Here is a 72,089-nt window from a genome sequence, read left to right as displayed (position 1 = left end):
GGTACTACAGACAAAATCAGTAAGATACTACACAGGCATCACATCAAGACTGCCTTCAAAACAGACAGAAAAATAGCACCCATCCTTAGAAACCCCAAAGATAAAATTGACCTGGAAAACCAAGGCATATACAAAGTCCCCTGTACATCATGCCCAGCCACATACATTGGACAGACCAATAGAAGAATAAGTACCCACCTGGATGAACACAAAAATGCAGTATAAAAGCTGGAACACATTTCTTCACTAATCCAACACATGAAAGCCACAGGTCATAGCATCAACTTCAATGGCACCAAAACCCTAGCCACTATAGAAAACCCCAGCCACAGAATTATCAGAGAAGCCATAGAGATTGAAAAGAGACCTGAAAGCATGAATAGAAGAGATGATTCCACCAGACTGTCAATCATTTGGAAGCCTGCACTCACAAGCAAAAAAATTTCCACACCACAAGCCAGGCAAACACCTGGGCACAAACAGATCCCCCCTGATACCTCCAGCTCAAACACACCCCAACCAGGCACCCAGATGAAACCTAGCTTCCTAACAAATGATAGCCATCCATTTACTCAGAGCCAAGCTGCACTAAAAGCCTTCAATACAGGAACACAATGTTGCCAGCCAATCAAGACACAAAAAAGCCACAAAACAGACAGAAGATATTAGAAACACCAATCAAGCAGAACACAGCAAATTCCAAGACCAATAAACGCAGACCAAGACTCCCAACCAATCAGGATGAAGAAAAAAAACATTCTGGCACAGCAGTAGGCTAGCCCCAAATTTAAAACTGAAACCACTGTAAAAGTCTGACTCACAGACAAACACAATATAGAAGCCTGATGATGGCAGATGAGATTCTGCCAAAACATTGCTACAACTTTAAAAGCACAACTACAATGATGTGGGAAAATACCCAAACAATGGCATGTATGGCATACACATACACATACACATACACACACACACACACACACACACACACACACACACACACACACATAAGATTGGAATCATTGGAAGACACAAAGTTTATAAAATTACTTTCTCGCTCCTATAGGTGTACCTCAATCTCTAGTCCTCTACCAGTGACCCAGGAGTTTGAGTCTTCGGTACAGTTATCTTAGCTCTTCCTAGCACTGCACTTTTCTGGACAGAGAGCTCTGATGTTGTTCCCAGGATCTGTTGGAGCTACTGTCCCAGCTTAGGAGTCACCGTCTCAAGTTCTCCTACCACACTGGGGCCACTTTGGCCTTTACTTTCCACATCTTCTCCAGCTGCTCCTTCAGGCTCTGGTACTTCTCCAGTTTCCCATGTTCCTTCTTCCTCATGTTGCTGTCACTTGGCACAGCTACAGCTATAACTGATGTTATATTCTGGTGTTTGTCTATTCCTATGATGTCTGGTTGACTGGCTTGTACCTGCATGTCTATCTGAATCTGGAAATCCTGCAGGATCTTAGACTGCTTATTCTTCATGAGTTTCTGTGAGGTCTCCCAGCTGGACTTGGGAGTATCTAGCTCAGACGCTATACAGATATTCGTATACACAATGCCAGCTACTTGTTCATGCTGTTCAGTGTACACTGTTATTGCCTGCATCTTACACCTTGCTACTATGTTACACCTTGCTACTATGAGGCCTTTCTGCATAGTCTGCACCTCACTGAAACCTCACTAAATGCATCTTCTTTGCATTTAGTGGGGATTCAGTTTGAAATGCAAATTCTTCAAAGTCCATACTTTTCCATGCTCTGCAATACAGTTCCAAATATAAAAAAGACCCCCAAATTCAGTGAAAATGTCATTTTAAAGTATATGGGGAAAATTCCTTGGAAATAAGGCCTACACAAAGGACAACATTTATGTAAGAAGGAAAGCCAGGCAAAAGTGTATGGATGTTTCCATATATGAAAATGTGTCAAGATTCTGTATCCACAATTTTTAAGTAAAACCATTTCTAGGTGGTACCAAAAAAAGGAGACAAATGTAAATGTCACAGGAAGCAAAACAGGGGATTTCCAGCATCAGATAGATTTTTGCCTTGATTTTTCCATCTGGCCTCTTGACTTAAGTCTTGTAATAGAAAGGTTACATTGGCAACCTAAAATATTTGAATCAAAGTGTTCTTTTGCTTTGGTTCCAAGCAGAACTTCCTAGATCAGGCATTTTACCAAGGTTTTCTATTTCCTAGATGCAACCCTTCATTTACTTTGCAGAGATGATGAAAATATGATTATCCTAATATGGGAAAATATATCCTGAACATGACCAAATTTTGGGTTTGCCAAAACAGTTAATGTTTGCCCCAAAGGATCTGCTGGTGCAGCTCGTACCTGGAGTTCACTTTTGGAGAAGCTTCAAGTTACACGATCCTTTTTTTTTCTCCTGCATCATTAATGACAACATTTGTTCCTCAATTTCTAAATTTACAGAACAGATTGAGCTCAGAAATCTCACTGTTGTCATGGTTAAAAGAAACCAGCAGGGGGAGGTGTTGGATTTTAATTTTAATTTAATTTATTTTTTTAATCCTCAATTTACACTTGGTTTAGGGATGACTCAAGGAAAAAAAAATCTTAGAATGCATTGGTGCATGTTGCAAAATATTTGGTTGTGTGTGCATGTAATAATGCATTTTTGGTGAATTGTATGTAGCTGATCAAGTTATGGGGCTGGATCTTGGGATGCAGATAGGGAGTAGCATGTCTAAATCATCACGGGGGGGGAGGGTGGCAGGCAGAATCACATCAAAATGTTTTGGGAGTCAAACCTATATTTGCAAAGGTTAAGAACTCAAGACAGTTTGTCTGGATGGACACATTGGTCAATTTTATTTTCTCTTGCATGTGTTTCTATTCTCCTCCCCACCCTTGTCTTCTCATCCCCCTTTTATTTTTCCCACCCTGTTTGGAAAGAACTTTGTGAGTTTGAGCAAGTACTTTTTTAAAAAATGAAACTCTTACCCATCTCAAGTCCAGATCTGGCTTGCCCACATGGAGACTGATCTTGGTTACCTGTGTTTCAAACAGCTCCTTCTGGTAACTCATTCAGTTAGATCCCAGCCTTGTACCGTGACACTTCCACTAACATTGGACCAGTGTTTCTCAGTTTTGGCAATTTCAAGCTGTGTGAACTTCAACTCCCAGAACTCCTGCTGACTGGGGAATCCTGGGAGTTGAACTCCACAAATCTTAAAACGCTGAAGTTGAGAAACATTAATTTAGATGAAGGGCTTCAAACTTGCAACCCATGGGCTGGATGCATCACATGCTGGCCATGCCCAGACTGGTTTAGCGAAGGGGGAAAAAGTTGCAATACATCACGTGATGACGATGTGACGACGCGAGTTTAACACTCCTATCAGTGGTGGGATTCAAATTTGTTTACTACCGGTTCTGTGGGTGTGGCTTGGTGGGCATGGCAGGGGAACGGTACTGTAAAATCTCCAGTCAGAGGCGGTATTTGCCGGTTCAACAAACTGCTCAAAATTTCCGCTACCAATTCTCCAGAACTGGTCAGAACCTGCTGAATACCACCTCTAACCTGATTTAGATAAATGCTGTTATGCGCCTAGGCTAAAGATCTTCAAGTTCAAAGATGAAATTGCATTAGAGAGAAACATACATAGGATTGGGCTAATGAGTATTCCCTGTTTTGGTGCCATCCTGAGGATTTTGGACTGTGACCTCCCTGAAATGAAGGCACATATATGTATCCAAGGATAATGTTGTAGGATCCAATCTGGCTTAGCCCACAGGAACCAAAGATGTATTCTTTCAAGTTTTCGGGATTGTGTTGGAGTCCATCCTCAGGAAACCTTTCTCTCTCCAGCATATGCACTGAGGTGTTCTACGTGTTGTATTTATATGGCGCCTGATTGTATGTGGCTTTTAATTAATAATTAGAGTGTTGATGGCTGGCTATTAATTTGTTAGTTGAAGTTTCCTCATTCCCCAAGTTCCCTATTAATAATGATATGCATGAAAAAAATGTAGCAAGCTTTTAATGTTTCCTATTGTTTATATTTTTCCATTGTCCTTTTTCATTCTGCTGGCTTTAGGCTTTCCTAGTTTATTGTCATTTTTGTGCAATTGTCAAGACTGTTAATATTCCTTCTTGCCTGCCTGTCGGTTTCATATTATGCCAACTGGTTTGGATTTCAGCAGGGGAACATAGTACGTCAATGCTCAGGTGAATTTATACTAAGGGTCACAGCAAATGTGCCAGACTATCCTGGCCTCAAAGTCAAATCCAAAAGACAAAAGGAGTTAGCAGAAAGTAGAAAGTCAAGTAAGCTGAGCTTCATGGTAAGAGCCACAGATTTCAGATCCACTACAAAGTGGATTCTTTCAGCAGGCCCTTGTTTAAGGGGCTGAGAAACATCTGGGATTCCTCTAAGAAGCCCCAGTATTTGGGAGGCCATATAAAACATGTGCTGTGCTAAGCCGAAAACACATCCTCTTGGGGTGTCAGGTTTGTTCTACACTCTTTGCTTTCCCCGAAGCATGCCAGCTACAACAGTAACATCTGCAGCTGCATATGAGTTGCCTATTGGCAGCTGCTGAGTTCAGATGCCAGATCCATTAGTTATTTTTTCCAGCCAGGAACATCTGGGTTTCCTCTGACTGGTACCTGAGGCCACCACTGTCTATTGTGGTGGTCTTTGAACTAAATGCTAGCTTGGAGGATCTTCAGCTAGCCCAAAACCATGCAGAAATGGACTGTCTCTATCCTCCACCTGCACCTTCTCCTCACAAGAGAGGGGACAATCTACTGGCATTTCCCCGAAAGTCACATAGAGATAAAAAAAAAACATTTTGCTGTATGACTGCTTGGGCCTTTCCGGGTCTCTGAATTTTTGGGAGGAAATATTATTTCCAAAAGAATAGTCTTGCTTGAAATTCTACTTGAAAAATATTCTTCCTTCTTTCCCTAGTTATTTGATTTATATCCCACAGAAAAATTGCTTTGAAAAAATGATCAAGTAGTACATAAATTTGATTATGAGAAAAACACTTGCAAAGAATAACACAAAATAACTGCAAATGCCTGTAAAACAAAATCTGGTTAATTGGCTTCTGTATTAATTTCAAGCATTCTGCAAGACAGGTTTGTCCTTGAAAACCTTTAAAGTGAGTCCCATCCAAATCTCATTTCTCTAGTTCATCATGAGCCAGTCTGCTACATTCAGGAGCTATGTTAATACAGGTAATCCTCAATTTAAGACTAAAATTGAGACTGCAACATCCATTGCTAAATAATGAGATTATTAAGTGAGCTGTGCCTGATTTTTGCAACCTTTTTGCCATGATTGTTAAGCAAATCTGACTTCTATTGACTTTGCTTTTCAGAAGCTCTCTGGGAAATGGTAATCATATGACACACACACACACACACACCCCGCAAGATTCTACAACCATTTGGAATGCCTGCTGGTTGCCAAGTGCCCAAATTTTGATCACATGATCCTGCAATGGTTGTAAGCATGAGGACCTGTCAAAATTCATCATGTGCCATTGTAAACTTAATTTAATGATATTCAGTCATTAAATAAATGGTTGTAAGAGGAAGTCTACCTATAGGTACTAGGAAAAATCACTTCCTTCCATTACTGACACTTGCTCATCAAATTTGGAGGTGACACTAAACTGGCAGGAATGGCCAACATCACAGAAAATAGGCTCAAGATCCAGGTGGATCCTAACATACTTAAACACAGGTGTCAACCCTGAAGCTGACCTGACTGAGGCTATTTTGAGGCTTCAGGGTGCCACAACTGGAGCTAAGGGACAGGGAGGGGGGAGTAGAGATAGCTGGGGTTTGTAGCCAAAATACGATACTTTCTCTTGGGAACCAAGGACATTTCAGCAGGAGCTTGGAAGGAGGAGACTGGGGTCACCTAGCAACTGGACTGTATCCTGATTGGACCATGTGACTGATTGTTTTGAGAAAGCAAAAAACTTCTATTTTTAATTAGGTAAAAACCATGGGAATGTTTAGAGTTAGTTTTCACCAGCCCGTACCAATATGGCATATCCAGTAAAGCTATTCTTTGAGGAATCTACCTGCCTTGGAGTTTTGTTTGCTGTGGGTATGTTACTTAGAACCCTGACAACTGGGCCTTATCTTAAAAAAATGATATTCAATGCACAGAAAAGTAAGGCTTTTACACTTAGGCAAGAAAACCAAATGTACAGGTACAGATGAGGTGAAACCTGCCCCAATAGCAGAGATCTTAGAGTCCTAGTGGGCAATCACTTAAATATGAACCAGCAGTGTGCAGCCACCTCCAAAAAAGCCAATGCAATCCTAGGTTGCATTAACGGAGGGGTAAAATCAAGATCATGTAAGTATTAGTACCACTTAATATTACTCTCTCTTAAAGGAGAACTGATTACTGAAATGCAAGGATGGTCCCTGATAATACTGTACATCAATTATAGATAAGAAAAAGGTGAAGGGGACTGGGGAGAAAACTACAATAGTTACTTTAAATTTGACAGCGAGTCTAAAAGACTGCTTTGGGCTGGCGATTTGGATTAAGGGCTGCATATTTACACATTTTATAGGGACCTGGTGGCTCAGTGGCTAAGATGCTGAGTTTGTCGATCAGAAAGGTCAGCAGTTCAGTGGTTCGAATCCCTAGCACTGCATAATGGAGTGAGCTTCCGTTACTTGTCCCAGCTTCTGCCAACCTAGCAGTTCGAAAGCATGTAAAAAATGCAAGTAGAAAAATAGGGACCACTTTCGTGGGAAGGTAACAGCGTTCCATGTGCCTTTGGCATTTAGTCATGCTGACCACATGACCATGGAGACATCTTTGGACACCTCTGGCTCTTCAGCTTTGTAACGGAGATGAGCACCGCCCCCTAGAGTCGGAAACAATTAGCATATATGTGCAATTCTTTATCTTATTTACACATTTATATCCATGCTTACTAAAATTAATCATATATTGTTTCTCATGTTAAAAAGGTCCAAATCAGTTTGTAATAATTATAAAATAGCATTGCACTTTTTATTTCCTTTGTTATCTGGCAATTTTTTAAAAATAAAATGTGTTTAAAAAAATCAAATATTAATAGATTTTAACAGATGTTCAATAAAAAAATTAAGTTTTTGTGAAAGATATCTAAAATAATCCAGAGATGAAGACACCCTTGGCAGGAGGAGAGGCCATTTCACATGTCTGATGCTGACTCAGATAAAAACCCTCCTGGGTTTTATCTGAGACAGGTAAGCTATTTCACAATCCTATTGGGCCATGTCACAATCCTACTGAACCTTTGACTTGTGCTCCTGTGTCCTTTAAGTGGCACTTTCATGGGAAAGCTGTCCTGGGCCAGAGGGGTTACCACTATCTTCCCAGCTATGGTGAGATAATTTTCATGAATAATTATATATAAAGTGTAAGAATGGCCTAAAGAAAAACAGAACTGGTCTGTTGCTCAGTGGTCCACAGTCCTCTTTTCTGATGAGAGCAACTTTTGCATCTCATTTGGAAACCAAGGACCCAGAATCTGGAGGAAGAATGAAGAGGCACACACTGCAAGATGCTTGAAGTCCAGTGTGAAGTTTCCACAGTCTGTGTTGATTTGGGGAGCCATGTCATCTGCTGGTATTGGTCCACTGTGCTTCATTAAGTCCAGGGTCAACGCAGCCATCTACCAGGAGATTTTGGAGCACTTCATGCTTCCTTCCGCAGACGAGCTTTATGGGGATGCTGACTTCATTTTCCAGCAGGACTTGGCACCTGTCCACACTGCCAAAAGCACCAAAACCTGGTTCAATGACCGTGGGATTACTGTGCTTGATTGGCCAGCAAACTCGCGTCACCTGAACCCCATAGAGAATCTATGGGGCATTGCCAAGAGAAAGATGAGAGACATGAGACCAAACAATGCAGAAGAGCTGAAGGCCACTATTGAAGCATCCTGGTCTTCCATAACACTCAGCAGTGCCACAGTCTGATAGCTTCCATGCCACGCCACATTGAGGCAGTAATTGCTGCAAAAGGAGCCCAAACCAAGTACTGAGTACATATGCATGCTTATACTTTTCAGAGGTCCGATATTCTTCTATGTATAATCCTTGTTTTATTGATTGCATGTAATATTCTAATTTTCTGAGATTGTGGATTTGGGGTTTTCATGAGCTGTAAGCCATAATCATAATTATGACAAATCAGGGCTTGAACTATCTTGCTTTGCATGTATTGAGTCTATCTCATATTAGTTTCACCTTTTAAGTTGCATTACTGAAATAAATGAACTTTTGCACGATATTCTAATTTTTCAAGTTTCACCTGTAATGTCCGAATTGCAAGGAGTATGAAGGTATTTATACAATGGAGTAAATGTGCACAAACATAGATATTTATACACACGCAAAACTTTCACGTGTGTCTTTCCCCTTTTATTGTGGCAGATCTGCTTTCACCTAGATCTTCTCTTTCCACCAAGTTTAGATTAACTGCTCCATCAAACTGAGTGAGGCCTATTTCCCAATGTGATCTTAATCTGGTTAATTGATTAATTAATTAATTAATTGATCTGATTTTAAGAAGAGATTGGTCAATCACTTGTCTGAAATGATAATAGGGTCTCCTACTTGAGCAGGGGTTTGGACCAGAGGTGGTATTCAGCAGGTTCTGACCAGTTCTGGAGAACCGGTAGTGGAAATTTTGAGTAGTTTGGAGAACCGGCAAATACCACCTCTGACTGGAGATTCTATAGTATCCTTCCCCTGCCATGCCCACCGAGCCACAACCACAGAACTGGTAGGTAAAAAAAATTGAATCCCACCACTGGTTTGGATTAGAAGACCCTAAAGGTCCCTTCCAGCTCTATTCTGATGGATTGATTGATCTCACCCTCCCATTCTCAGCTTTCTGCTTGTTTCTATAATTATGGCTTTCTTAGGCTCTCAAAGAAACGGTTCTGCAATGCTGATCTGGACTAGTTAAAATGAAAAAAAAGTTTAATAGATGTTCAGAATCTATTGCAAGCTGAATGATACTAATATGATGGTGTGCGCTTTGCAATATCAACACACAAATGATGCAATTAGGTAATTATGTCCTGGGAAAGGAGAACATGTGAGAAAGAAACACAAAATAAGCCTGATGTGAATCTGTTTGCTATGGGGAATAGGTTGGCAGGCAGAAACTGGGGCAGATTTTCAACATTTTGCCCTACCACAATAAGGTAGCATTCCTTGCTGTTTCCTGAGCTGATATTAGAGTAGTTTATATCTCCTACACCAAACCCCATAACTAAACCGCTTTCTGAAATTCAAGATGTTCAGCAGCACTAACCAGAGTCTGCACAAACATGGATGTCTCTAGATGGCAGCTAAATATGAAGAACTTCTGTCTAGAAGGAAAGGCCCACGGAAAATGGTAGCAGTCTTCTAATACTTGAAGGGCTATTACAGGGATGTGGATTCTTCAAAGAATCCAAGGTTAGGACAAGAAGGAGAAATTTGACAAATAGAATGCAAACTCAGATTAAGGAGGAATGTCCTGATTGTGCTCCATCACTGGAGGTTTTCAAGCAAAGATTGGGTAGCCCTTTGTCTGGGATGATCTGAGGATTCCTCATCTAGATCAAGGCTTCAACTGAAGGATCTCCAACATCTCTTCTAGTCCTATTATTCTATGAGAAATGTCTTTGCTCTGTTCAGTAGGCAATATAGTCAAGGGTTGCTTTTTGAAGTTCAATAGGTGTGTGATACAATGGAAAAGAAAAAGGGAAAAAAAACCAGTGGAATGGATAACCACATCATTGTGCAATGCCAACCGGAGAAGATTTTATCTGCATTGGCTGCTATTAGCTGATGATAATTTTTTAGCAAAAGGAACCATGGGTCATGATCTTTAAAATGGGACATGTTAAAGTTGTGGTTCCAGGTAAGTAATAAGGGTATACTATGGGGGCAGCCTAATTTCCTGACAGCTTTGGGGTAAGCAGGAAGCATAGCAAAGCAACTATACAGAAGTGGCCTAAATCTCTACAGCTGAATGGCTACAATCAGATTGATTGAAGTCAGCCTTTTGGGTAGACAGAACGGGACACAGATTTCACTGGAAGAATTGAACTATACTCTCAAACCAATAGATAGACCAGGTCAAGAAATCATAGGAAGGCTAAAATTAGCTTTATTGAGATTGGCTATAACAACAGAATCTTGTAATCTGAATGTGTTCCACCCCCTTCTTATATTTCAAAAAATCAGGGTAGTGTCTGCCTCAGCCTTTTCCAAATATTAATTCATTTCTCTTGACTTAAAAATGCATCAACCCCTTTGACCTAGGTAATGGTTCTTGCATATTTCATTCAAGATCATCTTCCTTCCTCTCTGTACCATCTTTATTAAGATAGATAGACTATACTAGTAAAATGTTGCAAGTCTGACTGTACTTGCTTTACATTTTCCTCCCTCTTTTATAACTCTCTTTGTTACAAAATAGTTCTTGTCAGAAAGGACACCTCTCTCATTATTTACAGATGCCTACCTGTAAGCAGGGTGAGATTTAATCCAAATTCAACTTCACTAAGGATCTCCCTAACCCAACATTGTAACCATTTGATATGAAGCAAACATATTTATAAGTTCGTTCAATGCTTACCTCTGCTGTTTAAATTTATTTCTCCTGTCAGATCCCACAGCATCTGGGGGGAAATGTTTAAAGTATAGGCTTTAACTGGAAATAGACCATTAAAACACAGCTTTGTCCTCGGGTGGAAAATGAATCTGGAAGCCACATGTTCTCCCCTCTGCCAGAGGAAAGAACTGGATCAAAGATGTCACACTTGAAAAATCCAAAGTCTAGAAATACACAGACCACATGAGGCATCTTTCAAAAAAGAACATGGCTTAGAACATGGCTTCCGGCATCAGCTGTGTTTTGAACCCACTGATTAGGAAACAAACATCTGTGCGAAGAAGAGAAAAACAGATGACCTAGGCTATGATGACCTGAAACCCATTTCAGGCAACTGAGCAGAAAAACAATGTCTTTAAAAGTTTTGCAGTTTAATGCATAAAAGCATTTGCTAGTATCCTCCAAATATTTTGGAGTACATTTCCCAGAATTCTCTGCCAGTGATCATGCTGACTACTATTGGTGAGAGTCAGTTCAATGTACTGTAATGGCACCTGGCTGCAGAACCACAACTTCTAGTATCCTTCACCATTTAGCCCTGCTGAGTGGAATTGATTGGTGCTGTAGTTCAGTAATCTCTAGGCCATATAGTCTATCACAAATGATAGAGTAGCTGGGATGAGTTGAGTCACCAAATGGTGTCCATTTTGATTTCCTCCCAACTTGTTACTTCATGGAAGAGAAAGAACGATTCATTGGACTAAAAGAGCATTAGTCTACCATTTACCTGGCAAGCAAACAAAAGATCATCTCTGTCAGGAGAGACTTCGTCAGATTGTGCTGTAGCTTAGGCATTACTTTAGCAATTAAATATGCCTTATATGTCTTGAACTGGAAGTCAAGTCTACTCTCAGTAAAATACAGCACAGAGAAAGGATGTGAAGTAAGATCGGCATTCATATGGTGATGGCCAGATGAAATTATTTACACGCCTTGGGTCATTCATTTAGAACAGCCTCCAAGAAAGATCTATAGATAAATATTTGCATTTGAGAGACTGTATTGGCTCTGTAACTTATAATTTAAAAAATTGGTGAGTGTCTGAAACTTTTTAATAGATTCTTGGGAGCTTCATTGACCTTGGACAGTTTGCTCATTGTAACCAACGGATAATCCAACCCTCCAGTGGATGCTGCTGGTGGACCTAGACACTACAAGGATTTCATTATTCACAATGGTGGCACAATTCTGGTTAAAGTTCTGGAAGGGTAGGAAAATGTCTTGGGCCAAGTCCTTCATCACTTGCCTGCAATGCAGCTTCCTTCCTGCTTGGTCTAAATGAGTTTCCCATGGCAGATCAAGGGAAAATATGCCGTTCTGACAAACAAAATAGATAAGCAGATGTGTAACAAAATACCCAAGTGGACTCTGCCTCTTTGGAGAGAGAGCACAGAAATTTCTGTAGCTTCTCTACTGCTTTAAGTGAAACTTCAGATTCCAGAGAGAACCCTAGGATAAAGGTGAGAAGCTAAACCTGTTTTAGGGCTTTCTTCAAGGTAAGCCTATATACAGCTGCAATATCAGTTACCCTTGTGACTATACTGCTTATGGTACAATGAGTCATCTGGTATAATTACTAGCAATAACACTGGATCCAGATGAAGATTCATTGATTATTGTTATTCACTGAAGCTAAATTAAAGCCCAAAATCATGTCTCTGGATAATCATATGTTTTCTAGGTTTCTGCCAAAAATTGAGCCTCTTTAACATCTTAAACATTCCCAAGTGGGTACACTCCAAATACGTTGGACTTCACACCTCATAACCCATAGTCCTATATTGGTACTAATGATTGAAAAACTAGCCATCTCATATAAAAATCTCCATATTTTTTTCTCTTTTGAATAATCTTTGATAACTTCATAGATTGTGGGTTTGAATATACATTATTATGGTTGTTCAGGAATGTAAAGTTGATTATGGTTATCTGCTAATTGGGGATTTAGTTCTAGATCTATGCTTCTTTGAACTGAGTGTTCGGTTTACAATTTTGAATCTCATAAACAAGAACAGTCATTCAACTATATAAACTGGACATATTTGTTTAAATAGCATGAACTTCCCTGTTGAGAAATTTGGCAGAATGTTGGCTTCTCAACTATAATACAAGCAATTCAAAAGAATGATACAGAAATGAATAAACAGAAAACTGATCATCAACTAAACCCTATGATTTTTAACTGTTTATCCCATCTGTAAAGCCTAACCAATTAGTTAAACCACCTCTCATAATTCTCTTCCATGTTTTAGATGTTCCTCTCCATAATCTAGTTCTGTACTAATGTATCCACCTTCCAGTTTCCCCTGGACCCTCCAAAATTTCTTTAAAATAATTTCTTACAATATTTGCTAATCTTCTACTGTTGGTGGTTATTGTTGCTGTTTTTTCCCAACATTGAGAAAGTATAAATGGGCCCCAATTACCAGAATTCAGATTATTTTATGAGTTTTATAGACTACTGCTATGTATTGTGCTCAGAAATAATTCCCGCTGAGCCATTCAGTGGAAATTACACTTAGGTAAATAAGGATAATGGGAGAAGGGAATTGCCAAGTCATGGACTGAAAGCTTCCAGTAGATGCTACTCAGGCCATTAGAGCTGAAAAGGCCTTTTTCTGGAACCAATAAATTGACCAGAGTTGGGGAGGTGAAACTGGGAAGGAATAAAGTTTTCCCACTCTACACATTGGAGTTCACCCTGAATCATTTCCCCTATTACAGAAAAAGGCATAATCCAAGTTTATGATTACTTGGGTATGAGCTGGAGGACACGTATCTCTCGTTTTCCTGTCCACTGCATGGTATGCGTATGTGTGTGGTCTGTTACCATTAATCCAGCCAAAATTTTACCTTGACACAAAAAAATTCAGTTTACATCATCTCCAACAGAAACAGTCATTTCTGTTAAACCAATTTTGGGAGAGATGGTGGAAAGGGAGATGGGATAGTCTGATTTCAGGATATAAATAAAACAGAGAAGATAGAAGAAACCTGAGGGTGTAGGAAGAGCCATCCAGCTTTGATCTGCATATTAAAAAAGCTGTTTCTTGGAGACTCAATAACTTGGAGAGACAGAGGAAGACAGGCTAGATTTTTAAAAAAAATCTGAGCCCAAGTATAATATAAGTTGATTTCTCTAACATAACCTTAACTTCTCATCTTTCATTTCACACATCTGCATTTGAATTCATCCAGGTTTTGCATCAATTTTTTGAACAGCTGCTGAAGTTATTATGCAAGGAAAGCAGGAACAGTTTGGAGAAAAGCAAATATTTTATCATACCTATAGTAAAGGAAGCAAAGGATCCAAGAATGGTTTCATTAAAAAAAAGTCTACATTTGTTTACATTTAATGAAGTCATTCTTTACGGCCACGTGGCCTCTATTGCTATGTGAACAGGAGGGAAGGAGGGAAGGAAATCTGTTTTAAGCAAAGTAACTACTCTCCACTTTTGTGCATGATTGCATGCTGGAAATTGAAATTTATTTATACATTAGAATAATTTATAATAATTTCCCAGCTGTCTTTCTATAAGGCAATAAATAAAAACTAAAACGAACAGCTTTTTTTAAAAAAAGGAAAAAATCCCATCCATCCATCTAGAATAAAGTCAGAATAAAACAGTAGACTAATTATACAGCCAATCTGAAAGCCAAAGAAAAAAGCAAGCTTGACAATCCAAAGAGCCTGAAAGGTTTTTGTTAAAAAGAGAGAGCGTAACACCTGACTGTCCGGATGTGATCTGTTGATTATTTTTTAAGTAGACATGGAATCTACTTTTTCCAGCTCCTGGCATTCTGAAACTGAAATGGGACAACTCATTGTAGCCAACTCACTGTGGGACAACTCACCCACCACAAGATATGTGTGATGAGTTGGCTGTAGCTAGTTGGCCATGGTGAATTGTCATAGACTGGTGGTGTCAAACTGGCAGCCCATGGGCTGGATGCATCACTCGCAGGCCATGCCTACCCCAGCTCTGCAAATGGGAAAAACATAGTGTCATGCCCTTGTTGGAGTCTGATTCTGAGGGGGAGATTGAGCTGCTGACAGGGAGTGGGAGTGTGGATTGGGTGGCTATGGAAGAAACAGAGGAAGGGCACAGTTCAGCTGGGCATTTAGAGAAAGACCCAGGGCCATCCCCTCTTCATCCTAGGGCATGCAGGAAAGAATGGAGAAGGAAGCAAAGTGGCTTATGGGAGAGGAAAGGGCCTTGATCCCCTTCATGGATTGCGGCTGGGAAGATTATTTAAAAGGGCAAACTGCGCATGGCAAAGTTGTTGGAAGCAAAGTGTGCATTATCTTTGTTGAGTCTTATCTGGGTTTTGGTGTCCTCCCAACTGTGGCTGCTGTGTTATCTTTTGGAAGTCTGCAATTTATCATCCTGGCCTGTTGTGTTAATTCCTTCAGTGTGGTTTGTGCTGGTTTTTTTATTTCTAATTATCTTTACTTTGGGTTCAGACTGCATTTCTTCCTTCATAGACTGTTTTTGGAAGGCCCCCAGTGTCCAAGAATAACCAAGTTGGAGGCATTAAAGGGAATTTATCTGCTTTGGTGACCTGGTTATTTTTGTGCCACGCCCTGGGTCATCACACATAGTGAAACTCACATGATGGCAATGTGATGTGGCGAGTTTGACACCCATGTCATAGACCTTTCTGAAAGGCTGGCTTTTAATTTGGAAAGCTACTCAGAGTCTATACATAAAAACAATTAATCAATGAATCTTAACTTTTTGTTCTTGTTTTCTTTTATTGTGATTGATTGATTATCAAATCATTTTATGCTCCTTGGAACAAACATAGGTAGATTTTCACCATGACGATCTTTCCCTAACCTGGTCTTTCAGATCCTTGAATGGTGTGCTCATCACTGCTGCAACTGAATCCATTGATCTTGCCACTGGTCATCCTTTTATCTTCCTTCCACCTTCCGCCTTTCCCACATTTGAGCTTTTTCCAGAGAGCTGGGTTTTGATATGTCTAAAGTATAAAAATTTGAGCCTAGCCACTTGTGCCTTGAATGAGAACTCTGGACTGATTTATTTAATGATCCATTGGTTTGGTTGGTTTGTTTTTCACAATATTTTCAGGAGTCTTCTCCAGCACCATTTAAAACCTCAATAGTTTTCCCACCCTGCTTCTTCAAAGTCCAATGTTTGCTTTTGTATTACAGGGAATACCATGGTCTGTATAATCCTGATTTTTGTAGGTATAGACACATCATAAAACGTAGTATCTTTTCCACAAACTTCATGGTTGCATTATTAAATGCTGATCTGTAAGACTGCTTATTCTTACTAAAAGGTGAAGGTTTCCCCAGTTGTATCCAACTCTAGAGGGTGGTGCTCATTTCTATTTCTATTCAGCATTGTCCAAAGACATTTCTGTGGTCATGTAGCCAACATGACTATACATTGAGATACATGGAATTCTTACCATATGGTTTGTTCTTTAATTGCTTTTCTCTTCACTTTCTCTTAGTAACTAGTTAAGTTTCTTTTTAAAAATTAATTTTATGAGATACTATACAGGTAATCCTCATATAACCACTGCCCTGTCTAGCAACTATTCAAACTTATGACACTAAAAAAGTAGCTTTACCTCTAATCCTCAAATTTATGCCTGTTGCTATCATGTAATAACCATTTGAGGACTTTATAATCAGTGCACATTTATGTCAGTTGCAATATTCCACCTTCACATGATTGCCATTTGCGAGCTTCACAGCTGGCTTCCTGTAAGAAATTCTGCTTTATTTTATAGAAATGGTTTATTATATAGCCATACAGATTAGTAGCAGAGGATGGTTACTTAGCCATATAGTTCAAGTAACGTGTACAGTATACACGGTCAGCATGGGACTTGCTGCTTAACTGTTTCAACTGTCACAGGAAACTCTCCTCAGAACATAAAAGGAACCATAGATTATAACCATGGATACAAACTAAACACTGCCATCTACTGGTTGAATAAGTTTGTAGTTGTTGCAATATAAAATACATTCTAACATGTATTCCAACACTTCCAACAAGTTAATGGAGAAGCCAGCAGCTTGTTGCAAGTACACAATCGTGATATTATGCTTAACAATTGTGCATGATTTATTTAGTAACTGCAATGGAACTGTGGTAAGTCAGTCACAGTCATGTGATATTCCCTTTAATGTCCATGTCACTTAGTGATGGAGTTCCCTATTCCAATTGTCATTATATGAGGATTACTGTACTATATTGCTATGTATTTTATGTACAAAAGCAGAAATGATTACTTTAAAAAAAGAAATGTTAATTTAATATTTTGAAACTTTACAAAATTGAATGATTAAATTTATTAATAAATAAACAAATAAAAAGGATATTTGGGGGAGATTCAGGTTGAATGGGGCTCTTGTGCTCAATTGTGAGTTGGTGAATACACATCTAAGAGCTTATGTACCGGAAATAAATTCCTTGTGTGTCTAATCACACTTGGCCAAATAAAATATTATTCTATTCTATGTTATGCTATGCTATGCTATGTCATGCCATGCCATGCCATGCCATGCCATGCCATGCCATGCCACTCCTTGACAGTCTACTGTCAGTCTATCCTCTGTCTGGATAGCCAACTCTGAAATACATTGAAGGAAAATAATAGTATCCAATAAATACATCCAAACTCCACCCAGTTCATTCTGCCAAAGCAGGAGCTGGAAAGGAGTGGGATTAATTTTTCCCACCCTCAACTCCACCTTTTTTTTTTTTTTTTAAAAAGGTTCCAACAGGAGGAGAAAAGCTTAGAAAATCCAGAGCCATGCCAGGAAATGAATGATGGATCCCGTGATTTAATGTACTTCAGACTTTCTCTTTCCTTTCGGTATTTCCAGAAGCCATTGGAAACTGATTTCTGCAGGTGCAACTGGGTCTCCAAGATAAATGCTGATCAATCACTGTTTTGTTCTTCTTCTTCTCCTTAATGCTGAGAATTAAGATGGAATGCCCTATAGGATTATTATGAAACCTTGCTTTGCTAAATGTTTGGTGCACTTGCATATATGGGAATACCTTAAGATTCTTTTGGTGTGATGTTTTTGTACTGTGCAAAATCAGAATAGTATGACAGAGTCAGGAAGGAACCTTGGATATCTTCTAGTCCAACCCCCTGCTCAAGCAGGAGAATCTATACCAGGGGTCTCCAACCTTGGCAACTTTAAGACTTGTGGGCTTCAACTCCCAGCAAAGCTGGCTGAGGAATTCTGGGAGTTGAAGTCCACAAGTCTTAAAGTTGCTAGACTTTAGGTTGGAGACCTAGGTTGGAGACTCCTGATCTATACCATTTCAGGCAAGTGGATGTCCAATCTTTTCTTTAAAATCTGCAGTGTTGGAGTACCCACAACTTCTGAAGGCAAATCATTCCACTGATCAAATTGTTCTAAGTGTCAGGAAACTTTTTATTTCTAGGTTGTTTCTCTCCTAGATTAGTTTCCATCCATTGTTTCTTGTCTTGCCTTCAGGTGTTTTGCAGAATAGGTTGACACCCCCACTCCCCGGAAATGTATCTGCCGAAACAATCTTTGGGCATTCCTATTACATTCAAATACCTTCTTATGTGGAATCTCATCAGCACATATCCTTTACAACAACACATTAGTATGAGAGGGAGAGAAATTATGAATAGTGAAGGAGCTACAAATGATAGCAAATACTACAAGCAGAATTAATGTTGGAAATTCCCCCAGTTGGGGAGAGGACAGGATTACAGGTAGGGTTTCAAAAGGCAACTGGATTTTCTTGTTGTTATCTTGAAAACATTTCACTTCTCATCCAAGAAGCTTCTTCTGAAGTGAGCTGAAGGAGTTTCTTGGATGAGAAGTGAAATGTTTTAAAGGATAAAGCCCCAAGAAAGTTCAATTGCCTGTTGGATAAAGCACCTTTTGGATAACCATGACCTGGATAATTGAGACATTCATAGACATCTACACCTAGAAGTGCAAAAAACATTTTTATGCATATGGCCACATTTGGTCTTTAATTCAAGTACAGTGTCAGGATTCTGGCATTTAAATAATGAGTCTTGAGCCAAACTTCCAAAACTTCAAAAGGATTTATTGGGAGTTAAAAGGTCCGGCACTGCCTGGGTATAGCCAACACTGAGACACATCATTCATTGTCACCCTTGATCCTGGTTTTTCTCTACCCCTTGGGTGTATCGTAATTCATATTGTCCAATGGGACACATCCATAGCCAAGAGTCATCAATCATGCTCTCCAGTTAGAATTTTGCATGGCAGAAACTTCGGTCACCTAGTTACTATCTTTGAACACATTTATGGAATGAACTATTGGTTTGCAAGCTGCTGCACTGCTCCCTCCTCCCCTTCTGTTGGCAACTCTAAAAGACCATAGAAATATTTTATGAGTTAACGATCAGTTTGCATTCCAAAACATCTTTCCAAACTGGGTCCAAGATAACCCCCAAGTTCAATTAAATTGAAAATTGAAATTAAATTCATTAAATATACTGTAGTTAACATGATTTCCGAAGGAAAGGGAAAACCAGTACAAAATAGTAGTTAAGGTGTTGGAGTAGCGATAGGATAGACCAGTATCTCTTCTGCTTTCAACCACATAAGCATAATGAATGACTTTGGGTGAGTCATTCTTTCTCAGCCCAATCTACTTGATAGGATTCTTGTAGGGAAAAATGGGAAGAAGAATTACTAAGTAATATAGACCAGAGATCCCAAAACTTTGGGGCATCAGGGACCTGTTTTGTAGAAGACAATTTTTCCATGGACCGGAGGGGGGGGATAGTTTTGGTTTTGCTCACCTGCCATTCATTTCCAGCTGTGTAGCCTGGTTCCTAACTGGTCAGGGACTGGTACTAGTCTGTGGCCCAAGGTTTGGGGATCCTTGGTATAGATCAGGGCTATCAAACTCAAACCCTGCAGACCAGATGCATCATGGACTGGCCATGCCCATGCCCAGTTTAGTGAAGAGGGAAAAAATCGCAATACGTTATGTGATGTTGCCATGACAACATGGGTTTGACACCCTGGTATACATTGTATTGACCTTCTGAATAGAACATGGGATATACATCTACTAATTAAATAAAAAGTCCCCTTGGGCTTAATAGTTATCCTTTTCTGTCCTACTTAACATTATAATTTTGTTGAAACCTGTGGACAGTTCTGGGAGTTTAAGGAGGACTATGTGTGGCCAAAAGATCCAGGCTACAAAATATCAGGACTCTGTACCATAGAGACCACCATATAATCACCACAGTACAATTTGTCTACTTCAATTGACTGTTTCAGGTGGCAGAGGTTTTCCACTTTCCATCACGGCAGCTCTCATGAATCTGACCCAAAGAGCTTTTCTGAGGCCTGACTGTTCAAACAAGTAGAGCTGATGAGCAAGCAGACAAGTGAGATAATGGATAAAAGGATGAGACAGATGAGGTGCTGGCAGAAAACATGGTCAAATGTTTTTGAAACCTGGAGCGGGAGTCTTATCTGTCAAAGAGAGCCTCCTTTTTTTTCTTTCTTTCTTAAAGGCAGAACTTGACACTTTAACTCAGAAAACTTTATCTTCCCATTTGGAAGAGAGGGACCATAAACAATAGGAGAGTTTCTCTGACATGCTGCCAAATGCTACATTTGAGGCTCATCCAGGTGGCACTAATTTAAAGGGATCAGACAAACTCAGTACCACACAAACATATGACTGTAGGTTAGATGTCTGGCAAGTTGTGGCCCATCAAGGTATTCAGGATCCTGCCTGGTTAATGTCAATCTGTCATGGGGCAGGACCAACAGCAAGTAGAGAAGCCACAGGCCAACCTTTTCCTCTTCCAGAACTTACATTCCTGTTACATTGCAAAATAACATGCAACGAGGCAAAATCTTTAAGGAAAATACTAGGAGGAATGCTACATCTAATCAAATGGCTTTCCCTCACTGAGAAGTCTTAGAGGGAAAAAGAAGCCACAGCTATTTGGCTCCATGCTCAGAGAATTTCACCATGGATTCTGCTAAGACCGTGAATCTCAGTTCCTTACACTTGTAGATTCATGGTGAATTGAAAGCAGGGGTGGGCTTCAAAATTTTTAGCAAAAGGTTCTCTGCCCAGTTACTGGGTGGGCGTGGCCATGGTGGGCATGGCCTAGACCAGGGGTAGGGAAACTTGGCTCTTTTATCACTTATGGACTTCAACTCCCAGAATTCCTGAGTGAGCCATAAAAGGTTCCCCATCCTTGGCCTACTGGTTTTTCAGTTGTGGGGGAAATCAATTTTTGACCTGAATGGGACTGTTTAATATACAAATGAAGAATATGTCCTACATTTGTATATTAAACAGTCCCATTCAAGTCAAAAATTGATTTCCCCCACAACTGAAAAAAAACCAGTAGGCCAGGGATGGGGAACCTTTTATGGCTCACTCAGGAATTCTGGGAGTTGAAGTCCATAAGTGATAAAAGAGCCAAGTTTCCCTACCCCTGGCCTAGACGGTCTTCTGCACCATGGGGGAGGGGCGTGTTTTTGCCCTCCCTGGGCTCTGGAGGCTTTCCTTGAGCCTCTGGGAGGGTGAAAATGGCCTCCCTGGGCTCCGGAGGCTCTCTGGAAGCCAGAAACAGGCCCATTTCCAGCCTTCCCAAACTTCTTTGAGGCCCATTTTTTGCCCTCCCCGAGCCTCTGTGGGCAACCTGCACTTACCCACGTCGAAAACAGGCTGCCTGGGGACTCCTGGAAGGGGTGGGGTGGGGTGGGTGGGGCCAGCCAGGAGTGGGATTTGGAGGTTATCCAAACTGCACAGAATCTTAGCTAGGGACTCTCCTGAACCCCTGCGAACCCCCAGCAGCCGGCCCCTGATTGAAAGTCCAACTAGTATTTGTAGTTCCCCTGGGGGAAAAAAAAAATCTGTAAAGACCATTGAGCAAAGCTAGCATTTAGCTTTTAAAATGTGCAAAATGGCTCTCTTCTATTTTTACCACTCCAGACTTTTAAGATGTTCAGCATCTGAGTAGCTCTTGAATTTTTACAGAGTAGAGACTGCTTCATGATCCTTCCTTGAATAGCCACATGTCCATGTGATGAGGGAGAAGGTGTCCATGGACCCTTCTGTCAAGGTCTCTTCAGAAGCTGACGTTCGGTGGTCTATCACTTTCCTTAGACTAAACTCTTTCCCTCACATAATGTCAACTAGCCAGCCCAAACTTTGGCAGTGTTGCTTGGAATTTTTTCCACAATAAGTATGTCAAGCACAGGCTCTGCTTTCGACATTAAGGAGTACCAGCTTAGTATTTCAAAGTTAATAGGAGATAAATGCAAAGTCCTAAACAAATGTGTTGGAAATTTAGAAGTAGGGATGGCCAAGCCAGTGAAAGCAAGAACAATCTCTTCATCTGAAAGGCTTCCCATTTTTTTTCATGCAGTTTTCTTAGAGGAATTAACCTTTCCAAGTCCACAAATTATTAGTTATAGAGATCAAAGTTTACAAGATAGCACATTCTTCAAAAGTGCTAGTAGCTTTTCAATATCTCCTGTAAAACATGGATTCTTTGCTGGTACTTGTTAAAAAAAGCTATTAAGATTTTTTTTTAATGGCTACCTTTTTCTAGAAGGGTATGAAATGTTTCATCACGGAAATGTGATTCCAATCTTGAAACAGGCATTCCAAATGTTCTGTATGTGGACCAACACTAAAATTGGTGGTTGATCTGGTTCCAGAACATTTGAATTGGGTCCATTTCAGGATCAAAGTGTTCCTTCTTCGATTGCTTCCAAAATTCTGAGGGCAAAAATGTGTTAACCAAAGCAATGCCTTTACAAAAAAAAAATCTAACCCTCCTCACAAATAGATTGCTAGGGGCAACCAAGCTTACACAATACGGGGAAGAATCTGAAATTTAAGAATTATAAGGAAATGGAAGAAAACATGCCAATAAATAAATATCAATGTATTTATTAACAAGATTTTTATACCTCACAAGATTCTGGGCAGCAGATAAAACATAACAACCCTTCCAAAGACCCATTTCCACCCATTTATTTAATATAAAGAAGAAGCTTCTTAATATTTCCAGCTGGGCCTTGACATCAAAAGACTTGATTTAATGAAAAGTGTTGACTGCTTTCCTAAATGCCAAGAGCGAGGGTGCAAACTGTATCTCTGGAACAGTATATTGCATAGTGTTGAAGCAATCATTGAGAAGACTTGCCTTTCAGGCGCACATGCAGATTCTTGCTTCCCATGATGGAGAAGCTTTCAGCAGATCCACTCTAGATGACAGGAGATATAAACTGATTTTAGACAAGTCAGTCCCTAATGTAACCCGGCAGTATGCCATGTATAAATAATAACCAGTACCATGGTTATCTTAAAAGCCCACTGGAACCCGTGTAGAAACTACAAATGGATGACATTCTACACTAACAGTTTCAACCATCAAACAGCTTAACCTCTGCATTCTGCATTAGTGGTAGCTTCTGAATTGTCTTCAAGAGCAGACCCAAGTAGGGCAAGTTGCAGTAATCCAGACATGTAGAGATAAAGGTAAGTCACTTGCTGCCTGGACTGTAAAGAGATGTAATTGTGCATTGCCTCCACCCCTTCTTTTAGCAACAGGCATGAGCGCAGGAGGACCTTTTTCAGGGAAGGGTAATTGTGTCTAGAACTAATGCTGAAGCTGAGATCCAAGAAATGGATTTTCCAGCAACTCTGTCTTGCTCAGATTTATTCTGAACTTTTTTTTCTCATCGACTTTCTAACAGTCTCTAATCATTAGCTCAAGATGTTCACAGCAACTCTAAGATGACATGGGATGGTGAGACAATTGAACATGGTTGCCATACTGATGATACTTTATTCTGAATTGACAGATGACCGTTTGCAGTATAGCTATTATATAGTATCGGGAAGAGAACCAAACTCTGTAGTATTGTACCAGCCCTGGGATTCAAAAATTTTCAGTACCGGTTCTGTGGGTGTGGCTTGGTGGGCGTGGCAGGGGAAGGTGCCACGGTGGGATTTGCCAGTTCTCCGAACTACTCAAAATTTCTGCTACCGGTTCTCCAGAACTGGTCAGAACCTGCTGAATACCATTTATGCAATGTACCCTAGAACAGCCGTTCCTTTATATGGAGGTCTATGGAGCTATGGAGGTCAGTGAATCTCCATAGACCTTCTCTATAACTATCAGTTAGAACTACCCACTCAAGAGCTAATGTCCTGCCTCCCAAAGAGGTGCTCCAGATGAATACCGTGGTAAATAGGATATGAACACCAAGGATTCCTCCAATAGAACCCCATGGAGAGAGAAGTGCTCTCCCCATTCAGACCCTGATAAAAGTACCTTGCCAAACTTTTCCCTTCATTACCCAAAATCACGTATCAGTCTTACTGGACTTTGAGGACAAGTTGTAAGTCCCTTCCTCCAGCACCATTGTAACTTTGAATGGTCATTGATTGATTGGTCACAACTTGAGAACTACCCGCATTATAAAAAAAAAACCCAGTATCATTGAATGATCTTTGTGCCATTTTAACAAATTTCCATTGGTAATTCTCATCTTAATAGGAATACTTTGTGAGAGTTTGAATAGATTTTAGCACACATGCAGAGGTGAGCTGCTGGGGGTTTGCAGGGGTTTGGGAGAGCCCCTAGTTAAGATTCTGTGCAGTTTGGAGAACCCCCAAATCCCACTCCTGGCCCACCCCTCCCAGGAGTCCCCACATGGCCTGTTTTGAATGCAGGTAAGTGCAGGGTATGCGCAGAGGTTCAGGGAGGGTGAAAAATGCCCACCCAGAAGTTCAAGAACGCTGGAAATGGGCCCATTTCCAGCTTCCAGAGAGCCTCCGGAGCCCAGGGAGGCCATTTCGCCCTCCTGGAGGCTCAAGGAAAACCTCCAGAGCCCAGGGAGGACAAAAAAGCCTCCCCTGCCATGGTGCAGGAGGCCAACTAGGCCACAGCCACCATGGCCACAGCCATCCAGCAACCGGGCAGAGAACCCGTTGCTAAAATATTTGAAGCCCACCCCTGCACACATGGCAATTTTTAAGTCAATTTAAATGTCTCTATCATGTTGACTAATGGATACTTGTGTCATTTCCCAAAGAACAACCACTTTTACCCAAGGTTGGGTAATTTACCCAGGATTGGGACATGATGAACTAGAGCGACTAATGCAAGTTCTATCCCATCCTTGGGTCTAAGTTCCAAGGAAAAAGGATTTGGCCAAGGATTAAGGAGAGGGATTTGATATCAGACTTCAGATAGCTTAAAGGCAGTCACACAGAACATCTTTAATACTGCATCACAGGGAAAGATTAAAATCAAAGTCTAGACACTGTTGGGAACAGACTATCTAGGAAGTTCTTTGCTGGAAACAGTTAACAGGTTGGATAGCTATCTCCCAGAAACACTAGGACAGGGCTAAACAACTCTCTAATTGTTTTGTTGGCATCACCCATTGGATCCAGTCAAAATAGTCAAAGGCAAAGGATCATGGGAAATGTATTCCTAAAGGTCTAGAAGGTACCTGCTTACCTATCTTCGTTATAAACTCCAGCAAAATGCTTCCCTGGATATCCTGTGCAGCTCCTTCAAACTCTGAATTTCTAGAATTTGACAGATTTGGCCTATGATATCTAAGCATGGGGTATGAAAGAACAGACATTGGGCGATGCAACCTGTTGCAAACATTAATCGACCAGCTGCTGGTTTGGGTCTCTTCTTGCCAGGAAACATCAGAGATTTTCAAAGTGCTGCTTCTCCGCCCCCTGCTTTGGGGAGCCCTTTTACCCTGAAATGAACTCTCTTCCCATCTTTGCTTTGGCTGAAAAGTGGATGACTTAATTAGCAGGGCCTGCAGAGTGCTGGGGTGACAATCTGTACCACCATGGTGCAAGTTCACTGAGGAAGGGGTGTTCTTTCAAGGGACCGGGTGTACATGTGGTATCGTTTTTCTCTTTTATTCGGAACATGCACGTCCAAATGAATAACAGTTTTTACAAGCCCCGCAGGGGCCTCTTGATGATAAAAAGAAAGCTGCTCTCTCTCTTTTCTTAAAAAAAAAAAGGAGGTGGGGGTGGGAATAAAGGCAGGGGGTGGGGGTGGGAGGACACCAAGCCAGAAAGAGTCTCTCCGGGAGAAAAACACTTGACTTCTGACCCTTTTTTCAAAGGCACCTGTGTCAGCCTTTAAACCTCACCAACAGCAATTATCCACTTTTAACGTGAAGTGTTTAAACCTTGGACCACATTAATGGAGCTTAGTATATAGGCGTGCCATTGCCAACTTCCTGATTGGGCCATTTGGGGTGGGTGGCATGGAGGAGGGGTGGTGGAAATGAAGAGTGAGGGATGTCTTGACACAACTGAGAGTCTAGGGCAGGAGATGAATCGGTTTCTCCTTCCTGACAGCTTCAGACAAAAGGAGCTTTTCAGCCACCTGGTCTATGTCTCCTGCACCTGCAGGAGCCACGTATGTGAAGGGGGGGGGGGGACGACCGGCTTTTGTGCTCCCTCGCCTTGATCCTTTTGTTTGCAGGTATCTCTCTACAGCCACCCCGGGTCACTTAATAGCCCTTCAGAGAGAGACAAAAGCCGAGAGGATTCACAATGCCTCCTCCCCCTTCCCGTGGCTGCCCGCCATGGCGTAATGACCTTTTTTTCTGTTGGATTACAGGGATTTTCATTTAATTGGGGGTGGGAAGGGGAGGGGAAACATGGAGGTGGGCAGCGAGAGAAAGGAAGACCTAATTGACTCTGGATTTGTGTGCTCTGGACAGCAAATGGAACTGTCATGGCATTCTCTGCTTGCTGATGTTATAATCTCACCAGCGCTCTCAGACAGAAAAGAGACGCCCAAGAACGCAAGGTCTTTCATCCTACTGCTGTTGTGTGGCTGGTGTTTTTATATCTCTCCAGTGCCTAATATTTGCTTTCAGCACTTCACAAACTTGCATACATACAAGCACACGCACAGCTCCCCTAGGAAAAGCCACCAGCCTGCCATCTAAAGTAGGAACATACAATTTAATCCACTAAGACGAATGTGTATCTGCTTGGATTTGTTTAATAGCTGCCTCTGACTTGTATTATTTAATATCACAGAAGGGAGAAATGATTAAAGTCAGGTGAAATAATTATATTAATGGAACTTGATCGACTTAATTTTTGATGAAATTGGAACTGGTCAAGTCTAGTCCTTTGGCGGGGGGGGGGGAATGTTTGGAGTCTGGATATAACAATGACAAACTAAAGCCACATGTTACTCTCAGGTTGCACATCCTACCCAGATCTACAGTAGGTCTCCTGAAAGTTAGTTGGCCGGGGGTGTTTGACTAAAATATCCTTGCTACACTTAATGGGGATTGAATTCTGACATATCACATATGTGACAGTGAGATGGACAGTAAATCAATGTAATAAAGAAATATCTTCGGAAAAACCCCCTGTGCAATTAAAATGTTTCTCTGTAAGTGCATATTATTTCTAACTTCAGGTAGGACTTAACAATGCAGAATATGTGTAGGTGAAAAAAAATCCTTCACACACATCATCTAGTTTGTCAGGCAGAAAGGACAGAATCCTTCTCTCCGAGAAGGCATTTTTCTAAGCAAAATATATATGTATTTAAGGTTAAATAGAAATAGATGACATAAGAGATTGGTACCTAGAGAGAGAGAGAGAGAGAGAGAGAGGAAGCAGGCAGGCAGACAGGCAGGCAGGCAGGCCTACATTTTCATTACATTAAGAGCCAGTTTGATAGTTTGATGTAGAGATTAAGGTATCACTTTAGAAATCAGGAAAACGTGAGTGCTAGTCCTGTCTTGGGCACAAAGCTAGCTGGGTGACCTTGGGCCAGTCACTTTCTCTCAGCCCTAGAAAGGAGGTGTTAGCAAGCCCCTACAGAAATCTTGCCAAGAAACCTAGACATATCCAGGCAGTCTCTGATCATCAGACATACTTTTACTGAAGAAGAAAAAAAACACATTGTGTTACACAGGATTCATTTTATCACATAATCCTAGTTGTGGTCTGAACCAGTAGGGATACTGGGATGTTCATCTCAGTTAAAGAATTTCAAAAACTTTTGTGGCCAAATTTTTTGAAAAGTTGAAGGTTGTATCTTTAGCTGTGAAAGTGAATCAAGTGTGTCATATATAAACAATAAATGGAATATGGAAATGATTAAAATAAGAAATAAAATAACAATGAGATAGATATATTGTTTTAGTTTAAAACGGAGCATACTAATATCAAACAAATACTGTCTTCAATAAAGAAGCATTTTAAAATTTCCTTAAAGGGGTAAAAGAGATGGGTATTAGTTATTTAAATCAGTTCTGTTCCCCTTCTCATTTTAAAATGTTCCAAAACTAACAGTGTTAGTGTCCAGGAGGAACAGTGAAAGTGGGCTATTGAGGAGAAGGCATGATTCTGGTATTTCTCATAGCTTTCATTCAGATCAAGATAGTTCTAGAGTTTGGGCACAGTCATGACAAAAGAAAGGGATACATCACAGTATTTAGCAAATGAACGGACTTAGAATAAAAATATTTACAGGTTATTTCAACCAATCAACTATTAGAATGGACAAGGAATTAAACAATGATAGATTATAGTAGCTGACTGGTTGACAGGTAACTGCTATCTGTATGCGTCCGCTTCTTAAAGTCAAATTAAATTATGCCATCTAGGTAAGTTTCTGTTGAAAATTGTCCCAATTCAGATCTGTGCCTCCCCTGTGGGATAGCATATTGTGATTCTAGATATCTAAACTTCTTGCTGAAACAAAGCTCATCTCCCACATGGCAGAGAAGACTTTCAGAATTTGAGAATTTCATACAGTGGAGGTGGCAGCTTCAAGGCCCTGTATTCCGATGCTTTCTTTCCTTTTGTAAAGATGTTGAGACCTTGGAAAAAGAAGAGCAAGTAAGAGGATCAAAGACCTGGATTCTAAAACATACAAAAAACAGCTGCAGGTCTTGGGTTTGGCTAGTCTATAAAGAAAAGAAGAAATAGATGTGACATCAGTGGTGGGATTCAAGTATTTTTACTACCTGTTCTGTGGGTGTGGCTTGGTGGGTGTGGCAGGGGAAGAATACTGTAAAATCTCCAGTCAGAGGTGGCATTTGCCGGTTCTCTGAACTACTCAAAATTTCCGCTACAGGTTCTCCAGAACTGGTCAGAACCTGCTGAATACCACCTCTGGGTGACATGATAGCAGAATTCCAGTATTTGAGAGGCTGCCACAAAGAAAAGGGGTGTGTGTGTGTCAACTTATTCTACAAAGCACCAAAGAGCAGGAAATCAATGGTTGGAAATCAATGAAAGAGGGAAGCAACCTGGAATTAAGGAGAAACTTCCTAACAGTGAAGATAATTAACCAGTGGAACAGCTTCCCTCCAGAAATTGTGGGTGCTCCATCACTGGAGGTTTTTAAAAAGAGACTAGACAGCCACTTGTCTGAAATAGTATAGGTTCTCCTGCTTGAGTAGCGGGCTGGACTAGAAGACCTCCAAGGTCCCTTCCAGCTCTTATTTGATTCTAAATTCTAGGAGTATTCGTACAGGAATTCAAAAAGTCAAAGCGGTGTCCCTGTACGTGTGAACATATCCCACCCTTAATATACGTTTTGCACAAGCATTGTAAACATTATTGATTTTCTTTTGTTCCTCTACCCCCAGATGCTCTATCTGAAGACCAAGCAATCTTTCTCTTTCAAGGTCCGAGTCCAAGTCATTATTATAAGACCTACAAAGAGAGATGGAAGGAGGCCAGCTTGGAATTACCCACCCATGACTGGGGAAAAAAAAAATCTGGATAACAGACTGAATAGCAGATCAGCTTTCAGAGTTTTTCCCCTTCTGCATTGTACTTCTGCTTACGTAGAAATTATTTCCACATTTTCTTCCCAACCTTTTCAGCAATACAACTATAGTTAACCAAGGTGGTAACAAAGAAGGTACTTTCATATCTATGTGTGTGTGTGTGTGTATATATATACATATATACTCACACATACAATACCTGCATACAATATACAGTGGAACCTCCGGTCACGACTGTAATCGATTCCAGGACTTTGGTTGCAGCTCAGTTTGGTCGTGACCAGAAGCAAGACTGACTGCACATGCACAGACAAAAAAAAATGGTGTGGAAGGGGCTGTTTTTGATCGCCCAAGGAGGTGTTCACCCAAGGAGGTGTTCATGACCAAATGCAAAAAAATTCTGAAATTTTTGCTCGTCACCTGATTTGGTCGTGGTCAGAAGCGTTCGTGACCCGAGATTCCACAGTATGTATACACACACACACACACACACACACACACACACACACACACACTCCAGCCCCACCTCTGATCGGACCTCCAATCTTTTTTCTATGACCCCATTTCTTCTGTGATAGAGTATAGGAAACTCCTCAATATTGAGTCTGTGTACTTGTCTGTGTACCTTTTCAACATTTCAGCTAACAGCATTTGCCATTCCTACCTGGAGATGCCAGCAACCGAAAGTAGATAATTCTGCACCCAAGTCACTTCTTCTTTTAATAAGTTATGACACTAATGGATTAGACAGTCTTATGACCTTATGAGCTAAAACTCACAGGTCTGTGAGGCTTTGAAAGAAGGGCTTTGTGATGCTCACCAAGCAGCCATATATTTTTCCAAACTGTCAGAGCTGCTTCTGAAACTGCCTCCAGAGCTGCAGCTGGAAGCATCTTCGGAAGGGGTCGCATGAGCTTTAAAGTTTTAATGGTTCTAAATTTTAACCATTCAAAACCTGGAAGCAAAGTATCCATGCAAATTAGGAAACCGTGTGGCTATTGTAACAAAAGATACAACTACAGATTGGGGCTTCGGAAATCTGGATAATTAGTTAGATGGCAGCAAAATAATACTGAAAACTCTTAACTTTTGCTGTCACCTGCTGTATTGCCATCTGGATTTTTACAGGCCAGATCTAGTAGCCCTGAAAAATTGGTGCTTTGCACATGCAAATCCTACAAAATTTTGAAGCACCTTTTCTGAAGGCATGCACAACCATCTTTCATCATTTATTTTTGCGGGTTTTGCTTTTCTTTCTCATCTGCCAGCCTCACTTCATAATGCTTGTGCTATGTCAGATTATTCCTTACAACCATGATGGCGAACCTATGGCATGCGTGCCGGAAGTGGCATACAGAGCCACTTCTGACAGCATGTGAGAAATCACCCAGAAGAGTCCCACTGTACATGTGTGCGCGCCGCCCGCCAGCTAATTGTCGGGTATCTGGAGCGCATGCGTGGGGGGCAGGGATGCATGGAAGATGCGCGTGCATGTGCAGAGATGTGTGGGGAACAGGGAGAATAATGCATACATGCACAGAGATGCCTGGCACACAGGGAGTCACCTATGCATGCGCAGGGGTATGGGGGCCCCAGTGTGCATTGCCTTCTAGGTGCTGGTACACAAAAGTTTCGGCACGGGAGCTGAAAAAGGTTAGCCACCACTGTCCTACAAGATTCTTGATTGGCTGTTTTGCTAAGAATTGGAAAAATGAAAAAAATACCTATGCAGGAGGAAATTATTAAGAAAATCATGGACTGTGCTGAAATGAGTAAATTGACATTTGAAATTAGAGAACAAGAAGATAAACAATTTTATATGATATGGGATTTATTTTATCAATGGTTAGATAAAAAGACATGGTAAAGATATAGATTAGGAAGCTTTACAATAAAAAGTTAATAGATTGATACAGAATACATTATAAAATATATAACCATTGGATGAATGTATAAGATTAAATTATAATGAAATTTAGAATATCTCACATAGAATGATGGAAAAATAGTTTAGTCAAATGAATGATTAATGATTGATAATACATAAACACATGTTAGATTGATAAGGTGAGAATTTATACAACTTGTGAGTAATGACAAAAAAAAGGATAGTACAAAAGATTGTAACCAACTGATACACTGTATGTATATAATTGAAAGATGGTTTTATGTTTTTATGTCTTGTTTGTATGTTTGTTGTAAAAAATAAAAGCTTTATATAAAAAATAAAAAAAAGATTCTTGATTAGCTGTGATCATCCATGTGATGAATCCAAGAAGGAGAAAGAAAAGATAGTTCCAGCCAAGAGAATCGGGCACCACAGGGCATGAAAAGGAACCATGTGGTTAACACAGCACAAAAGATAGTTCCCCTTCCCAGAAACTACTATTTCCCTAGCAATAAAGCACTCATGGAACGCTCAGTTCCATGCTATCTCCAAACCTACAAATGTTCAGCCCAGCCGTAGAGAAGCTAAGAGGATTCCTCCCAACACAGTGGGAACTCTGGCTGTTTTCAGTGCAAACACAGAATTGTTTTTATGTATTAATCAGACTACTCGGTTTTATAGTTTTCTTCAATTAAAACAAGATGAACTCTTAGCAGTATTTCTTGTAGAGCAATACCATGTCATACCAGAGATCTAACCACAGTGTTGGAATGTTAACATGGGACAGAAGGTTAATAACAATGTGATGAAAACAGCAAAACAATAGTTAGAAACCATTGTCAGCTTATGCAAGAAAGCTGGATAAATGTAAAAGGACCTCATGAATGCCAAAGAACGTACTGTCTATGTAGTTTGTAAGCACTGCCTAGATTCAAAATCTATACCATTCTTTTTTATTATTATTAAATTAATTTATAATATAAAATACAAAAGTACTGTAGGAAAATAAGGGAGGGAGAAGGAAGGGAAAAGTGCAGTGGTGGGCTGCAACCGATTTAACAAACGGTTCTGTGAGAGCGTGCACAGCATTCAAAAAACACCAATTTGAATCTCTATAGGTCAGCCCCGGTAAGTTGAACAGCTGAGGCATGCAAAATCTACCATGCCGCATGTATCAGCTGAGCTGAGAAAGATGGAAATATAAGACAGGATAGGGTGGGTGCGGGTGGGCAGGGCCAGCTAATTGTCAGAACTACCAGTTCACTATAACTAGTCCAAACCCCCACCAGCCCCACCACTGGAAAAGTGTAGGGAAAAGGGAATAAAAGAAAGAATAGTCATTCATTGGCTTCCAACTCCCTTTGGGGCAGTAGAATAAGATAATAGCAACAAAACTTCCACTTTTTACTTTTACATAATAGTAGACACTAGCCATTTCTATAACAACAAACATATCCAATCTGTAAAAACCAAAATAAAAGTTTCATTTTTTTTTCTACTTGAAGGACAAAGTCCAGAAGCAGTTTCCAAGTAGAAACAAAAGTAAATTGTGTGTGTGTTTTTTCTTTCTTTAACCAAAGCAGTCAATTTAGCCATCTCTGCTCACTCCATCCATTTTTGCAGCCATTCGTCCATCGTGGGAATCAAAGCGTCCTTCCAATTTTGTGCATGAAGCAATCTTGCTGCCATCAGAATATATAATATCGAAAATCTGTACAGTTCTTGATGTCAAAGAGGCAGTTAAATTCATGCCTCTGCAAAGAACTTTCCAAATGCAGGGGAATGTGGGAAAGGTTAGATTTATCACTAACATTGGACACTTATTCTATCTACATGGAGTTCACTGCATAGAAATTCCATCATTACAATAAACCCTTGATTTAGCGGATTGATGGAGAGAGTGTGAAGCTGATTTTCTTCTAAATGGCAAATGTGATCTTTCTGAGCTGCCAGACATCCTTGTTCATCAGACAAATTTTTATAGTTAACCATTTGGGAGGAAGCAGTCAATTTTGCGGCTCATTTGGGGCAAAGTCTGTTATTGTCAAAACAAAATTCAGATCCAGGATGTTTTGTCTTTTAAAATCAAAGTCTGCTAAATCAAGGTTTGATAAATCAAGAGATTACTTTATCGTTTTGTTTAAACATGAACACTTGTGCTTGTTATGATAATGATACCAACACAATGGAAACAAAAAAAGGAGGAAGAAATTTCCAGGAAATCTTAAGGTTTGCAGAAATACCACACATCCCCGCAAAATAAAAATGAAAATGAAGCAGAATTTTCCAAAAGCTCCAATAAGAATTGGTCATGCTCAGCAGTCCTGTAACATTGAACATCACTGGTCAAATATATCTTTGTATGCCAAAGATTCCAGGTTGACCAATGACAACCCACACCCTCGCCGAATAGTCCTCCTCCTCCTCCTCCTCCTCCTCCTCCTCCTCCTCCTCCTCCTCACAATTCATAGCAGACAGTTAAATGTTTGTGTATAATTGAAGGCAGCATGCATGTCATCTAGCCCAGCCTCATTCACAAAGTTGGAAGCTAAATTGACCAACCTGTGAATACATCCCCAACTTGAAGATATCCTGGGAGGGAAATCCACCATTTTCCTAGGCAATTGATTACTGTATCAAATTCATCTTATCATTAAGACATTCTTTCCTGACATTGAAATGCCTTTCTGAAACTTCGGGCAATTTTGCACTGTGCTGAAGGACAGGTCTGCATATTGAGCTTGGTCCATCCCACTCACTGCTTCCCCCATACCCATGTTTCATGGCTTCAGTTCAAAACAACTGTTTACCGACTTCAGCCATCTTAACTCTTCAGAACAAGTCTCCATACTCTGTTGTGTCCTAGTTATTCCCCCCCAACTCTGTTTGGCTTTACTCCATGCTATGTCTCCATTGGGGGTGAGAGATACATTAAACTGCATTATGTTTATAGTGTCACAATCAACTTTAAAAAGTTATCTACACCTCCTCCATCTCACGAAGTTTGGTGTATGCAGGGTCGCCATCCCTGGGCTGCAGCCCACTACTGGGTCTTGAGCCTTTCAGAACCAGGCCATGGAAATGGAGGGTGAATGAGTGTAACAGCCCCTACTCATGTGAGTAGTGTGCATTTGTGTGCTTGCCTGCCACATGCAAAGAACTACCCCTCTCTTCCCCCTCCCTCCCCCATCAGTCTGCAAAGCCAAAAAGGTTGGGGAACTTTGATGTGGTGGGTAAGGTCGCTAGCCTCGAAACAGAGAGACTCTGTGTTCCAGAAACTGGGAGAGAGTGACCTTTGGTCAGTCAGTTTCTCTCAGCTCAACTCACCTTCTAGGGTTGATGTTGTGGAGAAGGAAAAAGGGACAGGAGTACAGATATATCTCATTTAGCCACTGACTTGGGCAGTCACCATTCAAAGTTATAACTATGAGGAAAAAGGTAATTTGCTCACAATTTGTGACCTTCACAGTATCTCTCTCAGTTGCTAAATGAGAACTACTAGTATTAGGCATGATAAACTCCTTGTGCATTTGTGTGTGTGTCTTGTATTGTGTACATGTATACATACATTGTAGATATTACAAATGGAACTTAATAAGGATATCTGAAAAGAATGCAACAATTCCGGAAAAAACATCCAGACTCAGAAATAGCAGAACCATTAGTTAATTGCTTATGCTCTCTCTCTCTCTCTCTCTCTCTCTCTCTCTCTCTCTCTCTCTCTCTCTCTCTCCCTTCAGTTAATAGCAGACAGCCAAGAACCACTTAACAGTTACAGCTGGAATGCAGCTGATACATGCTGAATCAACTCAATAAACAACAGAAACTGACAGGATTAGGGCAGGGAAATCCATCAATCATCCATCTAGGGATTGGATTAACCTCTTCCCTTCATCAAGAGGGACAAAATTACAAACATTTTCATTATAAAGAGTATTAAGTAACACTTCTGTGATCAGATGATACTCCCTGGAGTTCCCTAAGACCTCTTATAGCTGCTGCAGTGTTGGCTACTTCTTGTTTCTTCCTGGGGGAAAAGATACAGAAGTGGACAATGATGCAGCTTGATCATACAGGCCATGAATTTAATGCATGTGTGGTCCAGCCAGCTGTATTGTTTCTGCTGTGAAGCATGCAATTTACAACATAAAGAACACAGAATAATAGAGTTGGAAGGGTTAATGGCTTTTGGCAGCATGCCCAGGCTTTCAATTAGCATGAGCAGCTGCTCTTAGTTCCCCTCTCAGCTGCTTCTCAGCTGCTGCGTTTGCTTTGGGTTGACTTTTTTTAAAAAGGGGGAATGGCTATTTTAAGGTTTCTGCATTGTTTTAGTGACTCCTGACACTGTCCTTTTAGAGTGTACTTCCGTCACTCTTTTTGAAACCCTCTAGTGATGGGGCACACACAACTTCTGAAGATAAGCTATTTCATTGGTTGATTGGACTCACCTTTAGGAAATTTCTCCTTAGTCCTAGGTTGCTTTTCTCTTTGGTTAGTTTCCATCCATTGTTTCTTGTTGTGCCTTTTGGTGCTTTGGAAAATAGATTAACTCCCTCATTTTTGTAGGATCCCCTCAAATTTCCTGACAGAACAATTAATCAGTGGAACAACTTGCCTCCAGAAGTTGTGAATGCTCCAACACTGGAAGTTTTTAAGAAGCACCTTTGGGGCAACCATGACCTGGATGACTGAGAATCTCTACAGACATTGTATCTAATGGTTCATATTAGGCAACTGTCAATCCCTGCTATTTTTCTGTTTGTATAGCTTTTATCCTTAAATTGTGAGGCACCCAGTGTTTGGTATAAGATAGGTGACCAAATAAAAGTTTAAAATAAATAAGTAAGATACTCAACTGGACAAGATTAAGGAAGCAAGAATGACACAGATAGTCTAATGAGTAAATACAGAATCTTGGAGACTCCAAAAGGAATTTCCAACTTTCATTTACAGCTAGTTTAGTTGGGGAGAATCTCTTGAAATGATCTGAAATGCTTTTTTTCCAAGGTTTCTTTCCACAAGGACTGCGTTCTACTTACAAAATAGCTACCCTCAGACTCACCTTCTGTCTTTTATTGTTGATGACCCCCTCACTTATTAGATTTTTTAATCTCACCTATATCACTTTATAAGTAATACATACAACTCCTTCCTCCTCCTCCTCTTTCTGCACACCAACAACTCTGTGATGTTGGTTGGGCTAAGATGGAGGGGAGTGGCCCAAAGTCAGCCAGCCAGCTTTCATGCTTAAAGTAGGATTAGAACTCCCAGTCTCTAGACCAGCACTTTCACCACTACACCAAATTGGCTTCATTATTTCCCCAGCCTTGCTACAGACTCTCATCACAACTTGGTCATGTGGTAATTCTAGGTCTTAAAAGTAGCAATAGCACTTCGACTTATGTACTGCTTCATGCTGCTTTACAGCCCTCACTAAGCAGTTGACAGAGTCAGCATGTTGCCCCCAACAATCTGGGCCCTCATTTTACAGACCTTGGAAGGCTTAGTCAACCTTGAGCCAGTGAGGATTGAACTGCTATCAGTGAGCAGTGAATTAGCCTACAATTAGCCTGCATTCTAACCACTGTACCACAACAGCTGCAGTGCCTTTGCACTGCAGTATTCCTTTCTAATAATAATACTAATGAGAGTACAAATTACTAGTGCAATGAAGAATTCAGACCTAATTTGCAGTAAGCGTAATATGTTGTATTTCCCTGCAAACTCAGCTCATCCAAAAGAAAGGATTGCAATCTGAAATTAAAAGCATTGCATTTTTGCCATATACCAAAATAACACAGACTAGAATTGCATGTACTCTTTCCCCATTCTAGCCGATAGGGGGGACAATCATCTTCCATTTATCCGGTGTTAAGAAATCCTGACCAGAACAACAACAGCTGAACAGCTCAGCCTCCAGGGGTGATTTTGGCTAATTCAGCGAGGCAGAAATATTAACAGCTTAGACCAATTTCTTGTTAGGTCTAGGATCAAATTGCTGAGGTAGCCAAGAGCATTTTGCTAACCATTTCTGGAGGAATCTACAATAATCTTCTGGGCCTGCTTTGCAGAGGATTTTGCCAGCTGGAAAATAAAACCGTGCAGATGCTAGGCATTGTGCAATGCCCACATGCTACAAGTTCAGGACCTACAATTGTGAAAACATCCCAGGGCACCGTTCACTGGGAAAGCGTGCAGAGCTCATTTCCAACCCTGATATTGCAACACCATCCGAGAAAGGCTGTTTGGCAGATGATGAGGGCCAGGTGGTGAAGTCCATTAATTCACTGCGGAGGCTGAGATGATGCAGGCTTTTAGCTCAAGCAAGCCCGACTTTTAGTTAGATACTAAAAGAAGCAAACCCTTCTAACTTGGGCTAGCTTAGGAACCAGCAACAGGGCAATTATTTACATAATCTCTGGATGGCTCACAACATTTCCAAATATATAATTAAAACAATGATAAACATAGCAGTACGATACAATAGCATGGATAAAAATCAGTCATAACTATCAAAAACATAATGGCAGCTCCAGAAAGAGATTAACCCCAGTCCTGGGAAGAGAGGCAGGTCTTTAGAGTCTTCCAGCAATCTAACAGAGGGACTCCCAGATGTATTCCTGGGAGGATGCTGTTATAAACAGGGACAGGGACTATAACTGCAAAAATGCACTTCCTTGGCCTCTTAAGATGATAGTGTTCAGTTGAGGGGACCAGGAACACAAAGTGTCCAAATGTATCATCATCATCATCTCCTCCTCCTCCTCCTCCTCCTCCTCCTCCTCCTCCTCCTAGTTCAGGATTTGCTTTTCAGGTTGACGAATGCCCATCTTGTATGATCAAATACAGGCAGGCAATTTTCATATCTGCATTATGTACCAAATGTAACAAGCAGGCAGAAATGATTGAAGGTAAGCAGTTCCTCAAGAGGGCCTGGCCCTATGCCACGAAGATTTTTCCAGATAACTGATAATTTAAGAAGACCCTATCCCCAAAATAAAAGTCATTATGTTATGAAAAAAAATCCATAAATGCAACTCTCGAATCAGATTAAGCCTTTTACTTGTATAAACTGCTTGGGGGAAAAAAGCCAGAAGTGAACTTGCTTTTGAATCCCCCAGAAATTCTTCTGTAATAATAGAAACTTTTTAAAAGAAACAACAATAAGAATAACAAGAATTTTGGCAGGGATGCCTCGTTTGAAGAATTTCATGGCCCAAAGTGGATTGGCTTTTGAGCTCAGACAGTGCATGTAATATTCTGGCTAGCCAGCAGGTGGAGACAGGAAAACGCTTTGCAGTGGTTAGCACACTGAAGAACTTGCACAGAAGCATTTGTGGCTGATATGGTATGCTATTCCCACTCGCTCTCTTTCGGCAGGTGGAAAAAGATTGTTCAACAAGGATCTGAGTTGCAAGCAGGTGCATTGCAACCACCTGGGTCCCTGGGTGTGTTGCAGCTGAGAATCAGTGGCTAAATCTTCTTAGTGGAGGGACCCAGTTGTTTTGATGGTTAAATGCTGACAACAGCCTTTTTTTTTTCAAGATGGAGCTCTTCAGTTATGCTGCTGGACTGTGTCCCCCCATCATCATTTACCTGTGTGCTTCTTCCTCTACTTTGGTCCTACAGGTTTAAAATTGCAATATATACATATTCTGTGATTAAAAAACATTGTGCTCCTTTAAAAATCAAGGATCCCCATTATAAATTGAATCCAAAGAAGATAGAGATCAGGGCCACGCCAGGAAAAAGGTGTAAATGCACATCAGCATCTTCATCATTCTGCCACTTAGAGATGCCCTGCGAACATTTTCTTTTTCTGTTCGGGTAATCTGTTGAGGGTGGCATAATGCACAGGTAAAAGTGCAAAGCAAAAAGTGGGGCAGCCACAGAGCAAAAAATGTATAGGAATATTCATTCTCTCTGATATCCCTGTTTTTTCTGTTTTTTTCTGACACCCTCCTAGGTTCCCTCCCAATCAGCAGTGGAGTTTTGCTTTGGGGTTTTCAAATTAGGCTGAAGCTGCATGAGACTCCTGATTTTTATATTTTGGTGCCTTCAAGTCAGTTTTGACTCCTGATGACTACCTGGGCAAGGTCCTGCAGTTTTCCTGGCAAATCTTTTTGGAAATGATTTGTTATTGTCTTCTTATTCCTAAGGCTGACGTACAGTGAAGATTCAAGGTCCCAAAGATGGCTTGGGGTCTAAGGCATGACTAGAACTCACAGTCTCCCAGTTTCTAGCCTGATGTCTTTACCACTACACCAAACTGGCTCTTCCACCTTGCTCTAAGATAAAGGTAAAGGTTCCCCTCGCACATACTAGTTGTTTCCGGCTCTAGGGGGAGGTGCTCATCTCCATTACAAAGCCAAAGAGCCAGCACTGTCCGAAGATGTCTCCGTGGTCATTTGGCTGGCATGACTAAATGCCAAAGGCACATGGAACACTGTTACCTTCTCACCAAGGTGGTTCCTATTTTTCTACTTGCATTTTTAATGTGCTTTTGAACTGCTAGGTTGGCAGAAGCTGGGACAAGCAACAGGAGCTCACTCTGTTGCGCAGTGCTAGGGATTCGAACTGCCAAACTGCCGACCTTTCTGATCAGTGTCTTAGCCACTGAGCCACCTCGTCCCACCTTGCTTTAGCGGACTTTTATTTTAAACACAGATAAAGAAGGCTAAAGATAAAAATACAATGAACACTTTAACAATATATTCATTAAAATAGCAAGATAAAAGCATGACAGCTTTAAATATTAGTGATAAACTCAGGGAAACCTTTAACTTTTACCTTTGCTTTACAGGAGTCTGCATATTCTTTGTCTCTTTTCAACTCTAGTACATCAAAACAGGCGTCCTAGGTTGCATATTCTTGAAACAAATACAGCAGAGGTATATGGGAGAAATAAACTTACTGTGAATTTTAACACAAAATCACATAATTCAAAGTGTAGAATCAATATGTCACTGTAATTGAAAATTACTATTCTTCTATGAGGAACATATCATGAGAATATATGTTCTGCTATGCTGGTCTATAACTAGGCAAGATTTAATTTAACTTGATTCATATTCATATATTATAAGAAAAAATGCATCACAATAATTCAAGTTTCAGGGCATTGGCAGAATGAGGTGAGAAAATTTTAAAGCAGAGGTGGGCAACTATAGCAGTTCAACTCCCAGGATTCCTGAGCTAGCTGGGAAATTCTGGATGTTGAAGTCTCCAAGGTTGGACTTCCTTGCTCTAAAAGATGCTATAAGTTGCTCGTGGGAAATTGACCTGAGATAAGCTTCATCGGAGTCATAGAGGATAACTTTCCCCCTTGCAAACTAAACACAGATTATTTACAACAAAAATGGAGAACATGCCAAATATTGCCAGAACAATAACAAACAGGCAGCACATTGAGAGGGGTGACCAAATAAATATATCTTGGAAATCGATATGCTTTGAAATACTTTTCATGCTGATTTGGAAGGAACAGTATGAATGTGTTGGGATATTTAATGCCTTTGCAAGGCGGGGTGAGGGACAAATAAAGCTCTTTGGCAGGAGGGGAGTGAAGTTTGCCTCCGTCTTATCTCCCCTCTCTTCTGAACTCGAATTTCTCAAATTACATGTGCATAATTTATACAGAATATTCCGTTCTTTTTGAAATGTTGCTTCTTAAAAATAAACTTCAAATACGATGAAGATGGCTTTGAAAGTATGCAATAAAGAGGCGAAATTTAAAGTATCTGTACAGAAGGAGATTTCATGTCCTTAATGCAGAATATCCCAAGTTCTGTTCATTTGATTGGCCATTTTGGAAAGCACCTTATGAAACACAGCCAGAGAATTTAATATAGGGAGAAAAGGATAATCCAACCTAGAATAAGGAAAAATTTCCTGATAATGAGAACAATTAATCAGTGGAACAACTTGCCTCCAGAAGTTGTGAATGCTCCAACACTGAAAGGTTTTAAAAAGAGATTGGACAACTATTTGTCTGAAATGGTGTAGGACCGTGATGGCGAAGCTATGGCACACGTGCCACAGCCATTTGTGCTGGCAAGCGAGCCGCAGGCAAACTTACCTCACTGCGCATGCGCGTGGTGCCTCCCAGATGATTTTTGGCTTGTTTGAGGCCTTTTTCGTCACTTCCAGTATTACAGGAAGTGTAATACCAGAAATGGCAAAATGGTCCTATTCGGCCTGCAGAGGCTTTTTTCAAGCCTCTGGGAGGCCAAAAAAGGCCTCAAACCAGCTGAAAATCAGCTGTGAGGCGCAGAGGGATACAATCAAGATCAAGGGAAGTACTAATACCACTTTATAAGGCCTTAGTAAGGCCACACCTAGAGTACTGTATCCAGTTTTGTTCACCACATTATAAAAAAGATGTTGAGACTCTACAAAAGGTACAGAGGAGAGCAACCAGGATGACTGGAGACTAAGGCATATGAAGAACGGTTACAGGATCTGGGCTTGGCTAGTCCAGTGAAGGGAAGGACCAGGGGAGACATGATAGCAGTCTTCCAATATTTGAGGGACTGCCACAGGGAGGAAGGGGTCAAGCTATTTTCTAAAGTGCCTGTAGGCCAGACAAGGAATAAGGGATGGAAACTGAACAAGGAGAGATTTAACCTGAAAATAAGGAGAAACTTTCTGACAGTGAGAACAATCAACCAATGGAACAGAAGTTGCCCTCGGAAGTTGTGGGAGCTTCAATACTTGAGACTTTCAAGAAGAGATTGGACTGCCATTTGTCAGAAATGGTGTAGGGTCTCCCGCTTGGGCGGGGGGTTGGACTAGATGACCTACAAGATCCCTTCCAACTCTGACTATCTGTTAAATCTGTTGAGGGAGGGAGAGGCGGGGGGCAGGAGGATTGTGCACACATGCTCAGCGGGCGGGGGACGCATTGCCTTCTGGGTGCTGGTACACAAGCACCAGCAAGTGCACAATTTTTGGCACAGGAGCCCCAAAAGGTTAGCCACTGCTGGTGTAGGTTTCCTGTAGGGTTTGGAGTAGAATACCTCCAAGATCCTTTTCCACTCTTTTATTCTGTATTCTGTACTTGCATAGCAGGGGAGATTTTACAAGACTAAAGAGAGGCATTCCTTTTGGACTGGCTTAGTATTATTTCCTGAGCTTCCCAGAAAAGCATTAAGTAAAATCAAAATTCTGAAGCTAGTCCAAGAATTAGAAAAATGTTACCTCTAGACGGTCCCTTGTTCCTTACCCCCCCGCCCCGCCAAAAAAAAATCTCTTGCCATGAAACTGTGTAATGAGCAAAGCAGCAACGGAAGTGCCTTCCTCAACTTTGTCACTCCTCTGTCTGGGTAACAATGCATCTTGCAGGCTGCAGAAGCTCCTACCATACATTTTTAAAGCTAAGATTAGGGAACTTGGTCTTTCTAATAGCTTAAACTATTATATTCCATTCCAAAAACTGAATGGATGGAGGAATATTTCTGATTTGAATCTTTACAGGGCTTCTTGAAAGGAGAACTTCTTTCTAATTTCTTCCTCCACTCTCTCAATTCTCTCGTTCTTGCCATTTGCTCACCGCTTCATTGCTACCCTGTTTCCAGTAACAGGAAACACAACTCCATCAAAGATTATTCACCCTTCTAAAAGCCCAAAGATTTCTTAATTCCTCTATGGCTTCCTTTTTTTTTTTACACAGAGCAATTACAGTAGGATATTATTTGAACATTCTATGACGTCGCTCTGATGTATTGCCCAGAATTACAGACTTGCAATACCATCAGTCTGTCCATATAGACTGTGCATTTTTTTCTCATGTTGAAATCAAATTTCTCTTAATCTGGGGTGGAGATAAATGTGCACACATCCACACAGCAACAACGTACACATGTTCAAGAGGATCCCCCACAGGCCCAGATGTCTGCCTTGCATGACATCACACGGGGTGTAGAGCATGCCCTGAGAGAATACAGCCTCTATGCAGCATAAAAGAACCACTGCTCCATCCATTTTAGGAGTCTGAGTAAAAAGCATATTAATAATAGAATCCTCATGTGAAGATCACTCTCTTTTTAACCCCCACCCCCCCAACCCCCATTGCCAAGGCGGGTTCTAAAATAAGCCCAGCTGGGGCTGCTAAGTCCATTTACTGAAAACTGGTTTGCATTTTGCAGCCCGGTGCTCCCTTCTCTGCCCGGATCCAGCTCTTTGTTTGAAACAGTCCTTGTCACAGCAGAAGGTGCCAGAATCCAGCTGTTCTTCTTTCCCAAACTTCTGGGAGAGGAGAGGCCCAGTAACATCTCGTTCTCGTAAATACAAAATCCAGTTCGAGCAAGTCTTTGTGCGGGGCCGTCGCAGCGCCCGTGGCAAGTCTGTCATTGGAAACAGGCCTCCGAGCCAGAGCTGGGAGGGAGATGGAGGAGCAAACACAGACCATCTCCTCAGGAAGGTGGCGTGATGAGCAAGAAGGAACACGGTGTGTGTACTCTGTCCAGAACCATTTCCCTATTGATCATTTCTGCATCTCAGCCAGGAGGGGGGAAAGCCCAGAGAAATGGCAGATGTGTGTGTCTTCCTCCCCCTCCCTCCTAAAAATCACAAGTGGAGAGCCTTCTGCCTTGCTTTCTTCCACCACCCGCTCTCCCCCGCTCTCTTTTTGCAAAATACGTGCACATTTGTTTCTTATTTGTAGCGCACCATTACACTTGCGCTGTGCTCAGAAATATTTGGCGAAAATATAACCCTCAGAATGTGGTGTTTTGTCCTAAGGACAACAAGATGCTTCTCCCAGATAGCAAACACAAAAAGCTTTGTAATCGGATTTCCGAAAACCTTTGGAAATATGAAGGCACTGGGGGCGGGGAGAGGGGGAAAGGGTTTGAGAGGATGAGAAGAAGAAGAAATTTAACGAGCCCTATAAAGCTATCCCCCCGCAAAAAAAAAAGCATGGACAGACTGACTCATAAGAGCCCCTATCATGTCACTTCTATAAAGCTTCCTTTGGATTGGTCTTTATCCCACAGTTTCCCATTCAACCAAGGTTAGAAAGAAAGATGTGCAGGCTGGTTTCAAACAACATGAAACCTAGGCCCAGGCTGTGGTTCTGCAGGAACCCAACTATTATCTTAGCATGCTATGCGAAGCAGAACTTGTCAAGATGTAATATGGTTTATTAGATTAGGCCAGTTTTTAGTCCCTCAGCCCTCTTAAACCACATTTTGAAAAGAATTCAGATATTTTCTCTTCCCCTTTTTATAACCATGCACATTGGAGGGAACCTGATTTGGATGTTTCCCTTTTATGACTGAATCCAGATTTTTTATCTTCTATGTTACCAGTATGCACCTGCAAATGTGCATTGCTTAAAGCCCCAGAGACAGAAAGAATCTAGATGCTTAGTTTACCAGCATACCAAAATTCTATTTGTTCATTTTGTCAATGTGCCTAGTGACATGGAAAAACAGTCCAAAAATGTATAAATGGAATAGAATATAATTCGTTATTGGCAAAGTGTCAGTGGACACACAAGGAATTTGTCTCCAGTCCCTAAGCTCTCAGTGTACATACAAACAACAAAATGATAAAACATCAATCATAAATCTCAAGATACAAACAACAATTGATAAATCATAATATACCAATAGGAGAAAGTAGTAGAAAGATGAGAGGTGAGAAAGATGAGAAGATGAGAAAGATGACAAAATGACAAGGATGATAGCAATACAGCATACTACATGGATAAATATCTTTAGGCATAAGACAGTCCTGCGGGAGTTAAGTGTTCAGCAGAGTGGGGGAAAAATGGGGAAAGAAACTACAGTATCTTTGTGTCTAGTTATTTTGGCATGTAAATTTGTCTCTCCAAAGAGATGGAGAAAAGTGAAAGCTGGGTTAAAAGGCAGTCTTGAGTGAACCTGTTTTGGAAAGATTCTTCCTGGGCAATGCATTCTCTGACTATTGTTGAAATTGACACCAAGTCAGATTTAGCCAGTATAGCCAGTAGTGGGAGATCAAGTGTGTTGCAGTTTAATAATAACTGGAAAATCAACTTCCCATTTGACTCATGGATAAGTGAATATCAGCCTACTGATAAAGTACAACACAATTGCAGTAAGATTGCTTTTTGCAGTGCTTATCAATGAACATGTGAAATAACAATGCAGAAGGACAGGAAAGATGCAAATTGAAAATTGAAATCCAGGGAGGTTTGGGAAGCCCATCAGTAGGTAGAACCTTTTGAATGCAAAGAGTTCGTTTTGCCCAGGGAGATAAAACAAATCTGGCATAGATTTTAGATCAAAATCTGCCAGATTGTAACCTGCCAATACGATATTCCACTTTCTTAGCCAAGATGACATTAATGCATTAAGTAAATGATGAATGCATTGTGGAATGCTGCAGACCAAAACCATAGATTCCCAGGAGTTGTGTTTGTGAGCAGCAAGTGGCATATAAAAATAAATCATATTGGGATAACTGTGTTAAAGCAGAATATATTAGGGAGAGTTGTATAGGAAACGGAATTTTCTTAGAGAAAGTTCTGTGTAAAAACATACAGATTTTATTTCATTTTAATAACTTGCAGAAAACTGACCGCATGATAGAGTAAGTGAATATACATTGACAGCGATCCCCTTTGGACCGATGTACACATTCCTAACTTAAACCATTCATCTTCAGCCCTTGTCTGATTTTTCCTTATTTAATGGACATACTGCAATGGAGGCCTATTCAAAATGTTGGAAGAATTATCCTTCTGGGTTCGGTTCCAAGTGAAGAAAAAGACACTGGAAACATGGAGGCTGTTTGGAAAGACGGTGTAATGATGGACAGGACCACATGGTTTGGTGCTCCAAAGTGAAAAGGATGATCACATGCTTCAAGATGTTGGGTGAAGGAAAAGAAGAAAAGGGCTGAGATGCTGAGAGACCCTTAGTTTTATACCCTCTGTTGCAATTTGAATTTGAGCTTGTATTCTGACTGGTTGTCAGACTCCCATGGGGCCATGCAGGGGGCAACTCTGTAGGCTGTCCTAAGTTGAGCCTTGCTGGATGTTGATGTAATGAAAGGGCTTTGGACAATTCCTATTATAGCTCTACCTGGAGTAAATCTTTGTTATGTAAAATAGACTGGTCCAGGCCAGAGTAATGGTCCAAGGTGGTCCAAGGCTGAGTTTCTGCCTCTGGGTTTCTACTTTACTTTTTAGGGGAAATATTCTGCCTTTTTTTGTATATCCTAAAATATTTCATTTTCCTAGGAGAGGGGTGGGTTTTAACTTCCAACAAAAGGAAGGATATCCATCTTTCCAAAAATTGCTCCTTTTTTCTTTTTTGACAAGATTAAATTTGAGAAAAAGGTAAGTGGGAGTGACCATCTGGATCACCTTTTTCAGGACTCCAGTTTAGATCAACGTTTCCTCTCTCGTTTGTTCTTCTGCCTTCCCTCCCCAGTTCTTCATCCCTGAGGTGGAAAGTGAGGTAGGTGACAATCTGCCATCTTTGCAGGATTCCTTACACTGTGGCTCTCACCTCCTGTACCCACAAGCCGCACTCCAGCATATCTCAGTGCTGGCAGGGTCAAGTTATTTCCTTCATTCGCCTCTTGCTGGTATTCAGCTTATCTCCCTCCTGCTATTTCTCAGGATAAGCCCACAGCAAGAAAAATGATTTGCACACGTTCGGGACAGGTAGAAAAACCCCTGGGAAGGGGTAATGGCTTCAGCAAAATGTTTCCACCTACAGGGAAGCTGCCTGATGGTTTTGCCATCTGCTTCAGACAACCAGGAATCAAAATCTAGGGTTCTTTTCTTTCTTTTTAACAGATCACATCACCTGTGGTTTCTAAATTGTTTTGGCTTTTTACCCACTCGCTCCCACCCTTTCTCCCTCTAAGGTGAAATGTGAAGCAGAGAGAGGAAGGGAGGGAGGGAGGGAGGTGGGGGAGAGAGAGGCAGAGAGAGGGAGAGGGAGAGGGAGGGAGAGAGGGGGAGGGGAGGGGGGGGGAAGAGAGAGAGTCAGTCATAAAGGGAGGTTTTTTTTTCTTTCTCAATTCGACAAACAACTGGAAACTCATCCACTTTCTTCTGACTTGAATTGTCCTGAATGGGTTTGTCATGGGTCACAGAGGAGTCATACAATTTAAGCTACGACTTATTCCTCTGATGTTCTCTCCCTGCAGGAAGAGGAAGCTGAACCCAGCAGTGTCATAAACACCCATTTCCCCAAATTTCATAATCATTTAAGATTGAATTACAAACCCAAATATGACTCTTGACTTTCCTTTCAAATGGCTTTGGGGGCTTTCCAAAACTCAGAGACATGAGAGGTCCTTTCCTACTGAGATTTCTGCAGTAAAACATCAGCAGTTTAAATAACTGCACAGACCAGTACTTACCCCCATATTCTTCTAAAGCAAGAGTTTCAAACTTGGCAAGTTTAAGGCTTGTGGACCAACTCCCAGAATTCCTGAGTTAACATGACTAGAGGAGGAATTCTGGGAGTTGAAGTCCACATGTTTTAAAGCTGTGAAGTTTGAAGACCCCCGTTCTAAAAAAGATTATCAGTAATGGCACCTTATTGGCCTTTTTAGGATTCTAATATTTATGGACACTTATATTTGGATTTTTGTATTGAGAGGATTCATTATCTTCCAAAGGATTAATCAGTGCCTTCAACCAATTAAGAGGGTCACTTAGAGCAGGGATGTCTCACTTTGGCAACTTTAAAACTTCTGGACTTCAACAGAATTCCCCAGCCAGTATGCTCTAAATGATAACTAAAACAGAATTACTGTAAATGTGTCCACCTCTTTCTTAGATTTCTTCCACATAACCATTTCTTAGCTCTCATTACAGTTGATATCTAATGTATCTTGATCCTGTTAATTGGTTGAAGGAACTGGCACCAAGAGGATTCATCTCCTTTGGTGGAAGATAGATGGGAAATTCTGGGAGTTGATGCCCACATATCTTAATGTTGCCTAAAAAGGATACCCATGATTTAGAATAAGTTATGGTTTTGATGTCCTCTTCTTTATCCCAGCTAAACTACTTCTGCATCCTACCTATCATTGGGAGCTATCTAACAAAATGAAATTCAATGCTAAAAAAAGTAAGTGTGATGACCCGTAGTCTCTCAAAATAACCCAAAACCCAAAACATACATTAAAGTCCGGTGAGGCCTTCAACTTAACTTTACTGTTTTATTAGGCACAGTTTAAAATAACCGAGGAGAGTCCATGGGAAGAACGTCAGCAAAGATAAACCTCTTTCAAAGTAAACACTAAACTTTGACTCCAGCAATTCTAACTGCGTAGTTACAAACTTATATACATAGCTCCCAGCTGCAAGCCACGAGGAGGATCGTGGTAATCTCCTCTTAAGTAGACCTCACTTTTCCCTGATCCTCTCCTCCCTGCGTGACCTAGGATGGATAGGGGATGGGCCTGGATCCTCCTCTGATTGCTCAGCTGGCCTCTGCCCTTCCCCAGCCTCCTCCACCACCTCTGGAGCCAACTCCCACTCCCTGTTGGCTGTTCCTCCTCTTCCTCAGAGTCAGTCTCCACCAGGGGCATGACAGTAAGGTTCTACATTTAGGCAAGAAAAACAAAGTGCACAGGTACAGCATATGTGGTACCTTGCTCAACAGTAGTAAGTGTGAAAGGGACCTTGGGGTCCTAGTGGACAACCATTTAAATATGAGCCAGCAGTATGCTGCAGCTGCCAAAAAAGCCAACACAGTTCTAGGCTGCATAAACAGAGGGATAGAATGAAGATCATGTGAAAGTGTTAATACCACTTTACAATGCCTTGATAAGGCCTGACTTGGAATACTGCATCCAGTTTTGATCACCACAATGTAAAAAAAGATGCGGAGACTCTAGAAAGATGCAGAGAAGAACAACAAAAATGATTAGGGGACTGGAGGCTAAAATATATGAAGAACACTTGCAGGAACTGGGTCTATGTAGTTTGATAAAAAGAAGGACTAAGGGTGATATGATAGCAGGGTTCCAATATCTCAGTGGCTGCCCCAAAGAAGAGGGAGTCAAGCTATTCTCCAAAGCAACTGATGGCAGGACAAGAAGCAATGGATGGAAACTAATCAAGGAGAGAAGCAACCTAGAACTAAGGAGAAATTTCCTGACAGAACAGTTAATCAGTGCAACAACTTGCCTCCAGAAGTTGAGAATACTCCAATACTGGAAGTTTTTTAAAAGGTATTGGATAACCATTTGTCTGTAGGGTTTCCTGCCTAAGCAGGGGGTTGGACTAGAAGACCTCCAACTTTTTAGGTCTCTTCCGACTTTGCTATTCTATTCTATTCTATTCTATTCTATTCTATTCTATTCTATTCTATTCTATTCTATTCTATTCTATTCTATTTCTATTTCTATTTCTATTTCTATTTCTATTTCTATTTCCATTCTACTCTACTCTACTCTACTCTACTCTACTCTACTCTACTCTACTCTACTCTACTCTACTCTACTCTATTCTATTCTATTCTATTCCACCTGAGATACCTCCACTCTGGTTGAGAGCCATTGCCCAAGAGAATTTCAAAGAACCAGAAACAAGAATGAATAATTTCCCTTTGAAAGAAAACATTTCCCTTTTCTTCTCTAACAGAAAGGAAGAGAAGGTAATCCCATTCCTATTAGGATGAGGGCACAGCATCCTCGGTAACAGACAGGGATGTTGGAAAAGCAAAACTCAGCCAAGGGTTTCCTAAACCAAAAAAACCAGGAACGGACCACAGAACACTGCAGCTGGAAAGCAAGCGAGAGCAGGGTAGCAAATAAAAAAGATTTTTCTTTATTTCTTTCTTTTGACAGAACAGATGCCGGAGGATTGGCACAGATTCTTCCCTGGCAGGGAGGAGAAGGCCCAGGGAACTCAAAAATTCTGAAGCGGAAGAATATGGAGAGACTATTTGTCCATAAACACAGCTGGAAGCTTTGGTGAGCAACCTGCCTTCCGCCTTTGCTGGATGGATTCCTTCCACATAACCATCCTGGGAGGAGGAGGAGGAAGAGGAGGAGGAGGAGGAAGAGGAGGAGGAGGAGGAGGAGGAAGAATGTGGAGGAGGAGAGACGGGGGAGGTAAGCATGTAACGCCACTGTCTTGCAGCTTATGCAGCGGAGAAATAATTAAACAGTTTTCCTTAACCTTTCAACCCTTCCATTTATACTCCCCATCTATTATACAAGTACCTTCTCAAATAGCAAAATCTTGAAACTGAGCCAGGGGGTCAAGGGGTTTATTGTTTAATGGAGATGAAACATTTTGTAAATTGTACAAAGTCACAATGTTTAGAGTAGAGGCTTCTGGAGGACTGAATCTTTCTCTCCCCTCCCCCTTTCCTCCTCTCCGCCCCCCCCCCCCCCCCCCAGCAAACAGGGAGACCTAACATATGTTCTCCCTCCGTTGCAGGAAATTTGGGATAAGTGTAGAACTGGCATAGACATGTTACCAAATCCTTCATATAAACCAAATGACATCTGCATTCAAATAAAAACATTCCTTCCTTCCAAATACCAGGAAATGCTAAAAGTATCACTATTCTTCTAAGGTCATGCTGAAATGAAATTTTTGGCGTCCACAACACAAAGCAAGTTCACCAAAGGCCAGAAGTTGCTTTCTCTTCTTTCTCTCTGCTCCCTCTCCCCCTTTTTTGTTCAAATTCAACACATTTGCTAAGGCAATTCTCAAGAGCCTCCCTTCTGAGTCAAGCATATGCCTGCGTGTGTGCACATGTGTGTATGTTGAATTCTGCAAGCATTTAATCTTCTTCATATGAATCCATATAAATATTTGAGGAGAATAGACTTATATTAACAAATACTCCAGCTATCCTTTGTTTTTTCTAGCGCTCTCCCTTTCCAGGGAAAAGAAGAGCTCGCTATAAAACAAAGCAAATATCTTCCAAGCACGCTGTGCCAAAATAATCAACGGGGAAAATATCCAGGGATTTACAGAATATGAATATTCTTTGTAAATAAATGGAAGAAAGAAACAGAAGGGTCTGCTAATGTGATATGGAGGTTGAAGGATACCTAAGAATAATAGCTATGTCGGATTGCAGGCTGCAAGTCAAACATTTGCAGTGATCACCAACTCCCAATTCAAACTCATGTAGGGATCAGTCTCAGTGTCTGCAATATTTTCAAAGAGAGTTTGGTTTATTTATGCTCCACATTGGGAGAGAATAGCAAAATCACCAAAAGTAACCACCCACCCACCCAAGGAACCTCTCATGTTCAAGCAAATTCATGCCTCCCACTGCCTGAACAGAAAGAGTGGTAAGCCAGTTGGGAGGATGGACCCACAACTTCTGCATCTTTCTTTGCTCCTGTTGACATGGGATTGGTAGAAATGATAAAGAGAGACCAAAAAGATCCTGGATTTGATGGCACATCTGCTACTGGAGCTAGGGTAGGATTGCCATGTTCCTTACTGTTAAGAGAACAGCATGTTCTGTTTGAAGAGGTGTTCTGTCTTACCTATTAACAGTAATTTACTTCTATGTGCTCTATATGGGGCTACCCTTGAAGAATATTCCAAAGCTCCATCTGGTACAGAATGCAGCAGTGTGGACAATTTTGGATGCTCTTAGGGTAGCTCATGTAACACCGCTGTTGCTCAAGCTGCACTGGTCCCTGGTTTGCTTCAAAGTCCAAATTCAAGGTACTTTAAAAGCCTTTCATGGCATGGAACCAGGTTATCTGAGGAACTATCTTGCACCAAATGGGAATGACCTACCCCATTCAATCTGGCAAATGGGGCTTCATCGGTCAAGGACTTTCAGCTGGTGAAGTCTAGGAGAAGAGCCTCTTCTGCTGTGGGAGATCTTGCTACCAGAGGTGAGGTCTACTCTTTCCCATTTGGCCTTCCAGAAGGGGATTAAAATCTGGCTCTACTAGTGGTCTTGGGGTCCTAATGGGGTTACTCTGTATTGGAGGTCGCTCATGGACTAATAGGAAAGATGCCACCACTGTATCATTCTTGTTCTTGCTGGAATTTTTTAATCTAATCCTGCTAATTTTAATATTGTTACATTTATGATTTTACAGTAACCCAAAACTGGAGTTGCTTTGGATAGTGAGATGGGCAGCCATACAAATTTAATAACAACTATTAAAAAGGTGAGTCTTGCAGCTGCATTTGCACTGCAAGCAGCCATCCAAACATGATTTTTTTGGTCCATCTTCCCCACTAAAGTGAGATGTATTTTTAGGTGCTTTCAACTTATATCATCTCCCATATGCTAATTTCATGCAAACCGACCTTTTGGGAACCTCCTTTTTATAGGAAGATCCTGGTGGCTATCATATCCATGAGCTGTTGGAGTTGTCAGACGATACGGAGATCAGAAGCAATGATGGATGGATCCAAATTTCCCTGCTTTACATGTGGTCACCTCCACTTTTTAAGATGTTTGCAGCTTTTTCTAAACCCTTTGCCTGCAGTTTTTTTGGGGGGGCGTATAGTGGTGGGCTTTTTCAGCAGTGGGAGGGGAAACCAGCTATTTGAGAAATGAAGTATCCATTTTTACCAAAGCAGCCTTTGAGATTCCAAATGCTCCCCTGACAGTTCTTCAAATTTCATTTGCCAGTTCATCGTTCATTTTCAGAAAAAAAACAATGGCTGCCTTCAAACTTTAGCAGGATTAAAACAGAAGAAAAGAAACCCAAACAAAGAAACAAGATGATAGCTTTCCTGAGTCTCATTAACTTGGCCCTGCTTAAAAATATTAAGCTTGAGATGAAACTACCCATTTTTCCATGAATATTTTTGGAATTGTTGCTGTTAAAGGAATTGTTGCTCATTTCTCATCTGAGTTTTGCAATGTCTTTGCTGTAATAAAATCTTATTGGCTATATAATTCAAGAGCCCTGGTGGTGCAGTGGTTAGAATGCAGCATTGCAGGCTAGCTCAACCCAGAGTCTGGAGTTCGATCAGTTGACTCAGACTTCCATCCTTCTGAGGTCGGTAAAATGAGGACCCAGATTGTTGGGGCCAATATGCTGACATTTGTAAACCACTTAGAGAGGGCTGTAAAGACTATGGAGCAGTATATAAGAGCTATTGCTATAATGAATAGCATCCTTCTCTCCTGTATGATCTCTAAAGAAAAAGTGGGGCCAACTAAGCAGTTAAAAGGAATTTAAGAAGTAGGATCGAAGTCCAGGGAAAACACTATTCACAAACCAGGGTTGTAACCAGAGGTGGTGTTCAGCAAGTTCTGACCAGTACTGGAGAACCGGTAGTGGAAATTTTGAGTAGTTCAGAGAACCAGTAGCAGAAATTTTGAGTAGTTTGGAATGCCACCTCTGACTGGCCCTGCCCCCATCTATTCTCTGCCTCCCGAGTCCCAGCTGATCGGCTGGGTCTTCTTTTGTTGCCCTGCACAGGAGAACGGAGCTGGAAAGCAGGTTGGTGGGGTGGGGAGGGAATGGAGATTTTGCAATATCCTTCCCCTGCCACACCCACCAAGTCATGCCCACCAAGCCAAGCCACACCATGCCCACCAAGCCACGCCCACAGAACCAGTAGTAAAAACTTTTGAATCCTACCACTGATTGTTATATGAAGATTTGAATAATTATAGTGATTATTAGGAAATATATCCTACCCAAATGGTTATTTGTTTTTCCTGAAATAGCAAAAGGAGGAAAATCTTTCCAAGAATAAGTCATATGAAAGCCAATCAGCACCCACCCCCACCCTCCAATAGTAATTACTGATTTGGTAGGGTAAGGTAGAGTTAACTTTTCTCCTGAACAGCCAGTCTCGTGGGTTAGGAAAGCAGTAACAAGGGCTTGGAATTAGCTAAGCTGTCTCTGAGGACCACCCAAGAGGACCTAAATATGGGGTTTCTTTTAAGTGGGGTTAGGATCAAAGAATAAAAAGGAGATTAGAGCCAATAAGAGCTAAAGGGGGAACATCTGGTCCTTTTCAAAAATCACCCATGGAAAGGTGAAGCTGCCGCTACAGAAGGAATGGGCTGCCCAGAGACTTCCCCTAGTATGTACCCAGAAATTAAGGAATGGGTCTGACATGCTGCTTCTGCACAAATAATCACCTGGAGATTTCAGCCTTGCTAAGGTGCAATTGATAAAAGACTCTCTGGCTTGGAAATAAAAAAAGGGGGGGTTCTAATTTAACTCAAAATCACCAACCAAGATCCCTCTTGATTAATCTCCTCGGGCCAGACAGTCACATGTCAATCCCAGGCATTTGCAAAAATTGCAGGATGAATTCCACCAGCCACTTCCATTGCTCAGGGTTGAGCTGCAGATTTCAGTGGGTGTTCTTGTATTAATAATCCAAACTTTGACAGAGTCCAATTGACCCCAGGTTCTCAGTATGTGGGACAGAAATAAAACCTCTAATGGTTTTGAAAATGTCTTGCCCGCAGAGTACATTATTTTATAGGTGTGCGTACATTATGAATAGATTGCCAGTTTTCAATGGGGACATGCCAATGTTTTAGTCAGAATAATCCAACCCCAGAAGAATCCCATTCTAACCAGATAGTTCTGATCTCACTGAAAATGTTCTGTGGTCATTCCAACTTTACTGAAATGTTTTGACCTTGAAATGGAATTAAAATTGGTTATTGGAACTATTCATATTGAGATTGGAACATTTCTAAAATTGTTAAAGGATGTTTCAGGGTCAGAATATTTTGGCTTTGGAATATTTTGCCAACCATTCAATTTAGACATTGTCCTTCATGGAACCTCTTACACTCATAGAAGTTCTCATCCAAGAATTTGAAATGGAACAAGCTTCTAGAAGGAAAAGCTGGGATTAGACCTTTTTAATAAGTAGGTCACTTCTTTTTGTTCCCTGCAGGGCTGTTCAGGATTGATTGAGATTTTTCTGCCACCAAATTGAGTGATGGCCACTGTCTTCGTTAGCTTTAAGATCAGAGATGAATTCCTATGTGACAGTTTTCTCAATGATTTTAGACTGTTTAGGAACAGTCCAACAAAATAGTGCAAGAGAGCTATTGCCTTGATGTCCTACTTCTGGCTGACCTTAGCTGATCTCAAAAGGCTACACAGACTCAGACCTTCTTAATACTTGGACAGGATGCAGACAAATCTCAGGGATGTAGGCTAGACTGAGAAGTTGAAGAAAAAAAACAAGCTGGAAGAAAGCAGTGCCAAACTACTTACAAGTTGTTGCCAAGGAAACTATATGCATGTGACTCTGAACTCATTGGGAGTAAACTGGGATTCAAAGGAGTCCTTACCTTTTACCTGCTTGTAAGCTGTCCAAATGCATCAGCTGATTAATGCAGGAAATGGGATGGTAGAATTAACGTTGGACAGAGAATGTTTCCTTTATATTTCAATCAGGATGATGAAATGCAATTGCTGTAAAGTTTACAAAGAACAAGAGAATACTGGTGAAATTCTCATGGATGGAATACAGTTGTCTTCTACATAATTTGTTGCAGGGTGACCAAGGGGTATATGAAGATGTCCTCCCTTTTATTGTGCATTAATCTTCCCATACTTCACCCCTCTAAAGAGAGAAAACTTCTCTGTGCGGCTTTTTTCTTCTGTGCTGCTGGTATCTCCTCACAGAGAAAGTCCTACCCATGACAAAATGTTAGTGCATTGAAGACATTTGGGGAAATCTATCCAATTTCTTGCCTATAGATTTGGGAAGAATGTCAAAAGTTCTTTCATGTCTACTTCTTAGATAAATAGGATTTAAACCTGATCCCAAAGCGCTCATTTCAAATTATATGCTTTATTTCTATTCTTTCTTCTTAAATTGTTTTAGATCAAATATAGAGATTTTCTTCTTGATATGGCAAAAACCATGACAGCAGCCCAATTAGAGCATTTTATGTTATTTTTTTATTAGGAGCCATATTGACTGTTGCATTGATGGCTATTTTAAATGATTCCCCGAGGTATTAGAAGTTGTCAGGAAGCTGGCAAGTAAATGAGAATGAATACAGAATAAGATTCTTAAGGATATTTTAGCAAAAGAATTATTTTGTATTAATTGATGGCATTTACCATACAAGCTCAAAGTTGCAAGTAAGATTCTTTCCCCTGTCAGTTGTTGTTTCTTACCATTTGTCATTTTTCCATCAAAGCCAAAAATTATCAAAGGCATATGGGCATGGACAAATTGAATGTAAGTTGATAGCCTTTTTTTTTACATTTCTCCAAACATACCAATTGTCGTTTCAGTTATGCACAATTCACATAATTTTAGCTCATGTCTTGATCATCATATTTTTCGTAATACAGTGGAACCTCGGGTTGCAACTGTAATCTGTTCCAGGACTACGGTTGCAACCCGGTTTGGTTGTGACCAGAAGCACGACCGTCTGCACATTTGCGGACCAAAACAGAAACAAACAAAAAATGACGCTGAAGGGGAAATTGACACGGCAGGGAAAATCACAGCAGTGATTTTCGGGTTTTCTTGGTCGCCACCTGAAGATCTGTTTGCGACCAGAAGCAAAAGAAGCAAAAAATTCTGGTCGTCACCCAATTTGGTCACGAACAGAAGCGTTCATGACCCGAGGTTCCACTGTACAATACATTCTTGTACATACCATGATTCTGTGCATTTTTCTTCAGTCTTTTTCACATGCCCATTGTTTATAAATGGCAAATTGCATTGTAAAATTTTTGAAAAGTGTAAGTTTTATACAATGATAGACGTTCTATTGCTTACCAATTAAAAATGGAGAATCTAGATATATTCAAATGTGAACAGTAGTGGGGGTTTTTCCCCTTATTCCTAGCTCGTGAGAGTATGGAACTATCGGTGGCTCTTATCTGGAGTCTCTCTAGAAACTGTGGAACTGAACAGTTGTTCTCCTAAAGCAGAGGTGAGCAATCAGTTCCATTTTTCAGCCCACTGAAAAAGTTCCAAATCATGGCATAGTTGCATAATTTGTAACAAAAATGGCCAGGTTTTGATGGGAGTTTTAACTTGTTTTTTCTTTCAGCAAAAATAATGCTGGAAATGGATATGACAGATTACTGAAGTAAAACTTTTCAATCTGCATCTTTAAAGTCTTAACACTATCTTTAGAGAGCTGAAAATGTGTGGCCTTGCCCACTTGTGATGTAACTTCAGTGGACCTCAATAATCAAAAACATGAAGAACATAAAATAAATAATTGGAAGGACATTGGAGGTCTTCTAGTCCCATTCTCTGCTTGAGCAGGAAACTCGATACCAGGGGTGTCAAACTTGATTTCATTGAGGGCCATGTTAGGGTTGTGTTTCACCTTGGGGGGCTGGGGTGGACATAGCCAGCTCAATGTCATTTGTATTGGGGGCGCCTGTAGTGACATGAGTGCTCTGCCAGTGAAAATGGGTTCCCAAGCTCTGTTTTTGACTGTGAAGGCCTCCTGCAACCGTCTGCCAGCAAGAATGGAGCTTGGCCCTCCCAAGCTCCATTTTTGTTGGCAGAGGCACCACGGACTGGTCTTTCACTGTTCCTTTACTGCTGTGGGCCAGATCTAAGCACCTCATGGGCCAGATCCAGCCTGCGGGCCTTGAGCTTGACACCCCTGCCCTATACCATTCCAGACAAACAGTTATCCAACTTCTTCTTGAAAACCTCCATGAAAAAATACCCACAATTTCTGGAGGCAAAAGAGGGATGGGATGGTACTGGTTCGACCTGGTTCTATAGAACCTGTAGCTACAAAGAGCAGCTGACAGTGAACTGGTTTGGTTTTGGCTCATCCGCCTGCCCGAGCTCTAGGCTGTCCTTTATTTCCTGCTTTTTCCTCCTCAGCTGCTTTGCGTGGCACAGCTGAGGTTGAAAAAGCAGGAAACAAGAAGATTTTCAAATGCTGTGCACTGGAGCGCAGCACCTGTCAGCTATCCAGGCGGCCCAGCTGATGATTTCTTGCAAATGCTGCACACACAATTATCCGCAGTTCGGAGAACCAGCATATCGCTCCACTGGCTGGCCCCACCCCTCCCTGCTCACTCACTCCTTACCTGGCATGTGAGCCATCCAACTTGCCTGCTTTGGTAAGTTGCTATATTTCCTTTTTTTTGCATCAGCCGTTCTGGTCTGCCAGGAGATTTAGTTTAGCTAGAAAGCAGGAAATCCTTGGATTTCCTGCTTTCTAGCTAATCTAAAAGCAGAGCTAAACCTTCCTTAGGACTGAAGATTTTCAGTGCAGACCTAGGTAGCCGATTGCAGATAGATAGATCTCTAAATTAATCTGTGATTCTGTGAGCAACTCAATCTGTCTGCCTGCTTTGCTGCTTTGGGGTAAAAGTTGCTTTTTTATTAAAAAAAAATCAATATTTACATCAATATTTATAATATTTACATATAAGCCATGCCCACCCAGTCACATGACCACCAAGCCATGCCCAGTCAGCAAGCCATGCCCACCCAGTCACATGACCAAGCCACACCCACAAATTAGGCTACACCCACAGCGGTTGTTAAGAAATTTGAATCCCACCCCGAGGCAAATCATTCCACCGATTAATTTTCTATCAGGAAATTTCTCCTTAATTCTAAGTTGCATTTGTCTTTATTAATCTTCCACCCCTTACTGCTTGCCCTGCTCTCAGTTGTTTGGAGAATAGGTCGACCTTCTCTTCTCTGTAACAGCCCCTCAAGTATTAGAAGACTGCTATCATGTCACCCCTAGGCCTTCTCTTTATTTGACTACTATACCTAGTTCCCACAACTGTTCATCGTACCACTAAGAAGAGTTAAATAAATAAAGGGAATCGCCCAGGCCAGAAAATGTTTAGAGGGCCTCTTTAAATGGATCTAATTCAGGAACCAACAGAACAACAGCAAATATTCTAGCCAGCTGGAAATTGTCCAGGCTGGAGAATCTCTAAAAGTCCTTGCTCCTTAAAATGACAGGAAGCCCTGAATCACAGCTTCCCAACCTGGTGCCCACCAAATAACTGGGCTGTCAGCATTGGTGCTTTTGAATTTTGGGAGCTGCAGTGCCAATTTCAATTGCAACTATTGTGATCCTATGGCAGAATGGTTAATCAGAAATGCAGGGTAGGATATAAACTTTTATAAGCAACACATGTGCTCCAATAATTTCCCAATCTAGTCTACTCCCAACATCCTCAATGCCATCTTGTGTTAATTTAATTTTCAACAATATAGGTCATATTATCTATCATATCCTATGTGGGATATCATATGTGGGCCACCCCCATTTGGGGAAAGTTGATAAACCTATTTCATAGCCTTAATGGGGGCAAAAGTATTTCTAATTTTAAGCATGGATGGTAAAATGGTTTCCTGGCCTATAGTGAGCAGCACCCATTTTGAAAATCCTCCTTACTGGCAGATAGAATCAGCAAGGGAGTTACATTCTTTGGGTCAAAAGCCTAATATTTTTAGGACACTTTATCTTATGTTGAGGTAAGTTATGGCAGTCTCCGGTCTGAGGAGTGTTAATTTACAAGACTTGGAGGTGTGAATGAATTTTTTAAACTGGCAGGAATGGGGAGGGGAGAGATGTGATTAATTGTCCAGTTGTATTATTTTGATTTGGGCTTGACAAGTTTTCTCAGGGTGCTGAACTCTAATATAAATACATGGCCAACCCAGCTGTTCAAACAGCGTGATTAATTAAACTGATTCCATGTGAAAAACAACACCAGCTCTCCTCTCAAATTGCAAATCATTTCCAATAAATAGGGGAAATAGGCAGCTGGGGGTTATGAATTGCTTTCAGAGTGATGAATCAATATAGTAACCAGCAGCCCACATGTCTGGTGGGCATTCCAGAGACCTCTACGTGATGAAGGATTGATTTGTAGAGGCTGTGAATACAGATGAGATATCTGTGAGGATATCCTTTGTAGGAAATGTGTAGCAGTCTGCACTGAGCTTGTTTGTAAGAAACAGACCAAGTTTCTAGTCCGCACAGTTGCAAAATGGAAGTCTAGATGGTAAACAGCATTTTCTCAAGAGTACTGCAATCTAGTACAATCCAATTGAATAACTAGCTACTTTAATCTGAAATGTCATAGGTTTTTTTCCTTTTGATTTACTCCTACAAAAATGAAGGACAATTCAATAGATCCTATCCTTAAAAACTATGTAAGAACAGATTGACTTTCCTGACTGTTTAAATAGATTTTCAATTTCATACATTGTCCAGATATATCAGACATCTTGTAAACTAGATCAGTATTAGGGTTTCATCCTACAAGTCTCCTCCAAAAGATATGGAGATGTGGAAAGAATTGACTAGTGCAATGTATTTTACATGGGGCTTCCCACCCACTCCCAAAACATCTAGCAACTGCAATTAGTAAAAACACAATTTCTGGCTTTTAACATTAAAAAGTGCTGACAAACTAAATGTTTACCATTTTCGTAGTGATCCAGATAGGATCATCATTATGATCCTACCTGAACATTAAGTTCTCCAGGTGAAAGACATTACTGTCAGTTGAGCACACAGGAGAGATTATTCTGTTCTGTACACTTCAATATTCCCAGGGTATGGGATGCCTCAGCCTACACACACACGCACACACACAAATACAGAGAGAAACAGAGACAGAGACACAGAGAGAGATGTGATGGGGCATCCATAAGCAATGCTGGTTTTCTGACAAATAAAAAGATAAAATATGGGAGGAAAGATGATGAAATAACGTATATAATGTTACTTCATGGTTCTGTAGCATTGGCCTATGGCTAGGGGAATCACACTTTCCTTTCCCTGTTTAAAATAAAGATTTAACAAGAGACAAGATTTTTTTAAGAAAAAAGAAAGAAAAACAAGAGAATATATATATCCTATGCAAATTTTCTGTGGAAAAGGAAATAGAAACATAGAGCTGTTCGAAATACAGATTACAACTTTAAAAAGATCTCCTATAGAAAAATATAAGGCTCTTGGTATTCCACAAGATGATACTCCCCTGTTCCCAGAGACAACTCTTTTAAAAATAGGTTCTGTGTTGCATAGAATATAGTTACCGAGCTCATACAAGGGAAATAAATTTTCCAGAGTGAAAATAAAAATGCAATATTTCTAGCTAAACATTTGTACCCATTCTTTCACAGAGAGCAATTTCCTAAAAACAGATTTCCCTCTGCTTCCTTTTTCCTAGACTGCTCTACTGAGATGCCTGGAGGTGGTCAAGTCAACTAATTCTGAGGCTGCAAGGAAATTGGATTGCCCCATTTCCAATCTCAGCCCCAATTCTCAGCTTCTCATTTAAAAAAAAATCCCTTTTGATATGCAGTAGAAAGTAAAGATTGGAAGAAAATTCATCTGTATTCAAGATCCCAAGCCATGCCTCCATTGGCTTGAGTGTTGATTGCACCAAAGCACTGCTGACTGTGAGTGAATGCAACAGACAGGGGCTTACTTAATGATTCATGATACAGCCACATTTTACCTATGCATCATGTAAATCGGGGTGTCAAACTGGCAGCCCGTGGGCCAGATGCGTCATGCGCATGCCACACCCATCCCAGCTCCGCAAAGGGAAAAAAAGTCACAATATGTCACATGATGGAAATAAGATGCAGCGAGCTTGACACCCATGATGTAAAGTGGTTTTTTTATTATTTTATTGGCTCTAAATTTTCCTTCAATGGATGACCTAAGTTTTCACATTATGTCCCAACTGCTGTTACCTTCCCTCAGTGAGGAGCTATGTCTATGTATGGGGGCGGGGGGGAGATATCCATAAAGGTATAAACGAGATGAGATGGAAACTAGGGATGCTGAACTCACAGCCCAGTGTTCCACACAGCACAAGCAGAAGCTGCCTAAAAAAGGTTGCACAAAATGTTGGTTGAGAGGAAGGGGCCGACTTGCTAATACAGAAGCCACCTGTTTCTCATCTCATCCCAGGCTCAGCAGCACACCTTGCTAGGATTCTCAGGGGACATATTTTCCAATGTAACTTTTCCAAGTGTCTCACAGATGTCCCTCCCACCGTGACACAGCCATCTGAGCTAAGCTTCAAACGAGTATCCTCCTGCTAGGGGTGACACTACAATTTCTCAGATTCTGAGCTTCAAAGGGAAACCTGCTTGTGGAATCTCAAACAGGGAAGGGAATGCCTGAAGGGGAAAAGGAATCAGCAGGGAAGACTCAAGCCTCCATTTCCCCATTATTGATCTGCTTCAAATTCCTGCCGGCCTGTCCCCAGAGGGACCATTTCCAGAAGAATGTTGTCAGAATTCAGTTACATTCGATTGTCCCGGTGTTCTTCAGATGTCATGAGACTCCAACACTTCTGCTGAGACTATAGCCCAACACATCTGGATGGGCATGTATGAAATAGGCATTGTAGAAGGCTAAGTGTCTATGGAGCTTCTCAGTCATCCAGGTCATGGTTATCTTTTTCAAAAGGTAACTGGACTTCCTTTGTTTTTCCGTGAAGAGGTTTCACTTCTCATCCAAGTAGCTTCTTCAGTTCTGACTGGATGGTAGAGAATGGAAGGATTTGTACTGAAGAACTGAAGAAACTTCATGTATGAAGGGCTCACAGATCACGAGCTGAATGCATCACGTGCTGGCCACGCCCACACCTGGTTTAGCGAAGTGGGAACAAGTCGTGGTACGTCTCGTGACGCTGTTGTGATTACGTGAGTTGGATGCCCCTGATGTATGAGAAGTAAAACATCTTCAAGGAAGAAAAAAAAAGACAGTCCTGTTGCCTTTTGAAAAAGCACCTTTGGGGCATTGCAGAAGGCCTGAAACCATTTGGAGGACTTGCAGCCAACGGCAGAGTTTGCACCAGATACTTTGTGGCTTGTAATGTAAACTTCTTGCTAACTTCCAAATGGCTTCTGTTTCACCATAATTATATCAGTAAAACTGCAAAGTTCATTTTTACTCTGTGATGAGTTTTTAGCTAGATCCCCTTCTATTTGTCCCTCATTGCAGGTCTGAGATGGTACCCTCGGGTGGCCCATTCCAAGCTAATTGCCTTGAATTGCAAAAGAAAATGCAGCTGCTCAAAGGAGCGGTTGAAGTCCATGCATCCCACCTGCAGTTTATTGACTGGGATTAGATGCTTATTGTGTATGACACTTTAAATACCATTATATTGGAGTTTATACAAGAAAGCCTAAGTTTTGAAAAACTGGAATCTTAGAAGAAAACAGCTGGACGATTTGTTTATATGATAGACAGGAAAGAATCTTGTATTTGGCTCCAGGATGTTCTACATCAGTCACTGGGTATATGTCTCTCCCCCCACCTCAGTCCCTCCCCCCATGTGTGTGTGTGTGTGTGTGTGTGTGTGGCACACCAAGTGGACAAGGTAGAGGAAAGGCTGTTTCCTCATTTTATTCCTCATTTTACATTTAACAGATCACTTTTCCATGATATGGACACCTATTCTAAACTTTACTCTGGAATCCTTCCCTTACGCACTGCTAACCTGCCAAACTGCCCCCAAATGTTACCATACAAATCAGGGAAGGGAAGGTGCTTGGAGGTCTGAAAGTTTGATTCATGGCACTGTGTCCAGTGGCCCAGCTGTTTCGCTGATCCATCTGTTCTTGACTTGTTTAAATCCTGGGTTGGTTTGTTTTTCTTAATCTTGAAGAAAATAAATACCTCCAGGTATTTTTTTAAAGAAAGCATGATATTTCTTTGGTCAAATAACTTCATATAATAGTTCTAATATATATGGCTCATTGGAAAAAATGAGTCAGAACTGTCAGGAAAGTTGAGGTGAGCAGTCCAGGTTCAGTTTAATTGGTTTACATCTGATCAACAAGTGCAGAAGGTAGAAGCAGGACAGACTTAAGTGCTATTTAGGGAGAAGCTTGTTGTCATACTATATCACTTGATATCTGCTGTGTTATTAACTGCCATGCTACCCTCTGGCCGTCTGGAACAGTGGCACTGTACATGCACCACAGCAAAAGCCAAACCAAATGAATCTTTCTCTACCAATAGAGTGGCACAACACTAATGAGGTCATTTTTAGTAGGAGCACACTCAGATAACCAGATTTTCTGGCTCTCAGTTCCTCTAAATTCAATTCAAACGACACTTAGATGGATCCAAACCATTGTGAAAATCAGAATGCTATGAGCATGGGGCATATTTACCTATCTGTGACTCCATACAACTGATAGTGCTCAGCACTTACTTTTTATGGCTGATAGAGAAAGCATAGAGAAATAGTCAACCAATCAGAACTTGGTTGACAGGCAATCGTCAAATGCCTTGATCCACCCACTTGGGTCCATGCCTAAATATAGTTTCCTGTTCTGATTTTATATTGACCATAATGGCAAACTCTGTTGCCTTTAAAACTGTAAGGCCAGCATATCAGTTCTGCAGTAGAGGTTCTGCAGCAACAATCACTGGTTCAAAATTATGGGTATGCATGTATTGGGGAAGCCTTCAATTGCCAGATCAGGCTCACTATTTTGAACCCAGGGACTGTTGTAGCAGATGGCTCTAATTCTGCATGGGTTGTTGGTTGCTTAACCTAATTAACCCAACGTGATAGAATCCCAAAATATGGGCAGCGATATGAACTAAGAATCTCTTCTGGTGATAGCATAAATTGCCTCTTCAGGCATGGAGGACTGTATCACATCCAATGCTTTCAAACAGCATTTTCCTACTCAAAGCAGTGTGCACACAGCCAGGGGTGGCATTCTGCCGGTTCGGACCGGTTTCGGCAAAGCGCACATCACCAAACCAGTTGTTATACTGGTAGCATCTCACCTTGCACACAGCTAAATCAAAATGACTTAACATTTAAAATCTGTTTAGATCATCATGGGCTTAATGGGGGAGCACCTTTGTATGGATGATCTTTAAGAGCTGAAGGCAAAAAGAAAAGAGTCAAGTAACATTTCGCTGACTGGGGGTTGTATTTTTAACTTAATATTTTTGATTCATTTTTCTTTTTTACACCTTTGGATTTGAGGAGTGGGGTTAATTTCTATTTTGGAGACTTAATACATCTGTTTCCTATGGTTTCCAACAACAAAAAATGATAGGAAATCACACAATATTCTCTTGGAATTTGCTTTTGAATTTCAGTGGCATAATATTGCTGGGTTTCCGGGAAAAGGGGCCAAGGGGCTTGGGGACTGCTAGTGTCAGCTCAAGCGGATTACACATTCTGGAACTAAAGTGCTCCTTGCAAAAGTGCCTGTAGCTCCCACAGCTACTTCCTACCCAGAAATATCTTGGTGCATTTCTTATTTTAATGCTCTCTACCTATCCTGTTTTCCCCATGCATTGGTCTTTCTTGTTTATGAGATGAAATTCGGTGGGAGGGTCTGTATGTGTGTTGGGTGTACTGCCTAGTTTTGGGCTGATGCTTCTTTTATATAGGATTAAATAGGGTCATTCGAGAAGAACAGCCATCTAGTCCGGAATGGTGATTATATCAAAAGCTTTTGTACACATATGTGGATTGTGATTGAGCAAGAATGCTAACATGTCACTGCTGTTTCTGCTGGGTTTCTGTTTTGTTTTGTTTTTACTCTTGGCTTTCCTTTTTTTTTTTAAATTGTGAACCAGTCCAGGTTTCTGGCTTTTTCATCAAAAATATCTCACAGCTGGCCCAAAGTTTAAAACTAAGAAACAAATAAAAAAGCACTTGAGCTAGAAGGAAAGAATATGTCCCTGTGCTTGGATCATCTGACCAATCTAATCGCTAGTAAGGAAAATCTACAGAAATATTTTCAGGAATCCATGCTGTTAAATTTATTATTTATGATTCCTGCTACCCTTATCAGTGATTTGCAAACTCACTCATTTATTAAAGCCATTAAATGGATAACAGGAGCGATGCTAAGCAAGCTTCCCTGAGGAACATCTCCCTTCCTTCACTAATCTTCATCCAAAATGTTCAACTGCAGAGGGGAATGTGCTGGCATATTTTATTATGTCCATATCCAATATGTTACCCTCCAAATATTTTGGACTCTGAATCCCCAGAACTGGCTAGATTTTAAAAATGTAAAGATGACCATGAGTCAAGCTCGAGTCTCAGTGACCACACATCTACAGTACATCATTTCTTTGGCAGCAATACAGAAGAGGTTTCTTACTTTGCTTTCTTCCAGGAAGATTTTATTCAACTTTTGATTTTCACATTCACCCTGATGCTATTTCCTGGTGGCCTCGTGACCAAGTATCACCCAGGGTTGATCTTGCTTATACTGTATATTAGAAGTCAACTGTTTGTCAGGGCTCCAATTACCAGCTACAGCTGGTTGGTGATAATAGGAGTTGTACTCCGATGTATCTAGATAGGAGAAATTGAAGGTTGTATTTGTATTAGTTAATATCCCAGAATGTCTTGGCCTTATAATGTGAGAGAGCTAGTCTGGTCTAGTGGCTAAAGCACCAGACTAGAAATAGGGCACCTCTGAGTTTTAGTCCCATCTTAGGCATGAAAGTTGAGTGGATGACTTTGGGCCAGCCCAAAGACCAACTCACCAGGGTTGTTTTTGTGGGGAAAATAGGATGAGAAAGGTGTTATTTATACAAATAATAATGGTAGGATATAAATAAATAAATAAGAACATCCCAGAACATCCAACCATTTAGTGGTGGATCACATGGATGTTATACAAGCCCACCTCCGCCCAAGCACCAGTACCTTTAATACTGAGGCAATATAACATAGCTTTCCCACACCCCCTTTTTTTGGTTCAGGGCCAGACAAGGGAAATCTACAAAGATAGGAAGCAAGCAAACCTATATGCAATCTATGTTTCTTGATCCCTGCCAGAATGTTAATCATCCTGGATTACTGAAAGCAGACTGATAAATGAGAGAACAGAGGAGAGAGAGAGAGAGAAAGAACCCCCCCCCCCAAAAAACCAGCACAATTTCAACAAATATGGGGCATGTTCAAGGTACAACCATAACCCCTTTTTCTCCCCGATTAAGATGAATCCAGTCTGTGTTGCACTATTTGCGGATTGTAACAGGGAGTGCCAGTGTGCTGTGTAATAGCAGATGTTTTCAATTAACCAGCATAACGGTGTCAACAGAAGACCTTCCTGACCCCCATTAGACATTGTAGGGATTTTCTTACTCCTTGGCAGCGGCTCAGGGGAAGGGTAAAGGATGAGCACCCTCCTTTGTACAAGCTGGTTTATTTGTATGTACAAGTGCAAGGCCAGCATTGTTGCTCAGCTTCTTCGGCCAACTGCCACAGCCTCCGTGTCCTGACATGGCCCACAGTTGGCACAAATCAGACGTGTTCCTCAGAGTGCCAGGAAAACTTTAAATTCTTCAGAAAGATCTGACACCGTGTCATTGGGGGGCTGAGGAGAAATTCTGATGGCTTCCTCTGTGTTTTCATCTGTTGCAGAAATTGCTCGCAACGTTTTAGCCTTCAAGCAAGCATCTGGCTGCCTATTGTGAAGTAAATACAAAAGCTAAACTTTTGATCTAATTGAGTCAGATTTTCTGGAGATCATCTCCCAATGGTCTTTTTTTCTTTCTTGTCCTACTTAATTATGGAGATGTGGACTTGGCAGGGATTACCTGGCTTTTAATACTTTCTCAGAAGCCAAGGGAACCCCCTTGTTTTTCACTGTATTTGGTAACATCATTACCCACCATGGAGATCCTCACCGGGTGAGTATAGAGGTCAGAAGAAAATCTTGTGAGGGCACAACTACAAGATTCTTCTGGTTTTGAACTCCCACCACAGCTCAGTGGCTAAAGTACTTATTCAAAGCATGAACAATAAACATGTTATTCCCCCTGAATTCTCAGTAGCCACCTGTTGAACTCTGAGCCAAGCTGAATTAATCCACACATTTTGCTAGTTTCAGCCAAGGATTCCTAGTATAGAGCCTGCATATTTCACAAAAGAGGCCTACGTGGGGCCTATATCTTATTCCCCCTTTACAATTTTAATGAATTTTCCTTCTGGAGATTCTTTCTTCACAGTAAGTAGATTACAAGCAGCATTTTCCACTTTCACAACACAAGCCTTTGAGTCACCTTCCTGATGGGTTGTGGTAGCTCAGGACAGAGGAAGAAAAGTATCAGTGCCTAGCTTGGGATTCCAATAATATTGATTTTCCTCATAGCTTAAGTAAAATGTTCAGTCTACATTGCAGATTTTGTGTGAGAATTGAATAATGTAGAAATTTACTCTTCTGATTCTATGACTTCCTGAGAACAGAACAAAATAACAGAGTTGGAAGGGATCTTGGAGGTCTTCTAGTCCAACCCCCTGCTCAGCAGGAAGCCCTATAGCTTTTCAGACAAATGGTTGTCCAATCTCTTCTTAAAAACTCCCAGTGTTGGAGCATTCACAACTTCTGGAGGCAAGTTGTTCCACTGATTAATTGTTCTCACTGTCAGGAAATTTCTCCTTAGTTCTAGGTTGCTTCTCTTCTTGATTAGTTTCCACCCATTGCTTCTTGTCCTGCCTTCAGGTGCTTTGGAAAATAAGTTGACTATCTCTTCTTTGTGGCAGCCCCTCAAATATTGGAACACTGCTATTACATCACCCCTAGTCCTCCTTTTCATTAAATTAAACATAACCAATTCCAGCAACCTTTCTTTATATATTTTAGCCTCCAGTCCCCTAATCAAATTTGTTGCTCTTCTCTGTGCTCTTTCTAGAGTCTCAACATTGTGGTGACCAAACCTGGATGAAATATTCCAAGTGTGATCTTCCCTGTCCAGATCTTGTGAGATTTTCTGGAGACAATGAGAAGTTGAGGTACCAAACAATATTCCATATGCTAAATTAAAAGTCAGCATAGTTCTTTATGTACAAGTGGTCTTTTGCACTTGAAATGGAAGAAAGTTGTGCTTCCATAAGTGACATATGACATCTTTTTCCAAGATTATCAATTGCAAAGTGGGGCATAGGCGAAAGAAAGGCCAGCTGATAGAAAGCACAAAGCACTATCTTAATCAGCACACTTATCCTAGAGGTATTATGAGCCAGGGCTGCAGAATATCCCATTCTTTCTCTCTCATTCTTTCATGCAAACATACAGATTAGGTTCACATATTGTTCTAAGTCATGGTCTATTGAATAAACTACAGCTGATTGGGTTTGCACAAGCCATTAACACATAAGCTGTGGTTTACAAATAACAACGGATAACCTTGGACACGAAAATAAAGCTCATTATGGCTTACAGTCTATCTGTATCTGTCTGTCTATCTTAGATATACACATTGGTGAACTAAAGGACAAGGTGCCCTATTAAAATGTCCAGACTGCATTTCCAAGAAATTTCTGAATCTGGACAAACCTGACTGAGGTTAATTCCTAACTCACCCAGGTTTCTCTGAATAACAGAATAACTGAGTTGGAAGGGACCTTGGAGGTCTTCTAGTCCAACCCCCTGCTCAGGCAGGAAACCCTACATTATTTCAGACAAATGGTTGTCCAGTCTCTTCTTAAAAACCTCCAGTGTTGGAGTACCCACAACTTCTGGAGGCAGGTTGTTCCACTCATTAATTATTCTGTCAGAAATTTCTCCTTAGTTCTAGGTTGCTTCTCTCCTTGATTAGTTTCCACCCATTGCTTCTTGTCCTGCCCTCAGGTGCTTTGGAGAATAGGTTGATCCTGTTTTCTCTGTGGCAACCCCTTAGGTATTGGAACACTGCTGTTGCGTCACCCCCAAGTCCTTCTTTTCATTAAACCGAATATACCCAATTCCTGTAACTGTTCTTTCTATGTTTTAGCCTCCATTCCCTAATAGGCAATGCCCAAACAGATAAAGCATCTGATGAGGGCATAGTTCACACAGTATACACAGTGTGTTTCCCACAACACGCTGCTCCAATCCGTTTCAGACTAGTTTAGTTTGGAGTGACTGGAAACAAAACCAGGGGAAAGAGAGAGATTGGATTCAGCTGGATGAGAGACAGCTCTTGAAGGCTGTCCATGATTTTGGAAGGGTTGTAAGGAATCTGGTAAAAGGCAATCTGTGCGGGTGTTTGTGGGCCTGCCTTGAACGCAGACAGCTCTATCTGTCTCTGTTGCATACCAATCTAGTTACAAACTTATTGGCTTGGGAATCAAGCACGACAGCTATTTGGATCCCCCTCCTCCTCCTGTTAACATGTTTCAAGCTGCTGCCTTTATAACTACCTCCCATAGGTGGTTGAGCAGCTGGGCCAAGGGCAAACATCACACATACCCCAGAATGTTTTGTGAGCTGCAGCTCCCCAGATGTTCAGGCCTTGAAAAATGTGTTTTTCTAAGCAGGTTCCATGGCCTCCTGCTGTTTGGCTCTTTGGAATAGGGAATACAAGACATGATGGGAAGATGTTGAGGAGTTCAGAGATTGGTTTGGGTTTTTTTTTTTTCTCCCAGTGGAAAGAGAGAGATGGGCCAGAAGAGTGGGGAAGAGACATCTTTTAACAATGAAATAGCTCAGAGCCAGACTGGATTGATCTTTCTCCCCAGATTTTTCTGTTCCATTGACAAAGAAGTGTGCAAATTTCAAAACACTCTTTTTTAAAAAAATTATTAAACAATTCTTCTTACATACAACTTTATTACAATGCTTCCATGATGATATACATACTTTTACATAGATCTTAACTATCTGTACATTTGTCTATATTCCTTAATCTATTTTTGTCCACTATAACTTTTACCTTATTATCCTACTGTCATCTTCTCTATTCATCTCTATATCTATTATTTAGTCAACCATACAGTACATTCCACATCAAGTAATAACCCATTTCCTCTCTTTCCTTTATCTCCATGGTCAACTTATCCATCTCGGCACACTCTAGTATCTATTTTGTCACATTTTCCTCTGATGGCATACTATCATTTTTCCAATTCTGTACATAAGTTATTCTTGCCACCGTTAATAGATGTAGCATTAGGTACTCTGTTTTCTTACCATGTTTTCCTGTTCTAATATCTAATAGAAAAGTCTCTGGTCTTAATACAATTTGCTGTTTAATTATTCTATCCATTTTTTTGTCCTTATCCAATATTTTCTTGCTACAAGGCATGTCCACCATGCATGGTAATATGTTCTTTGCCTTTGTTTGCATTTTCAACATCTAGATCATCTGTTTGGGAACATTTTTGCTAATCCAGTAGGTGCCATATGTAGAGCATTTAAATTTCAAAATATTCTGATCACACCACACACTAAACCAAATTTTCACCAACCTTTAGTTGCCATCTAACAAGTTAGTCTCCATTAGCAAGGATAACATCACCTTATCATCACCACCACCACCATTGTGGAATAAATCAATGAATGACTAGTTTTGAGGGAGCTTTTTCAACTTGCCCAGCTAAAGTGGCAACATTAGCCAAACTTAACTGATCTTGAAGCATGCTAAGTAGGATCAGATCTGCTCAACTCTTGGATGGGAGACTATTAGGAAGTACCAGTTCCATACATTAAACTGGAAAGTTGAAATAACGTTCCTGGTAAAGATATTACTACAGGTAATCCTCAACTTACAACCACAATTGAGCTCAACATTTCTGTTTCTAAATGAGACATCTGTTAAGTGAATTTTGCCTCATTTTATGACCTTTCTTGCCACAATTGTTAGGTGAATCCTTGAAGTTGTTAAGTTAGTAACATGGCTGTTAAGTGAATCTGACTTTCCAATTGACTTTGCTTGTCAGAAGGTTACAAAGGGTAATCACATGACCCCAGGGCATTGCAACCATCATAAATATGAACCAGGTACCAGGAATCTGAATTTTGATCACGTGACTATGAGGATGCTATAATGGTCGTAA

The 72,089-nt window shown here is 40.9% G+C and overlaps 1 long non-coding RNA gene across 1 annotated transcript; it reads right to left on the bottom strand.

The window, feature by feature from the left end:
- Positions 1-26,723: 26,723 nt before the first annotated feature.
- Positions 26,724-58,463, bottom strand: LOC148128294 (uncharacterized). The gene is made up of 3 exons (XR_015741546.1): positions 58,359-58,463; positions 55,622-55,745; positions 26,724-28,579 (listed from the first exon to the last, which is right to left on the bottom strand). It is a non-coding gene; the product is annotated as an uncharacterized LOC148128294 (long non-coding RNA).
- Positions 58,464-72,089: the final 13,626 nt, after the last annotated feature.

Source organism: Pseudonaja textilis, chromosome 1 (assembly GCF_049901715.1).
Source record: "Pseudonaja textilis isolate UNSWEBS1 chromosome 1, rPseTex1.2, whole genome shotgun sequence".
Taxonomy (NCBI): Eukaryota; Metazoa; Chordata; class Lepidosauria; order Squamata; family Elapidae; genus Pseudonaja; species Pseudonaja textilis.
The sequence above is the reverse complement of the archived record's forward strand: the minus strand, read 5'-3'. Positions and strand labels throughout refer to the sequence as shown.